The following is a 72,089-nucleotide window of genomic DNA, read 5'->3' as shown; positions in this document are numbered from 1 at the left end:
ATCGCCGGCGAGCTGACGGCGGCAGAAGCAGTATTTTATATGAAGCCTAATTGAAATGAGTCGTCGGAGGGAGGAGGAAGAACAGCATTTACCTGGTGGCTGAGTGCTGGTCGGCAGTTGTTTTCCGGCGAGATAAAGGGAGAACGAAAGAGAAGGTGAGCAACCAGGAAGGAAAATCTTGCTAATGACAGACTTCGGGTTTTTAAGAGGCCGCCCCGTTTCTCATATCGATAAACAAAGCTCCTTAATCAAAGGATTAAAATTGTAATATTAGAGACTAAAGTACTAAACCGCTAATTAGTGGTTTTACTCCTAAATTGATATCTCAAGTAGCGGTTTACCCCAAAGCACTATCTCAGCCTTTCTGGTAGCGGACTAGCGGCTTTACCAAAAAGGCATAAAGTGTTGCATTTATTTACAATTTGCCATTATAGTTATGTAGAAACTATTCCCTTTATCTTACTCTCTCTAATCTCTGTCTTAGAATATTACACACATATCGATGTATTAGTTTGATTTTATTTTTATATCATTAAATATCAATGAAAATAATATATATATATATATATATATATATATATATATATATATATATATATATATATATATATATATATATAAAGTTATATTAAGAAACTCTATAGTTAAAGTTAATATATGATTAGTGAAAAAAAAGTCTAATGTATTTTTTTTAAAAACTGATATAGTATTTTCCTCAAAAAAAAAAAAAAAAAAAAAAAAAAAAAATAAATAAAAAAAAAAGTGACATAGTATTATCTACAACTTCTACTAAATATAGATGCTTCCTATTATGAGCAACCTTTCCAAATTTTTTCATTTATAGTAAATTTTTTAAAAAAAATCTCCAAAATGTCCTTACTTTAAACTATCTATACTAATTGTTTAGGGTAAAAAAACTCTAAACACGTGGCCCAATTGGAGAGGGACACATGTCAAGCCTAGACAGGTCCTACGTGGGCCACTCACCAGCTGACACGTGTCAGCCTCAGATATCAGCTGGAATTGTGGCCTTCTGGGCCCAATTCCCGAGAAACCTACAAAGCGGCACAGTCCATTAGGTCAGAATGACCTAATGAGCACGCATCCCCATGACCCTATAAATAGAAAGATTTTCCCCATTTTGGGGACAACTACATTCATTTATTGCGCTACCCTACATTCTCTCACATCAGAGAAAACACTTGATCTCGAAATCCGAGAAGATCTCACTCTACTTTTCGCATCTTTCACATTCTCCAACGCGTTCTAACTTGATCATTGGAGGCGAAGCTCCAACCACCCGGAGTCTTCGTTGTTTTGCAGGTACAGGCGCCACCGGACCAGTTTTCGAGTTGTAACTCTCCCGGGGGACAAAAACACCCAAAACACTAATATATTAAAAGGCGTTTCTAACAACGTCCATGTGTCACGTTAACTCTCCTCATTACGCCACATCACCCATGCAACTACTCATAAAGCAATTTGGCTCTCCCTTCCATCTATTTTCATAACATGTCATGCACTTATAATAATAAAAAAATAGTTCATCACAAGATTTGAACTCACAACCTCTAATTCTAGAACTAATTGTCTTACCACCAAACTATGTAATTTTTTATGTGATCTTTTGAATACAAAATATTAATATATAACAAATGACAATATGAACAACAAATTTAATTAGAAGAAAATTGAATCATGAATTACAACATATATTACTGATCAGTTCCATGTAATAATTCGGGGCATCGCCCGAGCCCAAAAACTAGTTCTTAATTTAAATTAAAACTCTAAATTAGAATTTAACGAAACTAATAATTCCAACCCAATTTAATTCACCCCCAAAATAATTCATCTAATCTAATCCTTCTACCCTATCACTTCCCAAATCAATTCACCAAATCAATAACCCTAATCCATCTTCATCTTCATCTTTCCCCATATCTTTTTCTCTCCTCTTTTAGAATTGTGTACTCTCTCCACCACCTCGTTCGGATATAAGCGCATATAATCAAAACTACTCAATTCGGTGTCGGCTCCAGCTAGCACTAGCAGCAACGTCGTGGCTATGTGGTTTACGGGATGAAAGGAAGCAACGCACCTGGTTGTTTTTCGAAGGTTTCATGTGATAAACATGCCTATATGAGAAGATCTCCCTGGCCTGCTGTGATAAACTTGGTCTAAATAAAGAAAGGACCATGGACTCCCAAAGAAGATCATAAGTTTCATGCTTTCATTGAAAATAAAACATGGTCATGGAAATTTCCATGTTTATCGTTGGTCAAGGATGGAAAAGGAGGGGAAGAGAAAAGAGGGAAGGGAGAAAGGGACCTTCCATTATCTTATTAAAAGGGGGAGGGAAAGTGGAATATTCTTATTCCCTCCCCTTCCCTATTTGCATTAGATACCCAAATAAAAGGATAATGCATCCCTCTTTTCCTCTTCTCTTCCTTTCCTCCATTTCTCTTTATCCAAACATAAGTGATCTTCTATGGTATTTAGATTGTGATGGAACCAAGATAACTTCTTAGCTTCTTTTGTTTTCTTCTTTATTTTTTTATCTACTTGTGAGATTGATGATAGTTCCTTTCAAATCTTTCCATCCTCTTCCTCTCTCTAAACCTAAGCCTCCTTCTCCTTTTACTTTCATAGCTCGCTCCTCGTATCTTCAAACCAACATATGGGGGAAGAATTTTTCCAAACAACAAAAATAAGGGAAACCAACACAAGAGGATTATATAATAAAAATATACAAATAAGCAGGAAAGTGGGGGTAGTACTGTAATTTCATGAGTTAGTCAATAGTGTTGTGCTAACATTAGTTCAAGGTAAAGACTAAAAATGTGAATTTGAAGAATAATCAGTTCTGCAACAATGGATGTTGTAGAAAGCGATGGAGGTCTAGAAAACACCTACTCTCTAGAGGTTAACCATGCCCTTAATCTCTATATTTTTCTTAGGGGTTTTCTATAAATTTGGAGCCGCCAAAGAAGGTGGTGTTGGGGTTGGGGTATGTCGTGGTATTGGGATTGAGGTTTATCATGGTGTTGGACATGGTTTTTGTTGAGTTGTTGGGCTCTCCGCCATTGTTGATGACAACGGAAGAATGAGAAGGGAGGAAGAAGAAAATATGGAGAAGAAAACGGAAGCTCATGCCAAAAATGAGCATTAAATGTCTTTGTGTGTCAGCAACCAAAAGAATGATAAAATATTGAAAATTTTCCTACCATTTACAACTTTTGCCACTAGATGCCACCAGAGAAACACTTAACGTTTCTCAATATGAGAATTTGGGCTCACTCGATACAACTTAAAATAAGATAATCTATATAATTCCTAATGTTAAATGAGTATAAAACTCACTTATCCCTTTCTACAATCAAAAGATTGTTAATCATGGGTTTTTTTCTCCCTAATTTGATATGTAATTTTTTGTTGTTTATTAGTGACGCTAATAAATCAAATTTTGATAAATAAACGATATGCACTTTGTATCTTGCATTGCCTGCTAATATCATTCCGCTTGTATGTTTGATGTATAGTATCATAAATAACTTATTGGTATCAAACATATATACTTTCACTTCGAATGCACTGATCCAAAGCTTATGCCGTGAAATCGAATTTTTAGCACAAATTCATAATAAAATAATTTAATTTGTTGCGTGCCAAACTCTTTTCTCATATGTAGGGTAAGAAGACGAGTTTGAAAAATATCGAATCAAAAAAAATTTTAAACTAATTTTTTAAAAAATAATATAGCTAGGATAGATGATAGAAAATTAGAGGTGAAATGAAGAGGTGAAAATTTTATTTGCTAATAAGAAGATGAAGATAAGATAAAAAAAAGGGGTATAACAAAAAAAAATTATTTTAATTTTAAGTTTATCATATTAATTGTGAATAAAATTTCATAAAAGGAATTGAAATTTGAATTGTAGCATTTTGAAATTTCAAATGAAATTACACTTAGTAGAATTAAGGAACCACTTTTACATTTAGGCCTATCAATTTTTTCTAGAAATTAAGCTAAATTGTTTGGTTGACACTATGAGAAATTGCATCCTAGAAAATTTAACTCACCAAGAAGAGAGTTGGTAAGTAATTTTCCACTAGTTTGTTGAAATTTGTATTTGAAATTGCTATTTCCCATGCTTACCTTATTTCTCTCTAGCCAAACACAATTTCATTTTAATACTTCCTAGGAAATTCGATTTCCAAGGAAATTGACTTCCAACCAAACAACACCTCAATTAAACATTGACAACTCATAATGTATGTTGAGATCACATGTATTGAGTGTATGTATGTTGGGTCTACATACATTTAAGTGTATGTGTAATTAGAACCCTCATTCAACCACTCTGCTTGAAAAGTGTTTGGTAGCTATCAACATTAATTTTGAGATCCTTTATGATTTTAAGAAAAAAATTTGAATATTAAATGTCCAAAGTAGTTTTGGTTTTATTTTTGAGTTGATGTTTATAGAGTATGTGATAACATTAACATATACTTCCTATATTCCATTAATATTGCAACAAGGAGAAAATTACGCATCTCAAACTAAATTTATATATTAAATACCTATAATTAAATTATATAATAGCTAGTTTAAATTATAAGCAGTTGATATTTTTTTTTTTGGTGTACATAAGTAGTTGATAGTATGAAAGCATATTACAAGACGAATCTAAGAAGACCCAAAATGACTAGATTTTTCTTCACGTATAAATTATAATATGTGGTCAAACAACAATGATGAATATTACAAAGTTCAATTGTTGCAAACTTGCAACAATAGTACGTAGAGCGGAAGAAGTATATACACACACATAATTTTAAAGTTAATAGCTATAAACCAAATAATATGATGTCATCAGCATGACATAATATTAATTAAAGTATCATGGTATTTGCAACAATAATCTTGTGAATGATGATGTCATCTTGATACCATTCAACATTATATTTATGATCTGTCACAAAATGTGGTGACAGTTACATTCTTATTTACATATCTAATTTCAAATGTTTACTACGGAGAACTAATATAAATTAAAACCTTTAAAAAGAAAAGCTAGAGTAAGGAAAGAGAAAAAGGAGCTAGCAAGACAGTCCTCCTAGCTATTATCTTTTTCCAAAAAAAAAATTGCAAACAAAATTCAAAATGATGAAATTTTTACTAGCTATAATATTTTTGATTCTAGGAATCATAAGGCAACCATGTGTAATCGGTAGGGGGCTCTACCCAAGCCGTTTTTGGGTTACAATAGAAAATGAATTAAATTCACAAACTCTCGATGTTCATTGTAGGAAAAATGCTCTAGATATAAAAGATCTGGGGTTGCAACACATAGAGGAGCACCAAAATTTTAATTGGACATTCGTAGATGAAGCTATAACATCCACGCATTATGGTTGCCATTTAGCATGGTTACATGGCCATCTAGACTATGAAGCATTTGTTGATGATGCACATTATGTTGATGGACTTTGTGGGAGTTCTGAATGTATTTGGAAAGCAGATGAAGAGGGAGTTTCTTTGTATGATCATAAGAAGAAAATATATAACCATGTTTATGATTGGGAGAGTCCTAATTAAACCAATATTGGAGTTTGTATGTTTTTACTAAATAACATGAATTAAAATAATAAAGCTTTCACCTTTATATATGGGTATTTTCTTTTATCTCATTTCTATTTTTTTTTCTTTCTATTTGGTCTAAGTTGATCAAACAAAATTTCAAAACTAACTTATATCGGCTATTACATCTCTCATAATTCTTCCGTTTATTTTTAGCTGTAATTATTTTACACTATTCACACACGTACTTTGTACTTTGAATATGTTTTGGGTGATCCACAATTATGAAAAATAATCATATTTATGTGAGGAACATTTGCATATTAGATTTTTCTTGATGTACAATTTCAAGTAAAAGACTGTTTATGATTTTTATTATTATTTAATGGTTAAAGTTATGAGTTGAGATGTGTAAAGTTCAAAATTTATGTTTTTGTTTAATTGTACTTATAGATAAGGAAACACTTAAAACTTTACATTAGAGATCCCAGTGCACATTTAGTTCTTCTTTAATGGAGTTATTATGATTCACACTAAAAATCCAATTTGAAGACTGTTGATCAAGGGATTTAAATATTGGAGATGGATGGGGAAGATGGAGTGTTAAGGCAAGAGGAATTATAAAAATTTTCAATATTAAAATAAACTCAAAGGGTGAAGGAAAGAAGAACATGTGGTGTATATGGTTTGAATTTTCATATAAAAGGTATAAAAGTGTTTTAATATAATAGGTATAAATTACTTATTTGAGGAAAAAAAACTACTTTCTTCTTTTTAAAAAACAAAAATATTAGAGCTGTGAATGCACGGAGTTTTAGGGGTTTTTATTGATTTTAAGGCTTTGTTTGGTTGATGGGATTTGGCCAAATTAGAAAAGAATGGAAGTGAGTTTTATTATTTTTCCATATTTGGTATGATAAATGATAAAGGAAAGGAAGTGGAAAGAAAGTGTCTTTACAAAATTTCACTTTCCTTTCGTCCCAAAATTGGAGGAATTTGAGAGGAAAGAGAAAAATAAAAGATGTTTCCTTCCTCTTCCATTCATTTCCTAACAATTACCAAACATCGAAAAATAAAATCACTTTCCTTTCCCTTCTCTTTCTTTCCTTTTTCTTCCTTTCCTTTACTAATGTTGAGCTGCTGAATAAAAAAGGGCCTAATAAAATATGAGTAAGATATGTAAGTGGAGTAAAATATAATAAAAACTTGGAAGAAAAGATAGTAAGTTACGTAATATTATTTATTGAAAAGTAAAAGGAGGTGAAAGCAAAGGGGTAGGGACCATTAAAGGAGAGAGTGGGGATCATAGTTGGGTCGAAAATAGTTATGGTGCAATATTTGTGAAACTTTCGTAAAAGGCAAGTGGTGCAATAATTAAAAAAAAAAACGAAGGAAGTATTCTTAAAATGTAAGGGATTTCCAAAAGAGGAAGTGTAAAAAAAAGGAAAATTTGTCTGGGAGGGACACATATGTTCACTATTTTTTCTAGAAGGACTTTATATGTTTAAAGTAGTCTAAAAATACCTTGAGGTCGGAATCCGACAATAACTGACTTTTTATCTCCGACGTTAAGCTCTCACATGACCTTAAAAAATGACCCCCTCCCTTTTTTTTCACGATTTCCCTGCAATACCTCCTTCTCTCTCTTCTAATCCCCAAATGACACAAATCAAAATATGGGAATTTGAGGGAAATCATGGAAAGCAAAAAAGGGGGGTCATTTTTTAAGGTCACATGAGAGGTCAACGTCGGAGAAAAAAACCAATTATTGCCGGATTCCGACCACAAGGTCCCCCCAAACAAAAAAAATCAACTTATAAGGTCCTTTAAGACCACTTTAAACATATAAGGTTGACAGGGTAAAGTCGTATCCCCTAATTAAAAGTAAATACCTAAGTCCTCTAACTAAAGTAGATAGGGAAGTAGGGTCGAACTCCACAGGAAAACAAGTCTTTCTACTCCTAATTAATTATTATAATCTAAATTATCTAAGTAACTAATATTTTTGGGAATAAATTCTATACTACGAAGAGTAAGGTCGAAAGAAATAAAGTAGGGGAAAAATCAAATATTAAAAGACCTAGGGCATAGGTTCACTAATAAACAATATTCTAGGGCAAATCATAATAAACAATCATCAAGCATTGATCAATCATATTATAAAGGGCTTTCGCTACGTATTATAATCACAGAGTTAATTTACTGGTATTAAATCTCATCTGTCGAATCTTGACTTAACCATTTATAAATTAGTCCGCCTATTGAAACTAAGCTTAAACATCAATTCTCATCTGTCGAATCTCGAATTAATATTACTAAACTCATACAATTAAATCTGGCCAAACCTAATTGCATAGCATTAAATCAATCAATAGGAAATTAACCAAGCATTGATAATTAACAATCACAAAATTACCCCTTCATATCATTTATTAGATCCCCATAAACCCTAGAAATAAAACTACTCAAGCATCATCATAACCAAACTAATCAAATGAATAAAGCAAAGCATAATTAAAGAAGTAAATAAAATAGCTGAAATTAAAAGAGAAGAAATTGTTACCAAAAGAAATCTGGATTAATGAAAGTAATTAAGAACAAAAGTTGAAAGAGAATTTAAGAGAGAGAAATATCCTAAGTAGAGAGAGAAATATCCTAAGTAGAGAGAGAAAATCTAAAAAAGAAAAATCCTCCAAAAATACGTACATAATTCGTACTTAAAACATCCCTCAAAACAAAAATTAAAACTAATCTAATCAGCTCTGAGAAAAACACGCGCCCGATCGGGCGAGGGGCCGCCCGATCGGGCCCGCCTTTTTTGCCTTGCTCGCTGCTGGTATGCCGCGCCCGATCGAGCTTACGCTCACCCGATCGGGCGCGTCTCTCCCTCGAGGGTCTTTATGCGCGCAGCCGCCCGATCGGGCGTATGATTGCCCGATCGGGCCCGGCTTTCTTCTTCGAGGCTTGGATTTTGATTGGGCTAAATTCCTCGGCCCAATCTAAGTTTCCTCATCGGGTCTTGATTAATCGATTCAATAGCCCCGGTGTCTCAAACCGAGCCCTTAATCATCGGCTCTTACCGATCCTGGGCTTCAAGAGTGGCCGTGTCCTTCTAGCCTCCGTAGTTGATCCATAAAAATCCGGGAAAATGCTCCAAAAGTGCAATTTCCTGTAAAATACAACTAAAACTACGCAAACACTAGAAAACACAAATTAGTAATAAAAGTGGCTCTAAAGAGCCAAAAACACCACTAATTATAACCGTGGGACGGGGGTAAAACACTATATAAATTGGATATATCAAACTCCTCCAAGCCAAACCTTTGCTTGTCCCTAAGCAAAGAGCTCATCAATGAACATATAAAACATGCCTCATCCCAATAAACAAAATCAAGCACAAACAATTCAAGATAAATCTAATGAACATGCTCAATGTCAATCAATCTCATACATCTAATTATCATTCATCACCAACAATTGTCAAATAGAACAAACCACAAGAGCATATAGAATTCAAGACTAGCGCTCACACACTCAACACTCATTTATGTGGCGAGTAAAAGATGTACTCGATCGCTCTCCATCCCAACCCCTTTAATGTGAAGAATGCCCACCCATCTCACACTCTCGTGTGTTTAAAACAATGAACACTCAACCTACTAGTCGACTCGAAATATGTCAAATCATAACTTGCATTGATAAACAACACTTTCACATTCACACAACTCTATGCACAAAGGTCGGAAGGTCTTTAAAGCTTGTAATGTAAGGCTAGGGTAAAGGGTAGGATAAATTTGGGAATATGTGAGAGAAAAGCTATGCATTAAGGGAGCCAAATCCTAATCAACCCATGATCAAAATAAATGATGATCATACATCTCCAACAACATAACTAACTCCAACAAGAATCCACCAAATACAACTCCAAACAATATAAATAATCCCAACACCTACAATTTCACTCATAAAAATATGATAATGTAGAACTTAAGTGAAATACAAACTTTGGACTCATTCTTTTTTTTCTTTTTTGAACAACCTTCAAATAGAACATTTGAACATTAAATTTTTTTCCTTTTGCTCTTTTTTTTCTTTTTAACTCATATTGGAAATTTCAACTTTATAACACAACATATCAATATTTTCCAATCATAAAATCAAAGAACAATCACGCTTCTTTTATTCCCACATTGTGCAAATAATGTGCACATCATAACTCCCTCACCTCTCCAACTAATAGCTTCCCCAAGCCAAGCTTGGGACTAGTAACCAATGGGGCTCATATAGGCTTGTAATGTGGCTAAATAAACAATAAAAGGGCACAAGCAACAACATGGGTAACAAAAAGGGAACAAATGTATCTAATATCGTCTGAAGGCTTCCTAAGAGAACATATGCCTTCGTCTTCCTCAATGTGCATAATATTGAGCTATATAGACATTACTAATAGTTGCAAACCAATACTCAAATTCATTGACATACCAGGAACTATGGAACTATCACACATTCCTAACCAAATCAACTAGTCAAGCACTATATTCACAAATAGTTGGCAAAATTGACGCATGTTTAGGAATCCAAACAATTAAACTTCAAATTATGATCAACAAATTCACAAAGCTCATTATCATATACCAAGAACCAAAACAATATTTTCTAAGTATGGGACATAGGGAAGCATGAATTACAATTCATTGGAACGTATTTTTGGATTTTTTTTTTATTTTTCAAATTTGTTTTTTTTTTCATAAGGGAAAGCAATAAAAACTACACTAGGAAAGCAATAAATAGAGAAGAGAAAAAGAAAGTTACCATATATACAAGAAATCTCCCCCCCCAAGCCAAATCAAGCAATGCCCTCATTGACTTGGGAGGGTAGCTGGGAGAAGCTACTCCACATCGTCATCCATCCTCTCATATCCTCCTCCATAGTTTGAGCCGGCACCACCCTGGCTCGCTCCAGCACCACCATAACCCGAACCACCTGCAAAGTAGTTAGGGTTCACATTCCCCCCATACCCCCAAAAGGAGCGTCACCCCCATATCCATGGACTGAAGAGTAGTCCACATAAGTACCATACGCACCGGGGTGAGAATACCCTCCTTGGGGGTATTGGAACCAATCGGGAACTAATGCCTCGGGGGGAATAGCCCCTCGGCGTGCATAATCATCGTACATGGGATATAGACCCCTCCCGAGGTTCCTCTCTATGTGTCCTACCCGACTATCCAAGGTGCTTAACCTAGAATCTAGGTTTTGCATCATACCCTCAACTCTCCCGTGCCCCATCTCGATACGGTCCAATTGGCTCCTAAAAGCCGAAAAGTCATAAGGGGCATTGGGGTCGACGTTATAGTCAACCGAGGAAGTGGGTACGCCGTAGGTGAAGGGTGGAGGTGGTGGGTGGTGTGGTGAATGGTGATGGGGGGATTGGTGGGGTTGTGGTGAAGGGTGAGGTGGTTGAACCTCACCTTGACCGTTAAACTCAAAAGTATAAAAAGGCTTCCCCTTCTCAAATTTGGTCAAGGCGGGGTTGGGTAAGGTGAAGGCTTGGTCCCTCCTACCCGATTGTCGGTGGACTATCCACCAAGTGTCACCCCCCATGGGTTGCACCCAGTTTAGACTCCCTAAATAGGCTAGGTCCATGAGGTTTGAGCCTACAACTTTCCTATGCCCATCCGGGTTCCAACCTAGGTGTTTTTTAGCAATGTGGGTCACTAACCCCCCAAAATAAATAGGCGCCTTAGACCTACTTGCTTCGGCCGCATTGGCCGCCCTTTGGAAGTGATTGGCTATCCTATGGGGTATGTTCAATTTTTCAGCGTTAGGAATTACATAGGATGCCAATAGTTCCAATTCATCTCTCCTCACATTTTCCGGTTCATGCCTCCCAAAAATAGTGAGGCTGACAAATCTTTGCCAAAATTTTGGGACGGGATGTTGAATCCACGTTCCTTTGGCATGTTGGAGGTTAACCAAATCCTCCCCGATTAGCCTCTTGTAGACCACGACAGTGTGGTCTTGAGAGGGTTCAATTGGTTTATCCGATTTTAAATCAAACAACTTTCCAAATTCTTTAAGAGTTAGTCTCGCATCGTTGTTTAATAATCGGAATTGTACATGAGTGATTAATGCATTCATTTTAATAACATTAAAACTTGAAATAAATTCTAATGTTAAATAGTCATACGTATCATGGCACATTTGAAAGAAATCACTCATGCCTATACCTTTGAACAATTTTTCCACATATTTATCTAGACCTAATTTAGCTAGTGCGGGATGATGAACAAAACGGGTTGAGATTACCTGTCGATCAATGAGGTTTAGCATCCTAGCCCGTTGCTCCTCCGAGGTGATGACAACCTCCTCCCATCCCGGTATTTGAAGGTCCGGGTTGACCGTTGGTTGTGGTGCCCTCGAACTTTCACCCCTTTGTGTCCTTGAACGCTTTGAAGCCATTGTATGTGGAAAATTGGGTATTTGGAGCTTTCTCTCTCTAAGGGTTTGAAGGAAGTATGAGAGAAAGTGGGAGAAAATAGGTGGAAAGTGTAGAGGAAGGTGGGAGGATTAAGAATATGTAAGAAATTTGAGGTTTGGATGGGTGAATTTGAGGAGATATTGGGTTGAAGGTGTAGTTGAAGGTTTGAAAATGGAGGTTTTAGAGAGAGAGTGTGAAAGAGAAAGAAGAAGTAAGGAAGAAAAAGAAAAGAGAAAGGGAGAAAGGGGTTTAAAACCCCTGATTAAACAGGCGCGCCCGATCGGGCGCGAACTCGAACCTGGAAATCGCCCTTTTCTCGCCCGAAATTTCTTTTTATGGCACTCGATTTCTCCAAAATTCCGCCCGATCGGGCGAAATTTTCCTCGATTTCTTCCCTGACTTGCGCGCCCAATCGGGACTCCTCGCCCGATCGGGCGAAATTAAGCTCCGATAAAATCAATATTGCGGGCTTGATCGGGTGTCTTTGCCCGATCGGGCGAAGTTTTCTACATTTCTAACCTTAGGTGCGCGTCCGATCGGGCGGAGCTCGCCCGATCGGGCCCGTACCCAGGCCTGGAGCGTCTCTTTGAAACCTCCGTACTTTGTGATCTAAAACCTGTACAAAAACACTCATGAAAGGTAAAATTCACTATCCTCACCTCTCTAAGAAAAAGTAAAAATAAAAAATTAGTCTAGAAAGCAAGAAATACGGGTTGCCTCCCGCAAAGCGCTGGTTTATCTAGGTCCCGCTCGACCCTCTTGCCATAATGCGTTTCAAGGCGAACTGGAACTGATTAGGTGTAGTAATTCAACTGCACCAATCGTAGCCCGCTCATGGTATAGCTTGAGTCTTTGACCATTAACCTTAAACTCGCTACCATGCTCATCAAGCAACTCTACAGAACCGAACTTGTTAGCCCTTTTAATAGTGAAAGGACCCGACCACCTTGACTTTAGCTTTCCTGGAAAAAGTTTAAGTCTAGAGTTGAACAACAACACCTTGTCACCCTCTTTGAATTCTCTCGGAAGGATTATCTTGTCGTGCCATCTCTTAGTCTTCTCCTTGTAGACACGCGCACTATCATAGGCCATCAACCTAAACTCATCAAGTTGGTTAAGTTGTAATAGCCTCTTTTCTCCCGCTAGCTTAGCATCCAAATTGAGCTCCTTAATAGCCCAATATGCCTTGTACTCTAATTCCACCGGAAGATGACATGCTTTACCGTACACAAGTCTATATGGGGTAGTGCCTATTGGGGTCTTAAATGCGGTTCTATATGCCCAAAGGGTGTCATCTAACTTATCACTCCAATCTTTCCTCGATTTTGCTACCACCTTTTCTAGGATGGCCTTGATCTCACGATTAGAAACTTCAACTTGGCCACTAGTTTGGGGCTGGTAGGCTAAACCTGTCCTATGGTAGACACCATACTTTTTGAGAAGGGTATCTAACTTCCGCTCATGAAAGTGGGATCCTCCATCACTAATTATGGCTCTAGGTACTCCAAATCTCGGAAAAATGGTCTTCTTGAAAAGCCTATGGACCACCTTTGCATCATTGGTAGGAGTGGCAATGGCCTCAACCCATTTGGATACATAGTCAACAACGACAAGTATATAACGATTCCCCCTTGAAGAAGGGAAAGGTCCCATGTAATCAACACCCCAAACGTCGAAAATTTCAACTTCCAAAATCCCAGTTTGAGGCATCTCATGTCGCCGCGAGATGTTGCCAGTCCTCTGGCAAGAGTCACAAGCCTGTACAAAAATGTTAGCATCCTTAAACATGGTGGGCCAGTAAAATCCTGACTCATTTATCTTGGCCACCGTTTTGGATGGACCATGATGTCCTCCATAGGGTGAAGTGTGACAGCTAGTAAGTACAACATGAATCTCCCATTCGGGAACACACCTGCGAAATAATCCATCTGCACACTCACGAAACAAAAAAGGATCATCCCAAAAATAATGTTTAACATCAGAAAGAAATTTCTTTTTTTGTTTGTAGGACAAGTCAGGAGGTAGAGTACCACCCACTAAATAATTAGCAAAGTCAGCATACTAGGGGTGTTGCTCTACAACTGCATACAAGTTGTCATCGGGGAATGAATCATCTATAGGGAGAGAATCCTTACCCTCATCATACCTGATTCGTGACAAGTGATCTGCCACTACGTTCTCTGCACCCTTTTTGTCCCTTATTTCAATGTTGAAATCCTGGAGCAAGAGAACCCATCGGAGTAGCCTAGGCTTTGATTCCGCCTTGGCTATTAAGTACTTCAAAGCTGCATGGTCAGTAAAAACAATAACTTTAGAACCAACTAGATATGATCTAAATTTTTCTAAAGCATAAATAACAGCAAGAAACTCCTTCTCCGTGGTGGCATAATTGACTTGAGCCTCATCCAGAGTTTTACTCGCATAGTAAATAGCATGTAAAACTTTGTTCTTCCTTTGTCCAAGCACGACTCCTAAAGCAAAGTCACTTGCATCACACATGATTTCGAAAGGAAGATTCCAATCGGGTGCACATATGATGGGTGCCGATATCAAAGCCTGCTTAATCCTGTTGAAAGCCTCAAGACACTCGTCTATAAAAACAAAAGGGGCATCCTTGAGCAAAAGTTGAGTTAGTGGATTAGCAATTTTAGAAAAGTCTTTGATAAAACGGCGATAAAACCCCGCATGACCCAAGAAACTCCTAACTCCCTTAACATTTACTGGGGGAGGTAGTTGCTCAATCACTGAAATCTTAGCCTTATCTACCTGTATACCCTTATCAGATACAATGTGGCCAAGAACTACTCCCTCTGTCACCATAAAGTGACATTTCTCCCAATTTAAAACCAAATTGCAGTCTTCACATCTTTTCAAAATTTTAGCGAGATTAACTAAACATGCATCAAATGAAGAACCATACACGCTAAAATCATCCATAAAAACTTCCATAATAGATTCTATGAAATCAGAAAAGATACTCATCATGCAACGTTGAAAAGTAGCAGGTGCATTACATAAACCAAAAGGCATTCTACGATATGCAAAAGTACCATAGGGACATGTAAATGTAGTCTTTTCCTGATCTTCAGGGTGGATCGGAATTTGGAAAAATCCCGAATACCCATCCAGATAGCAAAAGAACTTATGATTAGCTAACCTCTCAAGCATTTGATCAATAAAGGGGAGAGGGAAATGGTCCATTTTAGTGGCGATATTTAATCTACGATAATCAATGCACATACGCCACCCTGTAACAGTTCTAGTGGGAATCAATTTATTTTTATCATTTTTTATAACAGTCATCCCACCCTTCTTAGGAACCACCTGTACAGGACTTACCCATTTAGAGTCAGAAATAGGATATATAATACCTGCATCAAGTAACTTCATAACCTCTTTCTTGACTACTTCTTGCATATTTAGATTCAACCTCCTCTGGGGTTGAATACATGGCTTGTAATTGTCCTCTAAGTGTATCCTGTGCATACAAAAATCAGGGCTTATACCCTTGAGATCATCAATACTGTACCCTATTGCCCTTTTGTGGGTTCTAAGAACCTCTAGAAGTTGGGAAGTTTGTGGGTCATCAAGTGCAGTACTAATGATCACAGGGTACATTTCCTACTCATCAAGAAAAACATATTTTAAGTGAGAAGGAAGAGGTTTTAATTCAAGTTTCTTCACCTCTGCAGGTTTTGATTCCTGAACCAATTTTACTACCTTCTTATTCTCGTTAGGATCAACTTCTTCTATGGCAAGAGCTTTTTCAATGATATCCACCTCTTTACTCCAGATACTCGCATCACCTGCAGAAAAATCTCCACAAAGTATTTCTTCCAAGGGATCCCTTGCAAGAACCTGTGTTAAGCTATCTTCACAAATATCATCCATTATATCAATGACATCAATTAGACAACAATTTTCCTCTAGCATAGGACCTTTCAAAACTTTCCCTAAATTGAATGTAATATTATCATCACCAACAGATAGGGTTAGTTTACCATTTTTAACATTTATAATGGCTCCTGCAGTATGGAGAAAAGGTCTACCTAATATAATGGGGATTTGTGTATCCTCAGCCATGTCTAAAACAACAAAATCTACAGGGATGAAAAATTTACCAACTCTGACAGGGACGTCCTCTAAAATGCCTAGGAGATATTTAACAGAACGATCTGCCATTTGCAAAGTAATTAGTAATTTTTAAATCACCCATATTTAATTTAGAACAGATAGACGATGGCATAACGCTAACAGAAGCATCCAAATCACACAATGCTTTATCTATGAAGACATTACCAATATGACAAGGGATAGAAAAACTACCGGGATCCTTTAATTTAGGAGGGGATTTATTCTGTAGTAGTGCACTACATTCCTCTGTAAAAGCTACAGTTTCTACTTCATTAAAGGCCCTTTTCCTAGTCAAAATATCTTTCATAAATTTAGCATATGCAGGAACCTGTGTAATAAGTTCTGTGAAATGAACCGTTACCTGCAAATTTTTCACAACCTCCAAAAACTTACCAAACTGCTTATCCAACTTAGTCTTCAATTGGCGATTTGGGAATGGTAGTTTGATTGTAGGTTGTTGTGCTTCCCTACTCTTCTCCTGGGGTGCATCCTTCCCTGAGGTTGTACCCTGTAATGAATTATCAGAAATGTTAGTATTACCCGGGAGCCCTGCAGGAACATTAGGTGTAACGGAATCAGGATTAGCAATATTAATTAAATCAGGTTCATCCTCCTTGGGCATAGGAGGCCCATCGTAGTGTGAACCACTCCTTAGAGTGATTGCATTTGCATGATCCGTTGGTTGAATTCCCTGCGATGGTAGAGCTCCCTGCTGGCGAGCTTGTAGGGTAGAGGACAATTGGGCAATTTGTGTGTCCATGACTTTATTATGGGCTATAATTGAGTCAATCTGTTGGTCTCTACTCTCCATATGCTTTTGCATACTAGTTAGCATCGCTCTAATTTCTGACAAGGCAGGGTCGAAAGATGTAGTAGGGGTTTGTGCTGGGGCTTTCTGGTTAGAGTGAGGGTGGTAATATTTCTGCTGTGGAGGGGGTGCTTGTTGTGGTTGTTGTGGAGGTGGAGGATTTTGAACATTGGTGCTCCGATATGATAAGTATGGATGATTTCGGTAGCCAGGATTGTAGGTGTTGGAGTATGGGTTATTCTGCTTATAGGTTTGAAAAGCATTAACTTGCTCCATCGAGCTCCTACAATCTTGCTCATAATGTCCTACACTTCCACAATTTTCACAAAAAGCATCATTAGAGTTATTAGCAACAGCAGAAACATTAGCAACAGAGTTAGGGATATTAGTACTAAGGTTATCTAATTTCTGGAAAATAGAAGTACGTTGAGCCTGCAAAAGGGATACTGAATCAACGTGATGTTTGCCCTTATTTGCATAGCCTCTAGAATTCCCATATTGGGAATTATGTATCGCCATATCTTCAATAACCTGACCTGCATCATCAACATTAAGATTCATAAATCTACCACTAGTTGCGGAGTCTAGAATTGTTCTAGATGCATTCCCTAATCCGTTGTAAAAAGCTTGAATTAACTGCCACTTTGCCAAGTTATGGTGGGGACACTCCCTCTGCAGATCCTTGAACCTCTCCCAAGCCTCATATAATGCTTCATCTGGCTCCTGGGCAAAGTTCTGAATGGCACTTCTTAGTAAAGTTGTTTTCTCTGCAGGGTAATATTTGTTATAAAAATTTAAAGCAAGAGTCTCCCAGTTAGTAATACCAAGTGCAGTTCTATTCAAACAATTAAACCACAATTTAGCTTTTCCACATAAAGAAAAGGGAAAGAGAATCTCCCTGATCTGGTCCTGCGTTACCCCATTCTGCCGAATAGTATTGCAGTATTGACAGAAATCTGCAATGTGAAGATTAGGATCTTCACCCTTAGCTCCACTGAATTGCTTTCTTTCTATCATCGTTATGAACTGGGGCTTGATTTCGAACTGGACTCCCGCGATATCTGGTCTGGGGGAAAGGTGTGGAAAATCCGTCAGGGACAGTTGCGAATAATCGCTGAGCTTCTTAGGTGCAGTCATCTCTGATTCTGAATCTGAAGAAATTTCCGAATCACTAGAATCAGGTGGCGAATCTCTAGGAATGTCGTTACTCCCAGAACCCGCCAGGATTTGTCTGTAAAGATTCTTCTGTCTATGGAAAGAGCGCTCGATCTCAAGATCGAATGGAATGTAACATGATCTGGAACACCTGGGCATAAACAGAGAACTAAAAAGACAAATATGAGAACTTCCTCAAAGAACTAATGTCCTTTGAGGCAAAAGAAAAAATAATCTAGACTACAAAAATAATTAGAAATAAAAATAAAACCGTTTCCCCGGCAACGATGCCAAATTTTGACAGGGTAAAGTCGTATCCCCTAATCAAAAGTAAATACCTAAGTCCTCTAACTAAAGTAGATAGGGAAGTAGGGTCGAACTCCACAGGGAAACAAGTCTTTCTACTCCTAATTAATTATTATAATCTAAATTATCTAAGTAACCAATATTTTTGGGAATAAATTCTATACTACGAAGAGTAAGGTCGAAAGAAATAAAGTAGGGGAAAAATCAAATATTAAAAGACCTAGGGCATAGGTTCACTAATAAACAATATTCTAGGGCAAATCATAATAAGCAATCATCAAGCATTGATCAATCAGATTATAAAGGGATTTTGCTACGTATTATAATCACAGAGTTAATTTACCGGTATTAAATCTCATCTGTCGAATCTTGACTTAACCATTTATAATGCCTATTTAAACTAAGCCTAAACATCAATTCTCATCTGTCGAATCTCGAATTAATATTACTAAACTCATACAATTAAATCTGGCTAAACCTAATTGCATAGCATTAAATCAATCAATAGGAAATTAACCAAGCATTGATAATTAACAATCACAAAATTACCCCTTCATATCATTTATTAGATCCCCATAAACCCTAGAAATAAAACTACTCAAGCATCATCATAACCAAACTAATCAAATGAATAAAGCAAAGCATAATCAAAGAAGTAAATAAAATAGCTGAAATTAAAAGAGAAGAAATTGTTACCAAAAGAAATCTGGATTAATGAAAGTAATTAAGAACAAAAGTTGAAAGAGAATTTAAGAGAGAGAAATATCCTAAGTAGAGAGAGAAAATCTAAAAAAGAAAAATCCTCCAAAAATACGTACATAATTCGTACTTAAAACATCCCTCAAAACAAAAATTAAAACTAATCTAATCAGCTCTGAGAAAAACACGCGCCCGATCGGGCGAGGGGCCGCCCGATCGGGCCCGCCTTTTTTGCCTTGCCCGCTGTTGGTATGCCGCGCCCGATCGAGCTTACGCTCACCCGATCGGGCGCGTCTCTCCCTTGAGGGTCTTTATGCGCGCAGCCGCTCGATCGGGCGTATGATTGCCCGATCGGGCCCGGCTTTCTTCTTCGAGGCTTGGATTTCGATTGGGCTAAATTCCTCGGCCCAATCTAAGTTTCCTCATCGGGTCTTGGTTAATCGATCCAATAGCCCCGGTGTCTCATACCGAGCCCTTAATCATCGGCTCTTACCGATCCTGGGCTTTAAGAGTGGCCGTGTCCTTCTAGCCTCCGTAGTTGATCCATAAAAATCCGGGAAAATGCTCCAAAAGTGCAATTTCCTGTAAAATACAACTAAAACTACGCAAACACTAGAAAATACAAATTAGTAATAAAAGTGGCTCTAAAGAGCCAAAAACACCACTAATTATGACCGTCGGACGGGGGTAAAACACTATATAAGTTGGATATATCAAAGGTCCTTCTAAACAAAATAGTGAACATATATGTCGTTTCTAGACAAATTTTCCAAAAAAAAAAAAACGGCTGAATAAGGCAAGCTAAGTGTAACATTTAAAAAACAGAGGGAGTATTAATTATTTTTTAGCTCCACTTGCAAATTATCTATTAGTGGTAGGTATGAACTTGCTTACAATTAATAAAAAGTCTCAACCATTGGAGTTAGAATCAGATATTGGGGGTGTTTGACAAATGGCTTTTGGGTTGATTTTTTACCATTAATTTTAAATTTTTTTTGTCTTTGTCAAGCTACTAAAAAAGTGTTTAAGTGGTAAATGACTTTTTTGCTGACTGAAAAGTAATATTTTTCTGCCAAAATGAAAACTCAGTCTTACTAGCTATTTAGTACCCCTTTGTTTCGTAACAATTGTAACATTTGGTGTAGCACAAAGTTATAGGATATTTATATATAGGGTGAGGACCAAAAGGAGAATTTTATAATATAAAGTATAATTAGTGAGATATATTTGATTGTTAGTAGGAAAGAAAATTATAATAATAAAAAAGTAATGTACATGGAGTTGTAGGAGAGATAAATAATATGGAGTACAATAGTAGTTGATCCTTATCAAATAAGAAACTGTTGCAATTATTATGAAACATATGTAAATGGAAATTGTTGCGATTATCACGAAGCAGAAAAAGTATTGGCTTTTGGCTTTTCCCTTTCAAATTACTCTTCATTAATAATCAATAATTTACTAGTAGTTATTAATAAAGAGTAATTATTAATATTTACTACACATTAATTATTAATTAGTTATTAAAAATTAATTGGTAATTAATTAATTAATTAAATTATCTAATGAAAATAATAAGTAATAATCATTAATTAATAAATTTTAATAATTTACTCTTATTAATAATTACTTTCTGTATACAGTAATAATTTTTAAAAACTCCATATAAATTATTATGAAATCATAAATTAACAACAATAAATGGTTTATTAATTAGTTTGGTTTAAACTAATTGATAAATAATTAACAACTAAGTATGATTATTCTTTCCTAATTAATTTTTTATATTAATTACTAATACTCCAATATATAGATGAATAATTGTACATAATAACTGTTCCTAAAAAATGTACATATAATAATGCCTTTAAAGGTCATTTTGCATAGTTATGACCAATAACCAATGCTAACAGTAGCCAATCAAACCAATTAAGTTAAACAACCAACAACCAATTGTCAAACAAGGATATTAGCTTAGCCATCAAAAATGACTTAGGAATACCTGATTTGCTTAATGAAAAGATGAAAAATGGTATACAACTACTTATTGACAAGTGGAGCACATTTAATGTCAAGTTAGTAGCTAGCTACCTATTGGAAAATAGATTATTAGAAATGAAATAAGCTTAAAAATATTTGTGCCAAGGAAACAATTAGCTACCATTGGAGATGCTAATAGTTTATGTTAGGAATATAGGATTATATATTATTGTGATATATTTTCCATATAGATTTTATGATATTATATTTAGGATAATTATATATCTTAGTGATATTCTAAGATAGATTTATGGAAGTTTATATGATAGAGTTTTATATTGTAGGTTATCTTTTGTAGGCTATAAATATTAGCCAAGATCATCAATACAATTCAACCCATTCTCTCATAAATAATTTGTCAGTTTATTCCCATTCATTTTCATGTACTGTCACAATCTTATAATATTTATGTGCAAAGTCAATTGTTGAAAGTATTCAAGAACGAAAGGAATATTATGAAGAAAATTATATATGTATATTTTTTAGATTTGATGACAACACATGTTACCATGCCACATGTCGCTTACATACATGTAACAAACTAAAGAAAATGCGATTCTACCAATATTGAGTAATGAGCAACAAATCACTAAATGACTTAATTAACATCTAAGCAATTCAATTTTCGCTTTTATTTAATCAACCACAAACATTAATACACTATATCTTCTGCCTACTAGAGTTAAGATAAGAGATGTGTTTCATTAATAAATAGGAAAATTTGTCAAAAAATAAGCAAACCTTTGCCAAGTCTTCTAAAAATAAGCAAACCTTTTGATTAACTCAAAATAAGTTAACTTTTAAGGGGCATCTTCTGAAAATGAGTAATGATCGTTTGGCTTTAGTGTTAATCGGATGTTTGGTTGATAATGCCATGTGTTACAACATGATTGGTTCATTTTATAATTTTAATTAATTATTAATGTTAATTTTCAATTAATTAAAAAAAAACCTTTACCCCCCTAGAAAACAGCCCCTGCCACTGCCCATTCCCCCACCGTCACCCCTTACCACCACCACCACCACTCATCCTCCTCTAGCTCCTCCTTCCATGACCACCACACATCTTCCCCTCTCCTTCCCCCACCACTGATGAATCCCCCTCCCTTCCTGTCACAGACCAACTGACTCCCCCTTTCTCGCAAACGACTGGCGATCCATACCCCATCATGAAGAAAAACAACGAAGAGTTCATCAAAGAGACACGGACACACCAAGAAGTCGTGGGCGCACTAGAGGTGAGCTCCCGAAACAGATACTAGTCTATGCCTATCTGGTTTATGGTTAAAGTTGTGACGATTGTTGCTATAATTGTCTAATTGTTGTTGTCTAGGTTGATGCTACATTGGCTGGCCATTGGTGGCAATTTAGGGGCTGTTGTGTTGTCGTGCGCTGTGGATTGAGAAGGTAATTGGTTGCGTTGGAGGAAGGAGGAGGAGTGATGGGTGTTGGTGGGAAGGGGTTGCCGGTGGTGAGAGAGGGCGACGGTAGTTCTACAGCTCTGGTAGGGTGCGTGTGGAGGTGGCGGCCGATGGGGCAATACTCTAATAGGAGGTGTGGCCGTATGGGTGGCAGGGATTTTTTTTTTTAATTAACTAGGTTAGCAACCGTGCATCGCACGGATTTACGAGTAATTTATCATGGATTTTTGTAAAAAAAAATTTGAGTTAAAAATATTCATAAGTTCAATTTAATTGACCTCAACTATGTTAACAACTCTTATAAAGACTCCAACAACCTAATATCATCATAAATCACCAAAGTAATAGGTACTTATTTTAAATTAATTACCTAAATAATAGCTACTATCTGTTTAAAATTAATTAGTATTTTGTTTCAAAAAAAAAAAAAATAATTAGCATTTGAGCTAGAAATCTTTTCATGAAATAGTGCACGTGTACAACTTTGAAAAAAAGATGATATCAGCGGTTGCTACTTTAGTATTAGTTATAGATTGAAATTATAAATTTTTTTTAATGAAAATGAGAATTAAAAGTTAACCGGTTGAAAAGGTTGTAGGTCATCTGACCTATTTAAAGAAAATAGGTCTTAAAAGTCAACTTATTTTGAGTTAATCAATAGGTTTTCTTATTTTGGGAAGACCGAGCAAAGGTTTGCTTATTTTTGACAAATTAACTTTTTTTTTTTTTTTTGGTGAAAGAGAGTCCCAAAGGACAGCACACAAGCAAACAGAAATAAAAAAAAAACAGAAAACAAGAAACCAAAACCAAAACCAAAACCAAAAAAAAAAAAAAAAAAAAAAAAAAAAAAAAAAAAAAAAAACGAAAGGCTATAAATAACTCAAACTAGTCCTTCTTCCTAGGAATAAGTCTAGCTTACGCGACGCCACTCAAGTCCTCCAATAAAACGGCCTGAAGATCCCTCGGGACCGCTTCAAATAGTACCATCTTCTGACTCGAGTGAACACTAAAGTTAGCCAACTAGTCTGCGGCTCGATTAGCTTCTCTATAACAGTGATTAACACACACTTCCCACCCTTGACGCAAAATGATAGCCTTGCATTTTTGAACCAAATGAGTGTAGGGAGAATGAGAAGGGCACTGATCCACCAGCAAATTAACAACCGTCTCTGAATCGACTGAAGTTAAAAGCCGTTTATGGCCACCATTCCAGGCCACTACCAGACCTCGAAGAACACCAAGCAATTCAACTTTAGTGTTCGAACAGAAACCATAGTGAGAAGCAAAAATTTCATAGACTTCACCACCACTTCCTTTGATCAGACCCCCAGCACTAGCTTGCCTCGGGTTACCTTTAGAAGCTCCATCCGTGTTGAGTTTCACCCATCCAATTTTAGGAACCTCCCACCGAATAAACACTTCTTCTCTCCTTCTTTCCATAGTATCATCCGAACTTGGGGCATTTTCAATAGCACGATTGATGTCCCCCACTCTAGCAATAATAAACGCAGCTTGATCAAGAGGGATACTAACATCACGAGCAAAAACTCTTTCATTTCTCCATCTCCACAACCACCAACAGCATACAGCAAACGCAGTAGATCTAAATTCAGCAGCTACTGAGTGTTGCAGGTCAATATTGTGCACAATCCACTCTTGGCAGGTCATAGAATTCCTAATCTCACTATCCCTCCACCCTAATCTTCTCCAAATCCTCATAGCAGCAGGGCAGTGACGAAGTAGTTGGTCAAGACTCTCTTCTGCTGCACCACAATTTCCACATCGAGGGTCGTGAGTTAACTTTCGAATAAACCTATTCGAATTAGTCATTAAACAATCTCTCACTGCCAACCAAAGGAACATCCTTATTCTTTGAGGAACTCTAGCCTTCCAAATTGTTTTCCACATCCTGCTATGTTCCTCACTCACATCCTCACTTCTTCGCATAATATTAATTGCAGAATTAATAGTAAAACCCCCTGAAGAAGATCCGTTCCAAAATATTTCATCAACCGCTTCTTCATCATCAAACACTTCGTGAGCAGCAATAGCTTCCAAAGTTTCAACATCCAAAAAATCAGCAAATAGCTCCATCTTCCACCCTGTATTCGGATCCCAAAAATCCTTCACCAGCAGGTCCTGAGTATCTAAGGGAGGGGCAGGATCAGCCACTTCAATTAACAGCTTTTTTAGAGCCCATTGATGCTTCCAAAACAGAGTTCGACGCCCATTCCCAACAGCCATACTCAGGCCCTTCTTGAGCACGTCAATATTATCCACTATGCCCTTCCACGCGTTTGAAGCATTACCCTTCTTTTTGAACATATCAACATCACATCGACCCTCACAATACTTGTTGCGAAGCACTCTCGACCATAAAGAATTAGGCTCCGCTAAAACTCTCCAACCCAGCTTAGTTAAGAAAGCCGCATTTGCTTTCCTCATAGACCTCAAGCCAAGACCACCTTCACCTTTCGGTTTAGTGATAGTTTCCCAAGCCACAAGATGGATTTTGCGGTGCTCATCATCCCCACCCCACAAGAAACGCCTAGTCTTTTTGTCAATCTCATCACACACAGAGAGAGGAACTTTAGCCGATTGCATAGTATAATATGGGATAGAAGATAAACATGCCTGAGCTAACGTATTCCTTCCAGCCAATGAGAGTGTTTTAGTCTTCCATTTTGACAGCTTGGCATCAATCTTTTCAACAAGATAATGATAATCTTGTTTAGTTGTTCTCCCATTAATAGTGGGGACACCTAAATATCTACCCAAATCCTCTGTAACTGTCATGTTAATCTCCTCACAAATAGCTGATCGAACATCATGGTCAGTATTATCAAAGAAAAAAATGCACGATTTATCAAAGTTGACCTTACTCCCAGACACGACACAGAATCGATCCAAACACCCCTTCATACATAGAGATTGATCAACCGAGCTGAGGCTTCGCAAAAGAGAATTAAGTCGTCCGCAAAAGCAAGATGCGAAATATCAGGACCCCTTCTACTCGCCCTAGCAGCTTTCCACGCTCCCAATCTCACTTCATGTTCAATCAAATGCGCAAGCCCCTCCATACAAATTACATAGAGATAAGGGGATAATGGATCCCCTTGTCTTATGCCTCTACTAGGATTGAAACTAATAGTTGGGTCACCATTTCATAAGATTTGTAACTTTGCCGAAGTCACACAATTCATCACTACATCCACCATAGCTTGAGGGAGGCAAAGTTCAAGAAGAGACTCACGAATAAAGGACCATCGAAGATGATCATATGCTTTGTCAAAGTCAATTTTCACCGCCATCAATCCAACTTTGCCTTGTTTCTGTCTCATAGTGTGTAGCATCTCTTGAACAATAATAATATTGTCCGTAATTTGACGTTGAGGAAGAAAGCTACATTGAGTAGGGGAAATTAGGGTCGGAAGAAGAGGCTTCAATCTATTCACAATCACCTTAGTTACAATTTTATAGGTGATGTTACATAAACCAATTGGACAGAATTGATTCGGTTTTTGAGGGGTATCCACCTTAGGAATAAGGACTAAATACGCATCATTCAAACCCTCAGGAAACGCTTTGCCATCTAACACATCCTTAACCAGACTAATCACACTTGGAGATACCAAATCCCAATAGTGCTGATAAAACAAGGGCTGAAAACCGTTAGGCCCCGGTGCCTTATACGGTTTCATACCCATAAGAGCTCTCTTTATTTCACATTCTGCAAAGGGTCGAGAAAGAACCCTCCAATCAGAATCTTCAATATATGGAAAGTGATCAATCAACAACTTTTCCCCTGTAAAAGGTGCGGCTTCTTCTTGAAATAAATTGCTCCAGAAATTCACTACCAAAGCTTTCACACGGTTAGGGCATTGAATCCAATTCCCATCACCATCTTGCAAGGTCTCAATACGATTCCTTCTCTTTCTCATAATGGTAGATAAGTGAAAATACCTTGTGTTTCTATCACCATCACGAATAGCCTCAACTCTAGACTTTTGAAACCATAATATTTCTTCCTGATTGAGCACCTCATCCATCTCTCGTCTAAGGGAAGCTTCAAGTTTTATAAGATGTCTGTCTCTCCCTAGCGCAAGCTTTTTCTGATTTCCTTCGAGCCAAGCCCACAATTCTGATTTTTTTCGAAAAATGTTGTAGAAAACATCTCTATTCCAGCCTGCAAGAAAATTCGCAAATTGCTTAAGAAAAGGGATGAGGGGCGCACTGTTATCCCATTTCTCTCTAATAAATTCATCAAACTTCCCATGACTCATCCATGCCGCTTGAAATCTGAATAGTTTAATAGCAGTAGGAATATGAGCAAAGCCATTCGTGCTAATCAGAATAGGACAATGATCGCTTTTAGCCTTAGGTAAATTCCTCAAAGCTCCTTCATCAAATCGCATTCTCCAATCAACATTCACCAATCCCCTATCTAATCTAGTAGACTTGAAAGTTTCAGGGCTATTTCCTCTAAACCATGTATGCTCCGATCCTAAACAACCAAGTTCAATAAGATCATTCCTGTTAATCCACTCTGCAAAGTTACTGCATCGACGCACCATCTCTGAGCAGACCACCCCATTGCATTCTTTCATACTACTAGTTTTATTGAAATCTCCGGCCATTAACCATGGCCTATTATAATTGTTTTTTATCTACTCTAATTCTTCCCATAACTGTCTCCTAAGTGCAGAATCTGGACTCGCATATATACCGAAAACAACCATGGGTCATCACCAATTTTATTGATTTCAACAGTAAGGTGCTGAGAATGGCTTCCAAACTCTGTAATATTTACTACCTCCGATCTCTAGAAAAGCCAAATTTCACCAACAAATCCTTGAGCTTCCACTCTCATTTGACCTGTAAACCCAATTCTATCACAAATACTTTGAGCTTAAGCTCCACTTATATGGGTTTCCACAAGGGCAAGAACAGTAGGATTATTGATACCAATCAATTCCTTTATGATCGACACTTTATTACCAACTCCTTGCACGTTCCACACCATTAATTTGATTGACATATTAAAACTGGGAAATTGAGGGTATCGATCATAGACGTTCAAAGGAACGTTAGGCAAAAGAGAGAGATACGCTTCCATCAGTGCTCTCAAGGGACCTAGAGTCCTGTAAGGAATCTAAAACGTAGCCATTACGTCAGGGGGATTGTGTTCTGGATGCAAGTACGAATTCACTGGAAAAAGCATGTTGTTCACCAGAGGATGGCTGGACACTATCATTGGACCCTCCGTACTGTAGTATATGAAAGTGTCGTAGGATGGGGGAATTCAAGTTTCCAAGCTCACTGGCACGTTGCTCGGATTCATGATGCTGCTCACCCAAAAAATCAGAACGGCTATCCCTCTCACCAGGTTTATCACGCAAAGCTGAAGGAGTAACCGAAGCTATTTCATAAAAATTCTCTTTCCCAGAACTCCAAGGCTTAGAATAAGGCAAGGAATTTTTTAAGGAAAGAGATTTATTATTACTATTATTTCTTTTAAAAACTCTGCTCAAAGAAGACACAAAATCTTTATTTTTGGGGACTAAAGGCAATCTTTGACCTTTCTCCTTATCATTGACGACTGGCACAAAAATTTTTTCCTTAAGAAATATTCTATTGCCCAATACCGAATCAGCAGCACCATTAAAATTCTTTTCCAAATTAGGTGAGTCCCCAAGATTAATTGTATCCTGAATTAAACCATCTTGTCCTTCAGAATCAACTGACATCTTTTCTTGCTGAAATTCCTCCCCTGCCATATCCTGGTCCTCACCCAAATTAACAGAAATAATCTTAGGGGAAATCTTCTCCGACATCTTCTCCTTAGAATTCTCCCTAGTAGGATTTTGTGAAACAATTTCCTGTTCTTGCTCAGCATTCTCCTCATCACCAAGGACATCGAACCTGGACCCCGAACCCGAGGCTTTGTCATTAATCTTTCCACTGTGATTCTTATTCAACCCTCGAGGCACCCACTGGCTTGTCACTTCGGTAGGCTTAGGAGCTCCCTGATGAGTAGGACCTTTAACTCTGTTCTTCACTTGAGTATTAGCACTCTCTTTTCCCACAACCTTTCTGGTGGATCTTTGGACAATCATTGAGGCAAAATACGAATCTTTCTCCTCTGGCCTAACAACAGGTTCCTTTATTAAGTTATCGTTAGTATCATTCGACCCACTATTGACATTAGCAACTGCCCCAAAGGTATCACATTGATCATCCTAATGTCCCAATTTTCCACATTTGAAACATATAAGTCTCAATCCTTCATATTGGATCCTCCAAATGCGCCCATTTAATCTGAACTTAGCAAGTAACGGCTTGGTCAGATCAACTTCTATACTGAACCTAACAAACTGCCCTCTATTTTTGGATTCAGTATGTTTGTCAATTCGAATAACACGACTAATCTTGGACCTAATCCTATGCAAGAAATTCTTATCAAAATATTCTACTGATAGGTTCGGAATTCTCACCCAAGCCGGCAACTTTTTGATCGGTTCTTCATCTAGGATAAATTTGGAATCCATTTACGGATAGTTAAGTAGCTATCCCCAATAAACCAGGGGCCCTGAGTTAAGACATAATCGTAATCATCCATGTTATTGAAACGGACTATGTAATAAGCACACCCCACATCAGTCAAAGCAATGTCTCCCTTTAGGTTCCATTTCAAGCGCAGTCTTCGAATGAGCACCTCATACCCTAACTTTTTGTCAAAAAGCTTGATAATAAGAGCATGTTTCCAAGGTTGCCTCAGCCTTCTCTTTTCCTCTTTCGAGAGAATGATAGTTGGACACTTTTCATCCTCAATTTCCTCATCAATCAGACTTTCATCATTTGAAATTTCATCATCTCCTCTAGAATATTCATCGAATAAAGGGTTTATAGTTCCAGACAACCCTTTAGTCGCTTTCAAATACGAGGAATCTTGTGGCATAGGCTTCCCTATTTCCTCAGACTCCATCTCCATTTCACCATTCCCATTTGAATTAGATGAATTCTGATGATTCGCACCATCATTTGCCCTCTTGAATTTTTTATTAGACCTTTGAAGCAGGTCGTTTTCCTCACTCGACAACCCTTTTTGCTCTTTCTCTACACTCGACATCTTCATTTTTGACAAATTAACTAAATCTAAACATTGCTTAACAAATATGCACTAATAGCCATACACAGTGACCTATAGCTATATATATATTTTTGGTGTTCCACCCGATTCACCCTTTGAGCTAATTCGGATTCGGAGATCTATTTTGGATGGTTATATTCCAGTCCCCTATCAATTGTTGTTATGAGGGATCGAGTACGAGTCCTCCCTACCAATTGTAGTCTCAATCACCACTACACCAACAACCAATTGTTGATTGAGAAATATTATAATAAATTAGTCGAAGAATAATAAATTATTGATTTGGTATTTACAATTTTTAATTGTAACTTCTAACACACAACTAAAACAAAAGTAGGAAAAATATTTGAGCAATATTTTTTCTTATTGTAAAATAGGTCACAAATTATATTAAAATTTTGATTTTTGGTTTATACCAAATTTATTTAGAAAGATTTGTGAAATCTTTTTTATTTTAAATATAATTATTAGTATGTGTTAATATGGAATATATATATATATATATATATATATATATATATATATATATATATATATATATATATATATATATATGTATGTATGTATAAAAAAATATTATTTTTGTAAATGATATGTTTCCTTAATAAATAGATTTTTTTTTAAAAAAATATAAATAAAAACACACCAGAAGATAACACGTGTCATTGCTAGTGTGTCTTTTATTATATATTAGGTTAGTTCCCGTGCCATGCACGGTAATCTTCAATAATCATTATCAAACTATCATTATATTTGTTTTTTTATAAACAAAAAAAAATCTGAAAATTTAGTTGACAAATTTTGATATAAAAAAAAGTATTACGAAAGATATGTTACATATAAAATGAAGTAGAAAATGACAAAGTTATGTTAAGAATGTTTTTTTTTTTAAAAAAAAAAATAGCTATTTAAATATCTGTGTTAAAAATATGTCAAATCTTTTTTATTTTAAGTAATAATATCATATAAGATTAGGGAATTATTTTTGAATAACATTTGTTTCTTTAATAAAATATTATTTAGAAAAAAAAAATCTGACTACACACCAGGAGATGACACGTGTCATTGCTAGTGTATCTTTTAGTATATAGTTATTGATCTTTTTTGTTTTAAGTAATAATATCATATAAGATTAGGGAATTATTTTTGAATAACATTTGTTTCTTTAATAAAATTTTATGTAGAAAAAAAAATAAAAATAAAAAAATCTGACGACACATCAGGAGATGACACGTGTCATTGCTAGTGTGTCTTTTAGTATATAGTTATTGATTGATTAATGATTGATGATTATTAATTATTGATCGATTGATTATTGATTGATTGATTATTGATAATTTGTCACAATATATAGTATGTTGCATTCATGTAATCTGCTACTTCGTATAAATTATTTCGCATCAAACTATTGCATCTTCCTAAATTCTTGAATCATGAGTAGAATCCCCCTTTTTTTTTTAATGTACCTATCTAATCATTCAACAATTGCATAAATTGCAAATAGAGTTATATCTCTCTAAATCTCTAGTGAATTTGGGGCTTTCTTCCGCATAATTAAATAGAACTAAATCTAAAAGTTAAATAGAACATCTCACGGTTATTAGATGAATAAAGTCCCATATAAAAAAATCATTGAAGCCATAAAGTGATGATAAATTTGCTAAGATCACACTCATATGAAAAACAATGTTCATGGTCAATATATTTTTTATTTTTATTTTATGATACTTAAGGAGAAGGCTCATCTTAGGAGGGAATTATTTAAATTAGGAAATTTATCCTACAATAAGGTTAGTGAAATTTGACCCCTGACCTCACATTTGAAAGTCGGAGAACTAGTAAATTACTTTAGCCTTCTATTTCAATGTTCATTGTCATCAATATAGCTATACCCAATTTATGATGAAATTGTATGAAACATATTTTCCTGAGCTAGAGTGCAATAAAAGAGACAAAGGAAGCAACAAATTTGTAACAAATACCTTTATTAAATTAAGTTTGATTCATAGGAAAATAATCATAAGAGGGTTTATAATCCCAAGTTCCCACACACATAAAATGTTTAGTTTTAACATTATACAAGTATAACCCATCATCAACTGCTTTCCAAAAACAATGACGCCCGCCACACTCATCATCGACAAAAATTGGGGTGTCAACAAAAGCTATAAAATTTATATGGCCATGGTCTGGCTTTGTCAAATTACATTTATATTTTATTTGTTTCATAAAATGAGTTTCGAATGTCCAATTGAAATAACCACCTTTTGGAATGTTTTGAACTCCAAGATCTTCATATTTATCACCACCCGCGCAATGAGCCTTAAGATTATCATTGCTTAATCCATTATCAATTTGTACCACATATCGTGCTTTAAGGAAGCTCCAACCCACCACCAAGGGTTGATTAATGGTAATTAAAGTTAATAGTAAGATTAGTAAAAACTTAAAACATTTTCTTTTTGGTGTTGGTATAAACTTCGTTAGAAGCAATATCTCTAGCCTACTTTTCTTTAATTTTCTTGTTTTACATGTTTAAAGCTCAATTTTTGTGCTACTTATAGTGGTCTATGAATGAGTAATAAGTATAATTAAAAGCTATAGAAATTGTGGATATTAGAGGTTTGACTAGTCAATAATGGTTTGCGTTTATTTTAGATGAGTGTAACCCCAATACACTCTTGAAAATTGTATAAAATTAGGAATTCTAGATAAAAACACGTATAAATCAGTGTGATTAGTGTTTATATTTTTATGATTTCCTAACTTTACACGATTTTCTAGTGTGTATTTTAATGTTTATATGTAACTATAAGGGCTATGTATAACATTTTCCTTATTTTAAATTAAAATTTACTTGTATTGATAGAATTCATGAACTGTATCCAGCCGTACCTAGTGCCAACAATAATGTACAGGTTAGCCACCAATCGACTTTACATGTGAAAATATTGACATAGGACCTGTTCTCTTCAGCTTAATTTCAGTTCAGTTCAGTTCAGTTCAGTTCAATTACAATCAGTTCAGTTCATCAGTTCCTAATTTCCTTCTTTCATAAACAATTCATTTCATCTCTATTCAATTCAGTTCAGCTCCAATTAGTTCACTTCAGTTCAGTTCAGCTTAGTAAATCAGAACAGACCCATAAGTCTTTATGGGGAAAGACTTTTTCTTAAAAACTATAGTCAGTTATTATATTTGTCTTTTTTCTATGTATTTATTGAGTATGAAATCTGTTTAGATATTATGTTGATGAATATATAAAGCTTTGAAAAATGTAAGATGGACTTTTGCCTTTTTTTTTTTTTTCCGAGGAAGATGGACTTTTGCTTGAATCTACCGAATAAGTACGTTATTTCACGAAAAAATGTCCAGAAATACTTGCGTGGACCTGGTTCACAATAATATTATTGTGGACCCGAGGTTTATACACACGCAACTGACATTATATTGAACATAGTGACCTTTATTTTTAACATAATATCCTTATTTTTAACATAGTAACCTTTATTAAAGTTGTATAACGTTTAATATTATTGTGAACTTGAAGTACGATGTTATGACCTTAATTTTAGCATAGTGACCTTTATTATTAATATTGACCTTATAAAATATTTTATTAAAAAAATTAACCTCTTATAGCCTATATATTACCAAAATGACTTTTATTTTCAACATAGTAACCTTCATTTTATTATAGTGACTTTTTTTTTATTAATAAAACAACCATAGTTTCTCTAATGTTAGTGGTTCACAATAAATTAGTGTGAACCAGGTTCATTTAAGAATTTGTAAAAAATGTCTTTAGAAAGTATAGACAGTAATACGGAGTAAATATCAGTAGAAATGAATGTATCTTTGGTAATAAATTCTCATACCCATGTCCATGCATATCATATTATCATGTTAATTGAAGTCAGTCATCAAAAAAATTGTTATTGAAATTTTACCACTGAAATTATCTTCTAAAGTGAACAAGTGATCCATTTTCATGGCTGATGGACTGATGGTTGGTCACGTACAAAGTAAATTAAGATTCCAAAATTCGATATATATTAATTACTTGATGAACATTAGACACCCCCTCAAATAGATCAATTTAAATGGGTTAAATTAAACTTATTAGGACTAGCAATATATAATTAATTAGTTAATAATATAGTTACTATGAGCTAATATCATGAGATCTAATATTGTTACTATGAGCTAATATAATGAGATTTAAATTTGTTTTCTCATTAAAAAAATTTGTATAAAATGCAAATCAAATAACACCAAACACTTTTGACACGACTTGGCTTGGTTCAGTTTGATTTATAATATGGATTCGAGTTTGATTTGGAAACCCGTACTTTTACAGTTTGGTTTGGACTAAGCCTAAAACTGCACTAAATTAGATTGAGATCACCGTACCCCTAATTACGTTTGAAAACTATTTAATGTTTACACACCTTCACGCAAATTAAACATTAACTTCAAGATCCCTTATGATTTTAGGAACAAAATCCAAATATTAAATGTTCAAAATAGTTATGATTTTATGTTTTTTGAGTCAACATAAGTTATTGAGTATGATAACAATAAAAGGTGCTGATATTTTCTTCCTTTTCAGATGCCTAATTTCAATAACTTACTACTATAAATTAAGACCTCCATAAAGAATCCAAAAGCTAGAGCAAGGAAAGAGAAAACGAAGAAAGATAGTCTACCTAGCTTTTACCTTTTTTTAAAAAAAAAGAAAATCACAAACATAACAAAGATATGTTCAAATTTTTACTAGCTATTATAATATTCTTGATTCTAGGAATCATAGAGCAACCATGTGTGATAGGTAGGGGGATTTACCCAAACCGTTATTGGGTGACAATAGAAAATGAATTAAACGTACAAGTTCTTGATGTTCATTGTAAGGAAACTGTTCCAAAAATGGAAGATCTAGGGTTGCAAAGTATAGAGCAGTATGAAAATTTCAATTGGACATTCGTAGATGAAACTTGGACATCAACACATTATGAATGCAATTTGTCATGGGGTCATGGCCATTTAGACTATGAAGCATTTGTTGATACTCCAAAATTTGTTGATGGACTTTGTGAGAGTCCTGAATGTACTTGGAAAGCAGATGAAGAAGGACTTGCTTTGTATGATCATAGGAAGAAGAGATATAACCATATGTATAATTGGGTCGTGCCTCCTAAATAAACTAATCAAAGTTTGTAAGTCAATAATTGACATGAATTGAAATAAAGTCTTTCATATAGTATATGAGTATTTTATTTTCTCCGTTTGTTTTTATTTGGTTTAAGTTAATTAACATTAATTAAATTAAAATTAGAACCGGGTTTACATCTCTCATATCATCTCCATTTATTTTGCTTGCTAAATTTTGCATTTTACTTTATTTAGATCACACTCTCTAATTTGACTTATAAATTTTTGGTTGGTGATTTATAGTGAAAAAAATCATATCTATATGAAATCATATGTTTGATTTGTTTTAATGTACATCTTCAAAACACTTGTATCACCTTTTTATATTTTTACTTCAAACAAGATCATCTTATTTTTGTTTTTGAGTGTAATTAGTGGGGTAAACTTGTTCCCAACCCGCCCATTTCATATATCAACCCTCCTATTTCATATACCAACCCTATTATGACTTGAACCAATTATGACACGACCTTAATTGAAATTGCCTAAAATAAATCGAACGAAACCAACTTGGTAATTATTAGCATCAACCCAACCCGACCCTCTAGAGTCCAGCCAAATGAACCCGTTTCAACCCAAAATCATTTCAACCTGACTTGAAACCGAACCATCAACATGACAATGTTATTATACCCAATATACGATGAAACTGCTTTGATCATATCTGATCTCAATCAACATGCAATCAACAAAACAGATGGAGTAACAAGTATTTCAACAATATAATTTTTTATTAAATTTTATTTTGATTCAATGAGAACTACTTATAAGAGGGTTTAATAATCCCAAGTTCCCGCAATTACATATTGTTTAAGCTTAATATTATACAAGTATATCCCATCATCAGTTGCTTTCCAAAAACAATGTCGTCCACCACAATTATTATCTAAAAAAGGTGCTGTATCAATATAAGCTATGAAATTAATATGGCCATGGTTAGGCTTTGACAAATTACAATTATATTGTATTGTAACTTTAAATTGACTTTCGAATGTCCAATTGAAATTACCACCTTTTGGAATGTTTTGAACACCAAGATCTTCATAGTGCTTTGCTCCACCCGTGCAATGAACCAGTAGAGTATCATTGCTTAATTGATTATCTATTTGCACCCAATAGCGTGCTTTAAACAATCTCCAACCCATCACTAATGATGGCTGCTCTATGGTAATTAAAGATAATATTATGATTAGTAAATACTTCAACATAATTTTTATTTAGTGTTGGTATATATGAATTGAAGCAATATCTCTAGCTTACTTTTCTTTTCTTGTTTTTGTTTGATTAAATCTCAACTTTTGTATTATTTATAGTGGTATATATGAGTGAATAGGGATGGTTTCAAGCTAACAAAATTGTGACTAGTTGGTTACTACTCTTCTTTGTTGATACTACTATTAATTATTACTTCCTCCATTTCATAATAAGCATAACAGTTTGATCGACACATACATCAATGTACAATTTTGATTATTAATATTTAAAATTATATTATTAAAAAGTATTAAAGTTTGATCTAATGAAAATATATTAAAAGACTAATCCAAAAATAATTACATGATACTATATATATATATATATATATATATATATATATATATATATATATATAAATAAATATATATATATATATATATATATATATATATTATATATATATATATATATATATATATATATATATTTATTTATATATATATATATATATATATATATATATATATATATATATATATATATATATATATATATATATATATATATATATATATATATATATATAGTATCATAAAATATAGTCAAAGTGTTTTAAAAAAAAAATTATAGTCAAAGTAATTATTAAATAGTGTAAAAGTCAAGTGTTTTTATTACAAAACGGAGAGAGTACGAGTAAATTTAGGCTTTGTTTGTGTTAATAAACTTCTTTAGTCATACCCTTCTAGAGCCTGTTCACTTCAACTTAATTTCAGTTCAATTCAGCTCCAATCATTTCAGTTCAGCTCCTAATTTCCTTCTCTCATAAAATATATTCATTTCATCTCAGTTCAATTCAATAAATGTAAATGGGCCCCTAGTCCCAACAATGCGCTGATTTGTGCCACCAATTATGAGCATAGACTTCTTTATAAAAACTATGTCATTTATTATGAATTTCCCTTATTTATGCATTTATTTAGTATGAAATCTGTTGAGATACTATGCTCATAAATACAAAATTTTTTATTTTTATTTTATTACTATTATTATTATTATTATTTTGTGAAGTCATAAATACAAGGTTTTTTTTTTTTTTTTTTTTTTTTTTTTTTTTTTTTTTTTTAAGTTTTTGTCTTTGTGAGGTCATAAATACAAGTATGAAGCTACAGAAAATGTGGATATCATGAAGAGACCTGATCATGGGCAGCCCGGCCCACTGGCTCAGCCCAATTAGAAATTAAAATATATTAGGTACAATATTTTAGTAGTATGTTGAATATAATGTGGGCAAGTTTGTTGCTAATCAATGGTGTGATTGTAGCTAGAATTACATTTAGCTTGAGAAATATTAGTTGGCACAACTAGCTACTAAGGTTGTAGACTAGATAAATGGGCTCTGACCCTCATTTGCATTAAAAAAAAAAAAAGGCTACAAGGGTTGTAGACTAAAAAAAAAAAAAAAAAAAAGCTACAAGGATTGTAGACTTATACTCGTAGCTAGCTGTTGCGGCTTGCTGATGCTCTAATAACATGATAACAATAACTAATTACCAAAAATAATACGAAGTACTCCGTAGTAGCTATACCAAATTATCGTAACTAACAACTTCAAATTCGTAACTAATAATTTTAAAAAACCATTACTAAAAATATACTACTACGGGACTATGAAGTAATTTTTCATTCTTTTCTTGTAAATCATATAATATTGTATCAAGCAATAACTTTATTAACTTTATTTTAACTATTCAATATTCATAACAAACTACTTATAGTTATAGGAGAGCTTATCCCAAGTTTCCGCGAAAATATATTTCTTTTTCTGAATATGATACAAGTAAATCCCATCATCAGCTGCTTTCCAAAACCAGTGACGCCCACCACAACGTTTATCTATAAACTTTCTCTCATCATAGAAAGCTATTATTTCTTTACAAATTCTTAAATAGACCTGGTTCACACTAATTTATTGTGGACCAATAACATTAGAGAAACTATGGTTCTTTATTAATAATAAAAAAAAAAAGTCACTACAATTAAATATAAGTCACTATGTTTAATATAAAAGTCATTTTGGTAATATATAGGCTATAAGAGGTTAAATATTTTTAATGAAAAATTTTATAAGGTCAATATAAATAATAAAAGTCACTATGTTAAAATTAGGGTCATAACGCCGTACTTCAAGTTAACAATAATATTAAACGTTATACAAGTTTTAATAAAGATTACTATGTTACAAAAAAGGATACTATGTTAAAAATAGGGGCCACTATGTTCAATATAATGTCAGTTGCGCGTGTATAAACTTCGGGTCCACAATAATGTTATTGTGAACCAGGTCCACGCAAGTGTTTCTGTTATTTCTTTACGACCATGATTAGGCCATGTCAAATTACAGCGATATTTTAATTGCATCCAAAAACGACTTTTGAATGTCCAATTGAAATTACCACTATTTGGAACTTTTACAAGCCCTAGATCTTCATGGTGAGCACCAGCATCACCCATACAATGAACATCAAGAGCATCTTTCCTTAATTTGTTCTCTATTTGCACCCAATAACGTACTTTTAGCAAACTAAAACCCATCACTAAGGGTTGTTCTATGGTTATTAAAGATAATATTAGGATTAATAAAAACTTCAACATCTTTCTTTTTGGTATTATTTTTTATGAAGCAATATCTAGCTCTTTATATTTTTCTAATCCCAATTTTTGTGTTATTTATAGTGATGTTAAGATTGAAAAGTGTTGGTAAAATACCTGTCGATTCCAAAGACAAACAAAGAAGATGAAAGGGAAAAATATTTGATCTCAAACTCACAGTTGCGCCATGGAACATAATCCACTGCCTTAGAAGCGAAATACGCCACCACCGATACAGGTTTCCTGATGACGCACGCCCCCCAAGTTTAACGCAACTCTCCTTCGTAATTCGTGTACCCGAACCCGAAGCGTGGAATTACTCAAGAACTGTTCAGATCTCAAAGGTAGGTTTGTGTTTGTGTGTTTAAGATAATTTTCAATAATGAAAAATTAACGTATATTGATTTTGGGGTATGAGGGTATTTATATGAGAATAATGGAGTAAAGAATAAGCCAAGAAATTAGGTCTTTTAGCCCACGCAAGCCCACTGCCCAAAAGCAAACTGATCGACCGAGCTCTCGCTCGTAGTCGAGCGAGCTATCGCTCGGCCTAGCAGCGAGCAACTAAGGCAGCGAGCTAGCGTGCGAGCTATCACTCGAGCTCTCGCTCGCCCCTGTCGCAAGCAAATGGCCAGCGAGCTATAGCTCTCTCGTATCCGAGCTATAGCTCGGCCTTGCAGCGACCAGCGAACAGCAGCGAGCTATAGCTCTCTCTTACCTGAGCTATAGCTCGGCCTTGCCGAAGCTATCTATCCTTGCTAGAGCTATAGCTCCTTCTCTAGATCTTTTAGCTTGCATATATCACTCCCTCGGTAACTCCTCGCACACTCACTTGGTAAACCTCCGATTTGCATTACTAGAATTGCAAATACTCCAACAAAAAGTGGTGAATTGAAGCTAAGGAACAAGTGAATGTTATAAAATATGAAGTAATCGTTTAATAGGAATCACCTTTCGTATGCATGAAATCTATTTGGATTTTGGATATCAAGTTCATAAATGCAAGTAAGGAAAATTAAATGTGGATACTTCAAAATCTTACTAGTATTTTAATTATGCATGATTTGTTTAACATGCAGTGTCCGTACAAGATATGTTAAGTTACAAAAATAATTATATTTCATTTTTATAGTATTACAAAAAAGGATTTAATTCACAATCAAGAGGTTGTATTATAAAATCCCATTAGAGGCAATTTGGGGTGGATATTCTCTTATCCCCCCCTCTCCCCCCAAACACAACTCCGAAAAGACTTATGGCTAATTCTGATTTACAGAATTGAGTTGAACTGAATTAAACTAAATTGTTTATGAGAGAAGGAAATTAGAAACTGAACTGAAATTAAGGTGAAGAGAACAGGTCCTTAGTACTCTAACCTAGATCGAGTTGACCTGTAAGAGATTCCGATCGAATAAGACCCTTCTCCTTACCTTTTAAAAAAAAATTATACCTGTTTCAAAAAAAATACTCTTTTCAAATTATAAATAAGGAGTGGTACGGTGAACCTTAAAGATAAATTAGAATTCTCATAGTCATAGACTCAAAGGTCATTATAAATAATGATGAATTTCTATAATTTCTCTTTAAGGTTATAAGAAATTAAGAACTACAAAATCTTTCAAGTCTTATAGTGCATTCATCATTCATGGACAGACATCAGAGAATCCTATTTATAAATCACCTTTCCTTTGTCCCAATTTTAAGTAACTGTGTTTCATTATTTCTAATAGGATGTTCCAAAATTAAGTACTTGTTATAAAATCTCACATAATTTATTACTCCATATAATTTAAATTATAATAAACATTCTTGTGACTAGGACACACTTTTGGGTTTTTTTTTTTTTTTTTTTTTTTAAAAAAAAAAAAGGGAAAAATTGTCCAAAATAATCCCACCTTTGAGCCACCCCCCCAAAATAATCCCACATTTGGATTATTTTTAAATAATCCGACTTTTATAGTCAATCTGCTCCTAATGGTCCCAATCGGTCATGTAACTTGTTATAACAGGTTACCTGACACGTGATGGCCTGTGATTGGTCCAAAAAATTAATATAAAATAAAAATTTAAACAAAAAAGTTAATTTTTTTTTGTAAAGAAAAAATAAAAAATAAAAAACAATTAATTATTTTAAAGCCACCCCACCAACTGCCAAGCCACCCCACCGCCACCTGAATCCCTGCCTCGACCACCCGGAGTCGGCGCTGATGTTGACTCCGGCGTCGATTCCGACGTCTCTCCACGCCCAGCCTAACGCTCCTCCCCCATAACCACCAACTAGCCTCGTTAAATCCAAACCCTCGATTCACCACCAGTTCCCACCCCAACCAGCCACAACAACCACCAACCCTGCCAGCGAGCCCCAACCCCGACTCCAACTAGCGCACAAACCCTTACCCCTGCCAATGAGATCCCACGCCCAGCCCCCAACCCCTTGCCCCGCGAAACCCTAACCTATCCCCTTACCGGCAACTGTATTATAGTCGGTGACCCAGTCCTCCCACCTAGCCTCAACCTTCATTTCGGTAACGGTTAATTGGTTATGGTGATTTAGTTGCGATGGAAGGGGGTAGGGGAGGTTGGTGAACCGCGTGGGGAAGCTAGTGGCTCTGGGCCTCATCTAGGCCGACAGTAGGGGCGGCCGGGCAGGGAGATGCTGGGGTCGTGGTGGGGCTAGGGTTTGGTTTAAATTTTAGGTTTTTTTTTTTGAAAAAGAAATTAAAATTAATTAACTAATGTTAATTACTAATAATCATTTATTAAAACAAAATTAAAATAAAACATTATTTTTTGACCAATCACATGATGACACGTGTAAATTAAACTTAATTAAAAAAATTACCTAATCAACCGATTACAGGTTACTTGGGACCATTAGAAGCGGATTGACTATAAAGGTCGAATTATTTAAAATAATCCAAAAGTGAGATTATTTTGGGCGGATGGCTCAAAGGTAGGATTATTCCGGACATTTTTTCCAAAAAAAAAAAGAGAACAAGATTGCAATTAACATAAGCTTATAAGGGCAAAGCGCAAAGTTGTTCAAAATTTAATACTATTCCGATTCTTATTACTCGCAACAAATGAATATTTTATATCTCACAAATAATATCCCTTTGTTGCGAGTAAGAAGAACCGGAGGTAGTATGATAAAAATGGAAGGTTCCAAATGAGGACATTTTTTCATGGAGATCCTTATTGTTAGAAAAACTTCCCTTGTTCTTAATTTTGAGTTCATAATCACTACTTTGTATAATCCATGACTTGCACTAAAACACTTTTAAAATTCTCCAATGATGAGAAAAATTCAACCATATCGGCATCAAAGAAGAGTTTGGTACATGGAAATTGAGGATATAAATGAGAGTGTTAATGTCGTTGTAAAAAAATATCATGTTTGTTACAAGATAATAAAGGGAAATTGACAAAGAGGATTAAGAATAAAGGTCTTATATTCTTGTAAAAAAATATTACATGAGAATAGTTAATAAAATTGTAAGTAGAAAGGGCCAAAGAGGATTAGAAACATCGGTATTATATTCCTTTAAAAAAATATGTGGAGGTTGGTGTAAAAAGACAGGAATTGTGAGAGTATAATGACAAAATTGCCAGTAGCCATTGGCAATAAAGAGGAGAGAAGGCTAATTTTCTAAATTTGTAATATACAAAGTGTTTCCTAATTTATATGCGTTTATATGAATCACCGAATAAGATATTTGTCCTAATCATCAACCTCTAATTCTCAAAACTCTCATTCGCATAAGCCAAATGTCCTTAAAAAAAAAAAACTATAAAATCTAATCTAATATATATAAATAAAGTAGGCATTTTTGGAGAGCATTCAATGTGCCACATAAGCAAAGGTATATTTTTGACCAATTAAAAATTAGATTTCTATTTTATTTTAGAATTAAAAAATTCACTTGCCACCTAAACAAAAATGACGAATGAGATTTAAAAATTTTTGCCACGTAGTTAAAAATAACGAATAGTGATTTATAAGGATTTAACTTATTTAAAAAACTAAAAATTATCTTTTAAGAAAACAATTATCTTTAGATATAGGATTTATATATCTAAGATAATCTTGATAGTATTTATGATAAGAAATAAAATTATTCCTTAATAATAATTAAATTAAAAATTATTCCTTAATAATAATAATCAAATGAAATTATATGTTTATGTTTTTTTTACTGAATTTTGTTTTTATATGCAGATCTAAAATAATTAATCAACGAATTAAATTCGAGCAAAAATGATTGGAAAAACAAAGTATGATAAGGTATTATATCTATATAAATCGTTTACATTTATTAAATTTTTTTATAAACCTTTTTAGTTTTTATTAATTAATTTTGTGATTAAAACAATTCTTTTGTGATTTAGGTAGCTTAATCAACTCATCAAATTAACTTAATTGAACAAATTAACGTTCATGCCTCAATTAAAGCCAACTTTGTACAGTTTCGTCCAAAATAAATTGAAAGAAAAGTTTATTCCATTAGTTACTTTTCAATCGTTACAAATAAGAAGCGGCGACTGGGGACGATTAAAAAATTCCAATGCATAGATTTGATTTTGTACAATTATATATTTTAGATCAATTTTACAAAAGTTTTTTTGATTTATTAATTTTATATAAATTTTATTTTTGCTAACATGTTTTATTTATCCAGTTTTATTAGATGAAGAAATAGAAGATAAATAGTATACATGTTTTTATTATTTTTTAATATTTATATTTTAACAAAATCAACGAATAATGATTTAGGATTTAAATATATATAAAAAAAAGATCTTTTCACATTAAAGATTTTATCCTTATGTAACCGATAAATTATCATATTTACAATTTTTTTTGAAAGATATCATATTTATAATTTATTTATATTTTTAAATTCAATTTTCATATAACTAACAACAACAATTAAAATACATAACAACAATACATAAAGTCGCATTATAAATTACATTAAAAAAAATAATACTTTTGTAATAGGCAATAACAGTTTAATTAAATTATTATTATTATTATTTTTTTTTTGTCTGAAATTATTAAATAGGAAAAAAAATCAAATACGAAAATATCTTTTCTTGAGATTAATATATGAAAAATTGTGCATCGCACAGGCTTTCATCTAGTCTTCAAAAAATTTAGGCGGCCCTACACCAAAAAAAACACCACGAGAACATGAGTGAAGCAAAATGGTAAAGATAATGACGATAAGAATAAGTTCATTCATAATCATAAACACATCATACCTCCAACCAACAAGTTGTAACGGTATATTCTTCTCCAAAATACACAATTTCCTGCAAACACGATCTCACTTGTTCAACCATTGCTAACATTGAAGTCTAGTGGATGTGGGGCTTCCACATGATTATAAAGGGACCAAACCAAAAAGTTGAAAACATGACAAAGATGTCCTATTCTTGTCACAAAAGTACCAAAATTGAGTTGGTATTGTGATCCTTTTATTAGCACTTTACCAGCATATTCCCATTCAATCGGTGTCACCACGAGGCCAACCATCACAGTTGATCAACGGCTTCGACTTTTCGAAAACTCAAATAAGGCGCCAGTTTTAGTCTTCCACGGCCACCATTAAAGCTTGCACTGAACAATCACAAATTACCTTACACGGAATGATAACCATGTCCAAAACTTCATACAATATATCCATAAGAGCTTGAAAATTGTAATACTACTATGTAAGAGTTGACAATCAACATTTTCAGGTTCCGAAATGACCTGAAAATGAGAATAATAATGCTCAATTACAACACTCTTGATATTGGTTTTACACTCTTATCAGTAATGCTACCCAACTTATGATGAACATAATACAGAGTATTGTTACTGCATTAATAATGCCATATTTCTGCCAAGAAGAACACTTAATAAAAACAGTTACAAAAATCACTTCTAAGCATATAGCAAAAAAGGCATATGACTATCTATAAAGCAGAAGCGAAGCCCATATACAGTCTAAAACAGTTGACGGCTTCTCTGCTCACTTGAAAAAAATTGCATCATTCCTTGCCATCAGCAGCACGTAGAGAGCCTAGCTGAACTGGAGCTTGGGTGGTCACCACCTTTGATGACCCATAAACTGACAGGTCCACACCTTTAGTCTTTTCTTTTTCAATCTCTTCCTTGATCCATTTGTATGTTATCCTTAGCCCATCCTATAAGAACATCCGAATAAGAGGATCAGGTATGGTTTGAGCCTTTCAATGGTCACAGATAACGATAAAATTACAAAAGAACCAATCACAATGATAAGCTTCTGGGTTAGGAAATTCATGAAATTTACCTTTAACCTCATGGTTGGAGACCAGCCAAGCTTCTCTTTAATCAGTGTGTTATCAGAGTTACGACCACGGACACCCTCTGGGCCAGGAATATGCTGGATTGGAAGTTTCCTATCCTCAAAGCTCAAAACAATCTCAGCCATCTCATTCATGCTAACCATCTCATCACTTCCAATATTCACTGGCTCTCGGAAGTCTGACTTGGTCAATCTAAAATGAATTTACTTAGTTCAGTAAAATTAATACTGCACAGATAATACATAAAGGTAGTAAAAGCAGGAACCATAACAAGTTAATTTTTGTGCAGCTTAGAATTCTACATTTTTTTTTTAAAAAATTTTTGAATAGTGCTTAAAATTCTACCAAATTTAGGCAGCTACAGCACAAATTTACATATTCAGCCACTTTCAACTTACGTTCTTTGGCAATCGAAACAAACCAAAGCACCATCTATGACAAAACAAAGCATATTTTGCAGGAAAAGAATTCTGAAAAACCCATCCAAAACACAATTCTGGAAGCTTTTACCAGCATATTCCTAGAAGTCAACCACATTAGCATACAATGACTCGGCTATTGAGGAATGTCTTAAACTCTTAAAGGTTCAGTATCACACGGAATACTCAATTTGTAAGCACTCACCTAAGTACACCTTCCACACATTCATCAATGAAGGTGAAGGATCGAGTCTGCAGCCCATCACCCCACATCTCAAACTTGTCAGTAGAAGTAATAGCCTTCCTGCAAAAAGCAGCTGGAGCCTTCTCCCGACCACCTATACATGATTAAAAAAATCAGGTAAGAGTTATAGAGCAATATATTCAAAATAAAAAGCATTATTATGAATTGTTTAATGATGAAATAGCAATCACTTAAAATTTATTTCACTCTTGGTTCCGAATAAAGCAAAAGGCATGTTTATTCATTCTAAGTGTATGTAGGTCAACATAAACATTCCACCGTATTATATGGTGTTACCTTTCCAGGTGCCAAATGGACCATAAATGTTGTGGAACCTTCCAACCCGGCATTCAATTCCAAAATCGTTAGTGTAATGCTTGCACAACTCCTCGGTAGCAAGTTTTTCCAAACCATAAGCATCTTGTGGCTAATACAAAATGTACACAAAAAGAAAGATTATACACATAGCCGAGTGTTAATCAAGCAAAATTTAAACATCAAATATCCCAGGAACCTTACCTCCGCGGGCCAAGCATCAGACTCTTTGAGACTAACACAATCAGTTTCCAACTGCTTGAATTCAGGGTAGATACACGCACTTGAGGCATAGAAGAACCTGCACCAAGTTTTCAAAAGTATCATTATGAACGTTTGGAATCCGATTTTCACTCAAACAACACATACGAAAATCAATTATAGTTAATGTATCAGAATCAAACACCACAAACAGCTACTCCTAAAAATCAATTATAGTTAATGTATCAGAATCAAACCTTTTAACACCACTGATCCTAGCTGCCTCGAGCATATTGAAACTGATCATTGTATTGTTATACATAATAACAGAGTGATTGGACTGGATAAAACCCATGCCACCCATATCAGCAGCAAGGTTAAACACATGATCAACGTCTTTCGTGACCTTCAGACAATTGTCCATCACCCTAAGATCAACGAGATGAAATTCGTTACAAAACATGTCCTCGGTCATGTGCTCATTCTTCTTCCAGTCTGAAGCTATGACATAGTGCCCCTCACGTTTCAAACGCCGAGCAATGTGGGATCCAATAAAACCACCAGCTCCAGTGACCGAAATTCTCAACTTCTCAGACGGCCAGTACGGCTCCCTCTCGAGCTTGTCATAGGTGTAAGCACCATAGTCATTTCCATCATTACTCCCCATTCTGTTAAAACGTTTAAATCAACCAAATTGCATGATTCAGAACTCAATTTAATTCACCCTATCATTCCATTTTTGTAAGAAAGTAATAAACATTACAATTCCATCAACTATCATTACGACATTAACAATTATAACAGCAATATAATTTGAAATTGAAATAGCAAATTAAGCCAACAAGACAATCATATGTCAAACAATTTGCTAATACTAATTTTAATAATAAATTGATTGATTATTAATTACGGCAAATCTACCAGTTCATAGTAAACATATATAAGGACGACACATTCCAAAACTATATTTAAATATTAAATCAATATTTTACTGAAACGTTCTAGATCTAACCGACACCCCCATGAAATATAAATTATAATACAGCTAAAATTCATCATAAAACACATAATTCAGCAAGTAAATCAAAGACAGACGCAAAAATTAAAGAAAAAATCATCATATAATACCCAATTCATCAAAAAAGACAATACCAAATTACATACATCAAACAAGGCAAACAAAAATTCCTAAAAAACATACTTAAAAGCCCAAATTCAAACAAACCCAGAAACAGAGAAAGGCTAAATTCAATCAAAACTGAAATTATGAAATGAAAATCGAAAACCCAGATAGAATATTACCTGATTGCGTGGAAATTCGAAGCGTATAATGAAGGGTAGATGAGAGAGAGAGAGAGAGTGTGTGTGAGATGATAATGAAAAGGAGTCGAAAGGCAGGGAAATGAAGAGAGGAGAAGAGAAGAGGCAACTATAAATAGGCTAAAGAGTGGTGAAGAACCGCAGAGCAATGACCACTCAATTCTCTCTCTAACTTTCTCTCTCCATCATTATCAAAACCAATGTTATGTCATCTTCTTCTCGTTTTACCAAGTTGGAAAATTTGATTTTCCCAAGATTTTGGGTTCATCCGGCCAATTGAGGACTATAGGCTAGCTTTTGGAAATCAAACTTTTTTTTTATGGTTGTGTTCACATTTGATTAGACACTTAACACATCTTGTTTGTGTTGCGATTGCATCATTTGCATGTGATTAATGTGAATAGTCATTGGTCATCATCATTGTTTAGGTTGGGCCATATTAGGTTCACATGTTTAATAAGCGGTTTTTTTGAGTTTTCAGTAGAGTAGAACATATTTCAGTAAAGCAAAACAAGTGTTAGTAAATTATTACTCTGTAATACTCAGTAGAGCAGAGCAGAGCAGGTTACAACAGTTTAAAATACAAAGGGCCTAAATGTGTTTTGTACATATGCGAGTAGTTATTGTCTCTAGCTCGTGTCGACATTAATAAAGAAAGCTCGTGCATAACTCAATCCACACGTTGTGCCGAATTGAGTAGTGATGTGTTAGTGGACCCTCTTAGTAATTTTTATATATTTTGTGAAGTAGGTTAGCATGTTCGTTAGCCTATTATGCTCGTGTTGGGTTGTGCCAACTTTTTACAGAAGATATTCATGCAGAAGCACAACTCATGGGGAGTCTCATGCTATGTCAAGCTTGTGGCGAGTTTGTGTTGGGTCAAGCCATTTTTATACTATGCAACACATATGCAAACCCAAGCCATACCTAGACTTGGCAATCCTAACCCAGACGTGATGACCCGACCCGAATGACGCGACCCATGACCCAAAAACATTGACCCGAAAATAGAAATTGACCTGACTCGATCCATACCCGACTCGAAATGGAGTTAACCCAATCCTGACTCGACACCCAAATTGACCAGACCCGAAATTGACCTGAATAGATCCAATACCCGAAATTGACTCGAACAGACCCGATACTCATAATATCTCGAACAAAAATTTACCTTATAATTGAGGTTAAAATGTTTTGTACAAAAAATAACTCAAATTGTTCATTTTCAATCGTAGCTAAGATCATAAACTGAATTGATAGTTTTTATTACTTCCTCCGTTTTTAAATACTTGCTCCATTTCTCCATGCGCGGAGTTTTAGGAGAAATTAGAAAAAATAATAAAATATGGAGGTAGTGGGGTTGGTGGAAGAATAAAAAATTGTAAAAAAACCAAAAGTAGTGGAGAGAATGGAAAGAGAGAAAATATGAAATTAATATTGTTGGGTCTATTTGGTGAAAAAAATTAATTAAATATTGTAAAAACTTTTCAAATAAGGAAATGGAGCAAGTTTTTAAAGACGGCCGGAAAAGGAAAGTGGAGCAAGTATTTAAAAACAGAGGGAGTATAACAATAACAAAATATATACTCCGTATAAAATTATTGATTTGAGCTTGATTCACAAATGAAACAACCCGAACATGACCCGACCAGATTTTGACCTGACCCGAATATGACCCAAACATACTTGACCCGAAATTGACCCGACCCGAACATACCCGACCCGAAAATTACCTGACCCAAACTCGACTCGAAACCTGACCCGAAGTTGACTCGAAACCCGAATAGACCCGACTTGGCTCATACCTAACCCGAATGTTAGCTGACCCAAAATGACCCGACCCGAAATGACCCGACCCAAATGACCAATTTGCCAGGTCTAGCCATACCTAACCTTTTTTTTTGTTAAGAAGAGGGAGCCATACCTAACTTTAACATTGAATAACTAAAGATTTATTGCAATGAAGGCTTATATTGAATCTTATCTTGTCCGAAAGGGGGGATAAGAGAAAGGGAAGGATGCATCATCCTTTGTAATTTCCTTCCCCTTTAAATAAATCAAATACATGGAGGGAAAGGGAGGTAATTGGAAAGATCTAATTTCCTTCCCCTTTTAATAAATCAAATCCCTCCATTAAGTTGGAGAGATTTTGGAAGGAAAATAAAAGATCACATTTTCCCTCCCTCTTTCTCCTTCCCCTCCCTTTCTCTTTAATATTGTTACCCAAACATAGTTAAGGATTGCTCCATTAGAATTTTTATGTTATTCAAGATATTTAGGGTCTGTTCACTTCAGCTTAATTTCAGTTCACTTCAGCTCCTAATTTCCTTCTATCATAAAATATTCATTTCAGCTCAGTTCAGTTCAGCTCAGTTCAGTAAATATGAACATACCCTTAAATCTAATTATGTGACCAAAAGAGCCCGTATCGTACAGTGATACAAAAATGAAAGTATGAATTTGGGAACGATTTAAAGATTCTTGCTATAAGAAAACAAGATAACGCTATAAATCAATTGTCATGTCATAAATGAGTAGAATATGGCGAGCACTCAGCGAGAACGTAAACTAGAGCTTTGAATATTAAATTTAACTCTTAAGTCCTAAATATGAAACAAAGTATTTAGGGCCTATTCTCACTGACTGAACTCAGCTGAACTGAATTGAACTGAACTGAACTTATTAGAGCTGAATAGAACTGAACTAAACTGAATTGAATATTTTATAAGAGAAGGAAATTAGGAGCTGAACTGAACTAAACTGAACTTATTAGAACTGAACTGAACTGAAAATAATCGTATGAGAACATGCCCTTAAATCTAATTATTTGACCAAAAGAGCCCATATCATACAGTGATACAAAAATGAAAGTATGAATTTGGGAACAGTTTAAACATCTTGCTATAAGAAAAAGATATCGCTATAAATCAAATGTCATGTCATAAATGAGTAGAATACGGTCATCACTTATCGAGAACGTAAATTAGAGCTTTGAATATTAAATTTAATTCCTAAGTTTTAAATACTACCTCCATTTCATATTATTTGCAACGATTAGACATTTTTTTTTCTCTACTTTATGTCACATCGTTGCAAATAATATGAAACGGAGGTAGTATGAAACAAAGTTTATGTTACTAATAGATTTATTACAAAAAAGAAATTACTAATGTACAAAAGAAATTCGAGCTTATTCACGAGCTTTTGAACCGAACCAATCAAAGATAGCTCAGGCTTGGCTCGTTAATATCTCCAACCGAACCCGAGCTCGTGTCGAACCCACCCAAGCCGAGCCTATACCGAGCTTTAACCAAGTCGTGTATCGAGTAGTTCATGAGCAAACTCAGCTCGTGAACACTCCTAAAATGTAATAAGTTTAGAGCTTGTGTGGCTTTGTTTTTATCTTCAATTTTATGTTTTTTAAAGCATTAAACCAAAAAAAGAAAACACGAAAAAGTTGTTTCCACTTAACTGCTGTTAGTTTTCAAAATTATCAAGATTTTAATAAGTTTGGTTAATTTTTGATTCATTATATATTTATAGTTAAATTTTGCCAATAATTACCATTTAAATGGCCATTTTTTAGTACAACTACCATTTAATTTTTTTTTTTTTGAAAAAACTACCACAAAACACCAAAATTTTGAGTAGCACTACCACATTGATTGTTTTCGGCAATAATCTCCGTTTGGGGGCATATTTCATAAAATTGCCCTCTACAAAACCCAAATTAAATGACAATATTGCTCTACATTAACCTTAAATTGGATACTACACTTCAATTGCCCCAAATCCCCCAATTTCATAAAGCCCTTAATTCAATTTTTTGACCATAAACTCTTATTTTATGATTTAATTGAGAAATTAAATTAGCCATAATGCAAAATTAAAGATAATTGACCTATAATTGTGTTTGATTTTCAAAATATCTTGTTTTCTATACCACAATTGATTGAAATTTTATAAATTAGGCTCTCTCAACCAGAAAGTGGTAGTGTTACTCAAAGTTTTTGTGACTTTGTTTTAAAAGATAATTTTAAATGGTAATTGTTCTCAAAAGTGGTCATTTAAATGGTAGTTGTTGGCAAAATTTTCCTATATTTAGATGACATATATGATATGATTTCGAAAAAAAAATAGAAAACCACAGCAATATCAAACGAATCCTAAGTTAAATAGTTTAATTTTTTTTATTAATAATCGAAAGTTAAACGATCTTACATAGTTTAATTAATAATTTCGGGCCTCCAAATGTCACTAAATACATAAATTTGTTTGTTTTCCTGATTATACAAATAAATTCCACTATCATTTGCTTTCCATTATTTACGAAAGTTGGTTCATCAATAGATGCTATAAATTTTATATAGCTAGCTTTCCTTGTCCATTCCAAGTCATATTCATACCGTGCGTATTGTTACTACGGGATTGGTATTGAATGACCAATTAAAATGACCATACACAGGAATCTCATTATATCCAAGATCACTATTTCTCATAGCATATTTTTTACAATGAATAACAACAAGGAAATTTTGCAAAAAACCACCTTTTAAATCTTATTTTTTTGCATATAACCACCTTTTAAAAAAAATGTTGCAAAAGACCACCAATTTTAAAATTTTTGTTGCAAATTACCACCATTTCAATGTAAAACAATTTATAAATTTGGCTTAAAAAGTTGTATTTTGCAACAAAAATTTTAAAATTGGTGGTCTTTTGCAACATTTTTTTACAAAGGTGGTTATATGCAAAAAACAAGATTTAAAAGGTGGTTTTTTGCAAAATTTCCTAACAACAATATTCGTACTTGATAATCGATTTTCCATATTCACCCAGTATTGCGCGGACACAAAGCTCCAACCCATTACATTTGATAGATTTTGGACTTCCATACATAATATTAAGACTAGTAAATATTTCAACATTGTTTTTGGATGTATTAGTTTAAAATTTTTTAAGAGGTATCTATAGTATTTTTTTTATCAGAAGTTTTTGTGATGATATCAATGAAGGTTGGTAGTATTTATATATGTAATAGTAAGAAAAACCTTAAGAAGGAAGGAACACATGAATGTATTCAAATATGAATATATTGATGCATCAAAGTCTTATGGTAGCTAATTTGGAAGGAAATCATGCTATTATGGTAGATAATCACGATCACATATTATGATCATAATTCCTTACCCAAATTTATCACCTTTCTTTTGCCCTAATAATTATGATATTTGGCTTTAAATCTGTTGGGGGCACATTAAAATTGAGGCTTATGAGACTAGATTGTAATTAGTCTAAAACAATACTTTCTGTTAGCTAGATTGAAATTCATGTGAGAAGAGAGAAAAATTAGTGAGAACCACATTGTTTGTGGCATTTGGAGTTTATACAATACCATTGAAATTCTTTTAAGCATATTAATTGCTATTAGATTATGAATCGAGCGGATGTAATTTTATTGTAAATTTGTAATAGTTCAACAATATTGGTTTTATTCATCAAGCAAATGTAATTTCGATATCAAAGGCTAATTTCAATAGGAGTTTATATCTAGTAAATGCGAGAACCTGTTAGATCTAATTATATGACTAATAATTGCGAGAGCCTTTTATCTGATTAATTTCAATGTTAATTGTTGATCGTTATGTTTTATCCCGAAATATTAATTATTGGTGAAACTATTTCCTAAGCATTTTATTATTGATTATTTCCTTTAGTTTATTTCATACAAACCCTACCATTTCTTGATGATTTAGATTATAATTAGGAATAGAAGAGCATTGTTTCCCTCTAGATTTGACCCTACTTTCATCCTTATCTATTTTACTTAGTGGATTATAGGAATAATTACTTTGAATTAGGTGCTATGACTTTAGCCTCTCAGTTCTGAATCTAGATCAAGTCATAGTATATACTTTTGGTTAATGTTGCATTAGGTTCGCGTCGATTTAGGTCATGGGTCACCAGTTTCATCTAGAGATTATCATATGTAGCCCGACCTGATTTTGGGCTGGTTTTGGATAGCCTTTTCCGACTCAACCCGATTTTCAAAAAAAAAAAAAAAAAAAAAGTGGGCGGGCTTAGGAAGACATTTTAATGCGAATTTTTTTGTTTTTTTTTGCCCGATCTGAAAAGTCTGCACGTCCTGGCCATTTGGTGGGTTTGGGCACGAACATTTTGTCCTAAAGTTTAGCCCAGCTCGGCCTGAGAATTAGGCAGAAAATTGAGGCATTGGTTCAGCCCGGCCTGCCCGATGACCACATCTAGTTTCATCCACTATTAAGGTGCATGCCAATAAATTTAGATCACTTGCTACCAATTCAAATAGGGTTTTTTTTTTTTTAATTGGGTCCATCTCTTACTACAATAGCTTTTAGGTAAAATAGTACCGTGTATATTAACTTGGCTTTAATGAGAATAGAGTAGAATTAGGCTAAATAGATAAAATAAGTGTAAATAAAAAACATGGAGAAAAACAAAAGGAGATAGTATACTAATATATATTTGGAAAAATACACTTTATTAATCCCAACTTTGTCCAATTTGTGTTGATAATCCAAACTACCAATTATTTTGCAATAATCCCAACTTTCTCCTCTGTTTTCTTTTAGCAATCCCAAATCGGTTAACAAAAGTCAATAACCTTTTATTCCAAAAAAATAAAAAAAAATGAACTTTTTAAAAAAAAAAAAAAAAAAAATTAAACTCAGCTATCCATCTATCCTTAACCGCCACCTCTTACCCCCTACCGCACAACCACACTCTCGGCTCCCAAACCATCTCCTTCCCGACCATAAAATAAAAAATGACCCCATCGCCATCCTTACCACCGAAGCTGGCCAAAACTCCAAACCCTTGCCCTTAAAACCACCCCACCCCCTTGTTTAGTTTTGGGGGTGTTCATGTTCGTGATCGTTGGGTTTGTGTGGGGAGGAGATGCTGTCAATGTCGTCGTCGTCGGCGTCGAGGAAGATGAGATCTTCGTTGAGGTCGTCGGAGTCGGTGTTGGTGGTGGTGGTGGCGGTGGTTAGGGAGCAGATCAGAGAGATGAAGAGGAGGGAGGTGAGGAAGAGGGTGAGGAAAAGTGGTTTAGAGGGGCCGCGGGCTTACGGTAAGGGGTGGCAGTTGGGGTGGCTATAGGGGTTGATTATGGATCAAGGCGGAGGAGGGAGGGGTGGTTACCGGTGGGTTTAGGGAGGAAAGGATGGCGCTTGGGAAGGAGGACGGTATTCCGATGGTCGAATCTGGGTAGAAAGGGTGGATGTTTTTTTTTAAAAAAAAAATTGGTTTTTATTTTTTTGACAACAATGCGAGTCGTGGCATTTTGCATTATTAAAAAAAAATCAAAACTTTTTCAGCAGGTAACCGATTTTCGGGATCGCTAGAAGAAAATGGAGGTAAAGTTGTTATTATTGCAAAATAATCGATAGTTAAGATTATTCAAAGTAAATTGGACCAAGTTGGGATTATTAAAGTGTATTTGTCTTATATATTTTTATATGACATATAGAATTGACTAGTAGTTATAAGGAAGCAAGCTAAATAGAAATTAAAGATAACAGAGTTTGAAAAAAAGAATAATGTAAATCATATGATGTAATTAGGGGTGTAAACAATCGATCAAAGACCGAACCTTTGTAAACTTGGCTTGAGCTTGAAGCTCATCAATCTTGGAAAAATTGGGCTCGACTCAAGCTCAAAACTCCAATAGGTGAGCTCGCCTAAAGGCTTGACAAGCCTAAAATCAGCAAGGCCCAAATGGTTTTTATAACTCTTATATTCTATCACTTGCTCCTATCTTTGAATGTGGGTTACTATTATCTTTCTCTTTCTTTTGTTGGTTCATCTTTTACATTAACAACAACAAAAACCATGAATGAAAGCTCAAACACTCGGCGAGAACGTAAACTAGAGCTTTAAATATTAAATTTAACTCCTAAGTCCAAATTATGAAACAGAGTTTATGTTACTAATCGATTTATTTACAAAAAAGTTATTAGTATACAAAAAAAATTTGAGCTTGTTCACGAGCTTTCGAGCTAAACCAATCAAAGACAGCTTAGGCTTGGCTCATTAATATCTCCAGCCGGAACTGAGTTTGAGTTGAACCATCCCTAGCCGAGCCTATACCAATCTTTGACCAAGCTGAGTATCGGGTAGTTCATGAGCAGACTGGCAGGCTAAAGTCGTATCACCTATTCAAAAGTAATTCCTAAAACCAAACTAAAATAGATAGGGAAGTAGGATTCGAATCCACAAGGAAACAACGTTCTTCTATTCCTAATGAATTATTATAATCTAAATTATCAAACAAATAAGGTTTGAATGAATTAATCTAAGGAAGGAATCAACTCTTTCGTTCTTTTCTAGATGTTATTTATCATTCTCCGAGTTCTCTGCCACCTCCGACTTCTCCACCTCCCCCTCCTCCCACTCCTGTTATTTCTTGGTCTCCCCCTCCCGTAGATTATTGTAAGCTTAATTTTGATGGTTCAACTATTCAAAACTCCGCTACTGCTAGAATTGTTTTTAGGGACCATTTTGGTAACCATATTGCTAGTCGCACATATAATTTAGGATCATGCTCATCCTTTCTTGCTGAAGTTATAGCTCTTCGTAATGGTCTTCTTCTAGCTCAGGATGATAATATTTCTAATATTTTTATTGAAGGTAATAATCTAATCGTGGGCGTAGTTCAAAGCGCGCCTTCGTAAGCATGTGGTGTATGCTTGACAATCATAGGAAGTGGGATTGATGATGTAATACGATTAGGGACAACGATCAGGGACAAATAAAGTAGGGAGCCCCCAACAAGTTTTTAGGGAACTTGTAAACCATTCACAGATCATTTAAGGCTACCACGATTAAGGGACAACGATAGGCAACAACGATTGACCCGTGAAGGTTACACCCATTCATAATCCATGAGATTACTAACTCCATATGGTTCAGAACCACGAAAGGAGGATCGGGGATGATTTGGGTATTTCTACCCCGCCACGTGGCATAATGTGAGCTTTCCATGTGTCACCTAAGAAGGCCTCCAAATGGAACTCTCAGGGGAAGACACGTGTCAAGCAGATATCCCCCCCAGGAATTGGTGACCTTCAAGGCCCAATTCCCAAGGTAGCCGCAAAACGGCGCAGCCCAAATCCCTATGTCATCAAACCCTAGGGTAGGGCACACTTTTCTAGGACCCTATAAATAGGGAGATTCCCCCATTTATTGGGGCACGTCTTAATCATTACATCATTTATTGCTCTCGAAAACAGAGAACACCTAATCTCGGAATCCGAGAAGATATTTACTTTCTGCACGTTTTACTCCGAATCCGTACTAACTTAACCTTCGGAGACGGACCTCTGAACATCCAGAGCTCCGTTGTTTTGTAGGTACAGGCGGCTTCGTTGGACCCAGTCTTCGAGTTGTAACTCACCCAAGGGACACAAAAACACCCGAAACAGGAGATGATGGTACGAATTGAGTCTTGAGTCACATTCGCCCGTATTGGCCTCTACTCGATTCTTATGGTGAAAAGTATTTCCTATTATCTCAAAGGCATGCAAACAAAGATTCAATTTGCTCCAAACTATTATTAGGCTAAATTGGTTTACTATTAATGCAACACATAATTCTAAAATATTGTGATCACTTGATTAAACAACAAGATTAAAAAGGAACCTAAACCAGTCGTCCAAATTATCTTATTAGGCGTTATATTAAATTACATATTCCTTTTAAACATGCAATATAATGATCAAAACAATAATAAAGTCATCATTAACATTGGAAACAATTTAACCACAATAACGTTAGTCAAATCAAATCATAATAATAACCCTAATCATGATACTAGCAATAAGAATAAAAATAAGAGTAATTAAGTAAATAAATTTCTCACGTTTTAAATTGCTACATCATGAATAAATTGTTAGTAACTTCAATAAATATATAAATCAAATTGAAATTAAATTAAATTAAATTAGAGTTGATTTGATCCAAACCCTCAATCGGTTATACCTTTCACGCCTTGGTTTAAGTATATATGGATTTTCGAGTGTTGTATGTTCTCCTAGGAGTGCTTAGGGAAGGCGTGGTGTAATTAGGAGAATAGGTTTAAGGCTTAGAATAAGAGAGAGAGAGAGAGAGAGAGAGAGAGAGAGAGAGAGAGATTAGAATGTGTGGTGGTGTATATAAGAGAGAAGATAGAATTATTTGGTGCCTCGAAATTAATGAAATCAGCCTCGTATTTATAGAGAAAATAAGAGGGGGTGAGGAGGAACCCTAGAATTAAAGTACCTCAAAAAATCTAAACCTAAAAATTACAGTGTCACGGTGCAAAATACCGTGACACGGTAAAAATTAAAGTTTCGTGACACGTTACAATTTGCCGCGGCACGACAATTTTGCCATGAAGCGGTAAATTCCAGTTTTACACATTTTTAAAAATTTGATAACTTTTGATCCGTAACTCGGAATAAGGCATATAATATATTGTCGGAAAATCTATCTAGTCTACTTTCTAACTCAATTGAAATCAGGTCAAAATATTTTATTATATTTTAATATATGGCCGTTTTAGTGCAAGGGTGTCGGTTTTAGGCCGAGTTTTAGTGTTTTGCTCATATCTTCTTCGTTTTAAATCTGAATTGGTCTTATGATATAACGTTGAAAAGATAATTTCAAGGCCTATCCAACCAAATAATATTTGGATCATAATTATAGGGAAAAAAAATTAGTTTAGCTCGATTTCGTGATGTGGACACGAAAAAAGGAAAATAAGTTATGGTTTGGGGAATTAGGCTAAGAATTTGGTTGGTTTATGAAAAATGTTGGGTTGAATATGGATTTAGGCACTCCAAAGATTAAATACTTGACCTGACCAATAATGACGGTGAAAGATTGTTCATTATCTGGTTTGGTTTTGGGGAGACAATTTTAGGTGTCTACACTAACCGTCATTAATATTTTACAGGGTTCTTTCACTTGTCCTTGGAAGCTCTAGATGTTGATGGATGATGTTAAGACTATTTTGGAGTCCTTTGAAGCCTTTCAGTCTCATCATGTTTTTCGTGAAGGCAATCGAGTTGCGGACGATGTTGCTTCCCTTGGTTACCCTACCCCGACCCATTAGGATATTGATCCTTTTTTGGATAGCAAGTTTTCTTATTTTTTTTATTTTATTTTTTTTTTACTTTTAGATAGATTAGGACATGGTATTACGAGAAGACAATCCTAATCTCTACCTGTATCTTACCCATTTTTTTTTTTTTTTAAAAGGAGGAATCAATAATAAAAATCCCAGGGTCACAGGTTCACCAATTATTAATATTTCGGGATAAGACATAACAATCAACAATTAACATTTCAAACATAACATAATTAATGGGCTCCTGCAATTTATTAATCAACATAGATATAACAGGGTCTCCCAGTTTACTAGATCTAAGTTCCTATTGAAAATAGCCATTAATATCAAATTAACATATGCTCGATTCATCAATTTAATATTGCTATACTTTTATAATCAAATGAACCTTTCAAACTTCTGCTTGATCCATAATCTAATTGTAAAGAATTAAAACAATTCATTAAGAAATTATCATGCAACATCCACTAGTAGAAAATATCAATTTGGCACCGAGTGAAGGCCACCGGTTTTTCAAAACCGTTGGGGAAAAATTTACACTAATAGAAATGGCATCGGTTAAAACCAAACCGGTGCCAAATTAGGAATTGCCACCGGCTTTGAACCGGTGGGAATTCTTAAAAAAAAAAAACCGGTTTAGACACCCAAATGTGTCTCCCCAAAAACCAAACCCAGGGATGAATACTTTTCACATCGCTTGATTATCGAACGAAGTGAAAGTGTGAAAAGTCTTGATGCGGTCGTTTTAATAAAAGTCTTTCTTTCTGTTTTCGAAAATCTACTCTATTTATGAAAATATCTAGTCCAATTTAGCTTGGTCCATGATAGGGGTCCAATAATAGTGTAGTTGGATTGAGCTCGCAAAGAGCTTTCCAATGATATTTATAAGCCCAATTTCGATGAGTAATGAGAAAGTTATGATCCAAATACTAAATTGGGTCTAAAATGGTTTTATGGCCCAATGATCTAGTGGAGGGCCTAGTAATTATTATTCCTAAAATTATTAGAATTGATTCTAATTTTCTAGAATAGTCTAGAAGGTTATTTTGAGTTCTAATATCATTAGGATTGATAATTATCTTTTTAGAAAAATAAAGAATTTGGTTTGAAATAAAACAAGTGTTTTATTTTGATAAAATCTGATTTAAAATTGATAAACATGGAGTTTAATTGCTTAATTTTATTAAGAAGAGGATTCCGTACAAAAGCTACGTTTTATCTTTTAATTAGCGCCAAAAGACAAGGTTGTCGCCAAACGAAAGAGCCTGTCGCCATGCGTCATGCTTGTCGTTTCGTGCTAGGCTCTGTCGCTGGCAACAGGGGTCAGTTTTATTCCGATTCAAATTATGATTCTTTTCTATTGTTTCCGGACTATTTTCTTTATAAATAGGGTCGTATTTCCCCGTTTTCATGGACAAAGAATCATCAAGATTCACAACAATCCTTGATTCTCTCAAGCAATAGCTCATTCTTCTCTCTTTTTCTAAACCTTTCCCTTTTTACAAAATTCCGCATTCACGAGTTCTAGACACACCTAGCCAAGTTCAAAGTTGCGTTCGCCCAAGACGTGAAAGGTTGATAATTTCTGAGGGTTTGGTCCCAAATTCCTATTTCAATTATTTAATTTAATTGTTTGACTTAATATTTTCATTGAAGTTACTAACGTGTGTATTGTTTTGTAAGAAAGATACGAGGCATCGAAATAAGTAATTTAATTACTTTGTTATTCTTTTGATATGGAAATCATGCTTATATTATTTTAATTTCTGGTATCATGTTAGGATGCTTTTATTGCTTTCTAGTATCATGTTTAGATTGCTTCCTATTTTCTTCTATCATGCTTTTATTGCCTGTGAACGGTTTACAAGTTCCTAAAACTTGTTGGCGACTCTTTTGCTCTAGCTTCCTTCCCTTTGGACGCCACCATGCTTAAGTGTATGATCACAGTGGGGCTCAAGTGTGGAATGCTTAAAATATTCCCTACAACCGGTCATTTTCTTTTTCATATATAAACCAACTTTTATCTCCTAAACCCTAGCCTCTTCATCTTCTCTCTCCTCTCTCATTCTTTAATCTTGTCCCCTTCTTCCTCTTCCTCTCTTCTCTCGTCCCCTCCCTCCTCTTCCTCTCTTCTCTCTCCCCCCTCTCGTTTTTGATCTCAGCTCGTCCGCTTCTCGTTTCATCTGCTCCTTCTCTCCTGTTCTTTCCCCTCTTTCGACCACCACCACCGCTGCCGCCACTAACCATCGCCACAACAGCACTACTAACGAAAGGTTTTCAGGTCAAATTCAACCATGAAAACTCTAGATCTAGAGTTTTCATGGTCGAATTTGACCTTTATAACCCAAATTCAAGCAAATTTTGGGGGTTTTTGGTGGAATTCGAGGTAAGTTCTCTTTTATCTTACTTTTATTTTGTTTTTTGAGATTTTTGGTGGAATTTAATTTTTTGGGTTTTTGTTGTTGTTCCTGCAATTTCTCTTTTTCTTTTTTTGTATAATTTTCTTAATTTGTTGAAGAATTCGAAGAATATGGGTTTTGGTTTATTTATCTGCGAATTTAATTTCTGGGTTTTTTTGTTGAAATTTCCGCGCGTGATTTTTGGGTTAGTTTGGTGGTTTAAGGTGAGTGGGTTCGGATTAGGTGGGTTTAGATTATGGGTATGAGGTAGTTGGGTTGGTTAGGGTTAGGCTAATTAAGGTTGTGGGTCTGGTGGGTGGGTTCGGGTTAGGTGGGTTAAGGTGGTGGGTCTGGTGGGTGGGTTCGGGTAAGGTGGGTTAAGGTGGTGGGTCTGGTAGGTGGGTTCGGTGTAGGTGGGTTAAGTTGGTGGGTCTGGTGGCTTAAGGTGGTGGGTCTGGTAGGTGGGTTCGGTGCAGGTGGGTATGGTGGGTGGGTTCGGTGGAGAAAAAATCAAGTGAAAAAAGCAAAAAAAAAAAAAAAAAAATTGTGGGACATTAAGGGCACTGGTTAACCGGTGCTAATGCCCAAATATGGGCACCGGTTAACCGGTGCTATTTTGCTTTTTCCCACCAATTTTGAACCGATGGCAAAAATAACCACTTTTGGCATCCCTCAGATACCCATCGGTTCAAAATCGGTGGGATAAGCCGGTTTTAAACCGGTGCCAAATTTCTATTTTCTACTAGTGATCAATAATCAGCCAAAATAAATCATCCCTTCATATTAATTATGGATCCCTTAAGAACCCTAGACTTAAACTAATCATTTATAACGAAATTAAACTAATCAAAGTAATTAAACTAAGCATGATTAAAGCAGCAATATTAAAACTAATAAGAAAGCCATAAATTAAATTAAACCAAAACAAAAGCATTAATAAAACTAAAGAATGAAAACTATAAAGTTACGGAATCCAATTGATGTAATCTCAAAGACTATTATGGAGTACTAATGAAAAATTAAACAAATTAATAAAAGAACAAAAAGCTAAAATTATCTAAAACTAAAACGAAAACTAATGATGAATGAAATAGAACAAAACTATTATGGAGTGCTTGTTCCAAAGATGTATGTCCCTGAAAAGGTCAATCAATTTAATCCTATCGGTCTTTGTAACATCCTATATAAATTAGTAACTAAGGTAATTGTAAATCGCCTAAAACCAATTTTACCAACCCTTATTTCTACAACTCAATGCAGTTTTGTTCCCAAAAGGCAAATCATAAATAATGTGGTAATTGTTCAAGAAATGCTTCATATTATGTGACATAAACAAGATCGAGTTTACATGGCGGTGAAAATCGACTTTGAGAAAGCATATGATAGGCTTCGATGGTGTTTCATTCGTGAGTCCCTTATGGAACTTCAATTTCCTCAACATATGGTGGAGATAGTTATGCAATGTATTAATTCGACAAAATTACAAATTTGTGAGTGTTTACATATGGAGTCGACTGAAGACTTTGGAAAATATTTGGGAGTTCCTATTGTGAATTGTTGTACCTCAAAGAGGGAGTATCAATACACCATAGACAAGATTAATGGAAAACTCTCGAGGTGGAAGGACAAGGCTTTCTCTATGGCAGGAAGGGCAACACTTATTCAATCTACTTTGAGTATGATTCCATACTACACTATGAAGTCGGTCAAGCTACCAAGAACTACTTGTGATGAGATAGACCGTAAATCGAGAAGATTTTTATGGGGATAAAGTGAAGGCAAACACAAAGTTCATATGGTCTCTTGGGACAACATCACCAAGCCGAAATAAGATGGAGGGTTGGGTTTCAATTCGATGCGCAATTCGAATAAAGCCTTCCTAGCAAAGCTGGGTTGGTGTTTATTAGAAGAACTTCAAGCCCTTTGGTCAAGAATTCTAAGAGAAAAATACCGTGATAATAGGTGTGACTTAGACTGTTTCAAGATAAGGCTGGAGCTTCAAGCACTTGGAGAGGGATTATGAGCAGTGTATATGTTGTTAGAAAGGGAGTGAATATGGAAGTCGGAAATGGGAAAAGAACTTTCTTTTGGTATCATAGATGGGCAACAAAGGAACCACTGCTGTCCTATGTCATGGAGGAACCTCCTTTGGAAATTCAAGACATGATAGTCCATGAGATGTGGAACAAGGAAAGTGGATGGAGATTTGATCTATTTTCTGATTTTCTTCCTGCTAATATCTTAGCCGAGATTACAGCTCATGAGGTGATTAATGACGAGGAGGCTATAGATTCCATATATTGGAATGGAAATCCACATGGTGGAGTCTCTTTAAAATCAGCTATTGAGATAATAAAGGGGGAGGAACCAACTGACATTCGAGTGATTAAACGATGGAAGTTGATATGGAGATGCCTAGTGCCGCAAAGAATTTGCTTAATTTTGTAGCTATCCATTTAAGAAAGGATCATGACTAATGGCAACAGATTTGAGCGCAAGCTAAATGAAGATCCAAGATGTCAAGTTTGTGGTGAAATCGAGGAAACTGCTGAGCATGTGGTTTGGTTATGCCCTGTTGCTCGAATTGTAAAGGAAAAGATAGGAGTTGGTGCTCATAAAATCGCAAATGTAGTCTCTTTTAGAGATTGGATTCTTGATAATATTATTGAGCAAACTGCCCCTCTTGGAAGTGAGTGGCCTCGTTCCTTTGAAGTCACTTGTTGGTAGTTGTGAAAGTGGAGGAATAATAGATGCTTTGAGAGAGAACTGAATATTCCAATCAGCCAAGCAGCCTTTATCTTTACTAGAATTGGTATTATAAGGCAAGCAGTGGAAAGGAATAATTTCATGGAGAAAGTCAGCATAAGAGTAAACAACAAGTACTCATTTGTTGGAGATATCCTAGTGTAGGGTGGGTGCGGTTAAATACTAATGGTGCGTCTAAGGGTAATCCAAGTAAAGCTGGATCTGGAGGATTAATTCGTGATTGTGGTGGCGAGCTCTTTGAAGTGTTTGCGATGAATTGTGGCATTTGTTCTTACACAAGCGCTGAACTACTTGCATTTCTACGAAGGGCCACTAATTTCTAGACAAGGAGGGCACAAGATTCTCGATTTAGAAGTGGTGGTTTGCATGTTAGTAGGACGTGTAGCTGCTAGTTTTTAATTTTGTTTGCTTTCGGTTATTCTCCTTCTTTGTTTCTTTGTCATGTGTTTTCTTTCTTTTGGGGCTTACCTCTCTCTTTCAAAAAAAAAAAAAAAAAAAAAAAAACAAAGCCTAAAACTAATACTACCAACCTGCATAAACTACTACTACTCCTCCTCCTTTTATAAGAAAGGAAAACAAAAGCCAATCTAACTGAAAATCTAATCCACTACCCAAAAAATGTGTACAACTAGCGTCTATACTTAGTGGGATTTTATAACAAAGTCCAATAATAATAAAACTCCAACCAATAAAGGTAACACTATCACACAACATGCTCACCAGATCGAAAATTGGGCCGCCTGATCGGGCCCGCTGTTTCACACACCCAACAGCCGACTTCTTTAGGGATTGAGCTTTTTTACATGTTGAATATGTAACTTGTGCTTTTATATGAATTGGCCCAATGTCCTTCTTCTTGATATCCAAGTACTTGACTTGCAATTAAATTGTACTCCAAATGTAATCGAGCTCTTGATCACGAACCAAATTGAATAAGCTCAACCTTGGGTTTCAAATATACAGTCATGAAACACGATCAAACTCCGATATCTTTGTAGTGGCTCAATTAGCTCGGGAATTATCATAAATCTGCAAATTCGTACAAAATAATACCAACTCTACAAAAACACAAGAGAACGTATATTAGTAATAAAAATACCTCCTAAGAGCTCAAATAAGCATAAATATGACCATGGGACGGGGGAAAAATATATATATAAAATAGACTCATCACAGACTTAGCTTGGATCGTTAACACCCCTAGATGTAATAAGTTTAGGGCTTGTTAGGTTTTGTTTTTTGTTTATAATTTTTTGTGTTTTTAAAAACAATAAACCAAAAACTGAAAACAAGAAAAAAGTGTTTTCACTTTTCTGTTGTCAGTTTTCAAAATTATCAAGTTTTTAATAAGTTTGACTAATTTTTGATTTATTATATTTATCAAATCATTTTGAAAAAAAAAACCAAAAATAAAAAATCATAGCAATACATACCATCGAACCCTTAGTTAAAGAGTTTATTTTTACTAATGTTGGGGATACCAACAAATCATAATCGAAAATTAAACGATCTTATAACATAATTTACTTAATAATTTTGGGCCTCCAATTGTCACTAAACCTATAAATTTGTTTTTTCTAATTATAAACGTAAATTCCACTATCATTTTTCTTTCCAACAATGATGACCACCGCAACCTAAATCTACAAAAGGAAATTCATCAATAAATGAATCAAATTGTATATAGTTAGCTTGCCTTAACCATTCCAAGTAACAACTATACCGTATTGTTCCCACGTGATCAGTATTGAACAACCAATTGGAATGACCATACACAGGAATCTCATAATATCCAAGATCTCTATGTCTCAAAGCATGTTTTTTACAATGAATACCAACAATATCCGTACCTGATAATCTATTTTCAACATCCACCTAATACTGTGCGGGCTTAATGCTCCAACCCTTTACAATTTGATAGATCTAGGACTCCCATACATAATATTAGGACTAGTAAATATTTCAACATTGTTTTTGGATGTATAATTTAAATTTTTTGAGAGGTATCAATTGTATTTTTGTTTATTAGAAGTATTTGTGATGATACAATGAATTGGTAGTATTTATATATGTAATGTAAGAAAAACCTTAACAAGGAAAGAACACTTGAATTTATTCAAATAGGAATATATTGATGCATTAAAGATTTATGGTAGCTAATTTGGAAGGAAATCATACTAACACGGTAGATAATCATGATCAAATATAATAACCATGATTTATTACCAAATTCACCTTTTTACCGCAATAATTATGGTGGTTGGCATTAAATCTGATGGGGGCACGTTAAAGTTGAGGCTGATGAGACTAGAATTTGATTGGTCAATTTGTTAGACTAAAATTCATGTGAGAGAGAAAAAATATTGAGAACCACACTTTGTTTTTGGCATTTGGAGTTTATACAATACCATTAAAATTCTTTTAAATACCGCTGAAAGTGTCTTTTGTTTCATTACGATACATGCATATAAGTATCATTTTAAATTTTTTATAATTTACCAAAATGCATTGTTAGGCATTTACCAAGTACCTAAAGGTTAGCCTTTAGAATTACCTTAAAAGTGGAGTTGTTCTATAATAATAAAGCTTTATGAAATTCTGATGAATACTAAGAAAAAAGGTTACCTAAAACCCCTTCAAGCGCAAATAAATTAATTGTCCTTAGTGAATCTTTTTCTTTTTAATTAGGCCTAAAATATGAATCTAAAGAACTGTCCTCCCCCCCCCCCCCAATTGTATCAGAAAATGACCAGAAAAGGGTGGTAGGCATCCATCATTCATGGACAAAATGAAAAGCATAATTTCTGCTCCTAACATCGTATTAGCGGAGCCTATGACCTTTTCAAATCAAATTCTTAAACTATTAATTGACCAGAAGCAGCGGAATCCCCGACTGCTGAACCAACATGATTAGGAGGATCAACAACATCAACACAACTTTCAACAAAGATTCCCTTTAAGGCCATTCAACATTAATAAGACAATAATAGTGGTACCAACCTATAAAACAACTAAAAATAGCTGATTCCAACTTACATTGTTCCACTACAATAACGGATTCCAAAGACTAAACTACGTACTAGAAGTTCGAATTCCAATGATTAATCCACTACAACATCTTGCTGTACCAAATGTGCGAATTTCAGTGATTGTTTCACTACAACATCTTGAACTATCAGAAGTACGGATTTTAGTTATTGATCCAATGCTGCATCCATAGAGTATTCAACGACTGTTACACAATATCCTTTCTTTAGCAACGTGAAAACAAAACTGTGCAATATATATAATGGTATTAAAAAGAAGGTATGTTGTACGTTATGATGTGGGAGGAAGTGGGGTGACTATCGTTAATTGGAGACATAAGTCAAAAGATGAAAAGTATAGCAGCTATCCTTGTAACACCCTCAAATCTCCCTCAACGTAGATACTATAATAATACGTATACAAATAATATATGGATAGACTTGGACGTATTTACTGTCACGTTACGTAAATCTTAACTCAAAATGACAGCGAAAAATACTGACTTTTATTAATAATTATAATAACCATAATATATTGTTTGAAAATATTCTAAAATACAAAAAAAAAAAAAAAAAAAAAAAAACCTCGTATGACTCATGAAATAATAAATTCCTAACTATGTGAGCACAATCCCAACTGAAGCATGAACAAAATTAACTCCACACTTGAAATCAAACCTTCTTACCAATAATGGAAAACAGGGTTAACCAAAACAAAAAGGAAAACAGATTAGAAAAAATGCTAAGTACATATAAGTGCAAGGTATGTACATACTTTTAATAGGAAAACATGCTTTCGAAATATTTACTTTAATTTAAATATGCCAATATACGACTTTCTCAAAATTCATCACTTTCCAAAATTAAATCTTCCAAACATAGTAATGTTCATCAATAGAAACTTTGCAAAACAATAGATTTCCAAATTTATGAAATTTCCAATTTTAGACAAATTTCCCAAACAAATTTTCCTCACCTAAGTGTGCACACATCCCAAGCAAGCCAAACTATACTCGAGGAAAAATCAGATCATACAAAGTTTATGTCCTACTTAACCCACCCTGGATAGAGAGACAATAAATATTAAATACTCAGGTCTATAACACTACTAGAAATTAGGTTATTTTCCACGGAAATTTTCTGTCAGAAACATCATGTTTTCCGTTGAAAAATGGGTTCTCGATCGAAGCTTGTCGGAAAAAGTCATCGTAAAAGAATTTGTAGGAAAAACGACATTTTTCGACGAAATTCAAGCGTCGGAAAAGATTTTCTGGCCTGAAAAAGTCGTCGGAAATTTATGTCGGAAGAGTCAATAATAAAAAAAAGGATTTTTTAGAAAATAGCACCACAAAAATCATTGAATTTTCATTATAAAAGCACAAATTTTAAAACTTTTATTATAACACCACTCAAAAATTCAAAATTTTGATTTCACCACCATTTAAATTTTCCATCCAAAAACCGTTAGTGGGTCCCACATTGAACATGTGTCAATTAATCTATTATTATAAGATTAAATAAAATGGAAAAAAAAAATTAAAAAGGAAAACCCAGCCACCTCCGGTTAGTGGGTCCCACCGTCATCACCCCAAGTCCCCAACCTAGCTTCCAATGTCGTCACCCTCCTAGCCAACCACCGTCGACCGACGAAACTAGCTCAACCGACCACTGTTGACCATCGAAACCAACCCAACCGTACCCACCCTCAGCCTCGATTTGGGGTTTGGGTTTAGGTGAGGGTGATGGTGAGAGGAATAGAGCGGTTAGTGGGTTTGGGGATGGTGTGGGTTGGGGTTTTGGCGATGGTTTTGGGTAGCGAAGAGGAGTTCGGCGACGGTGGTGGGGGTGATGTGTTGTTGTCGGGGCTGGTTTGGTAGGGGCTTCGATTTGGCGACGGTTTCGGTAGGGGATTCGGTTCTTCGGTTCGACGACAATTTCGACAGGGGAGACGACGACAGGGGCTGGGTTGGGGTGACGGGGATGGCTAAATAGGGTTGACGGTGATGGTTGGGTTGGGGTGACGGTGATGGCTGGGTAGGGTTGACGGCAGCGAGAATCGGCGTTGGTTCCCGTGGTGGGGCTGGTGGCTGGGTTAGGATTTTAGGATTTTTTTTTAATCCAATAGATGACTAACACGTGTATAGTGTGAGGCCCATTTAACGGTTTTTTTGGACGGCATAGTTAAGTGGTGGTGAAATCAAAATTTGGGTTTTTTGGTGGTGTTATACTAAAAGTTTTAAAATTTGTGGTGTTATAATCAAAATTCAGTGATTTTTGTGGTGTTATTTTCTAAAAATCCTAAAAAAAAAACCAAGCCCCACCCCTAAACCGTACCCCCTTTGCTCCTAAGCCACCATCATAATTCACCTCATCAACACCGCAATTGACAAACCACCACTACCTGAATTCACCCCATCACTATCATAACCCCACATCATCACAACCCAAATCCACCACCGAAACCCCTAACCCATAACCAAAACCACCCCAACCAAAACCCCACCCACACCAAACCGAAACCACCACCACCAGAGTTTAACCAAAAAGAACAAAATTTACCAAATAAATTAATAAATTAGAAACTATACATAGCACAAAAAAAAAATACCATAAAAAATACAAAGAAAATTACCCAAAACAATTCAAAATAAATAAATAAATATACAACTGCTTAAAAAAACTTATAAATTAGCATTACAATGGCATCAATAATTAACTAAAGGAAATTTTGGTTTTATTTGCTTTCTTTGTTTTTTGCTATGGAGTAGGATGTGTAGCTAGTAGTTATTGATTTTGTTTGCTTTCTGTTATTTTCTTTCTTTGATGCTTTGTCGTGTGTTTTGTTTCTTTTGGGGCTTGCCCCCCCCCCCTTTATTTTTTTTATTTTTTTTTATTTTTTATAAATAAATAAAAAAAAAAACTAAGACTAAAACAAATACTACCAACCTGCATAAATTACTATTACTCCTCCTCCTTTTATAAGAAAGAAAAACAAAAGCCAACCTAACTGAAAATCTAATCCACTACCCAAAAGCTGCGTACAACTAGCGTCCATACTTAGTGGGCTTTTATAACAAAGTCCAATAATAATAAAACTCCAACCAATAATGGTAGAACATCACGCAACATGCTCACCCAATTGGGAACCGGGCCGCCCGATCGGGCCCGCCATTTCACATGCCCAATAGCTGTGGCTTCTTTTGGGATTGGGCTTCTTTACAAGTTGAATGTGTAACTTGTGCTTTTATATGAATTGGCCCAATTTCCTTCTTCTTGATATCCAAGTATTTGACTTGCAATTAAATTTTTCTTCAAAAGTAACCGAGCTATTAATCACGAACCAAATTTAATTAGCTCAACCTTGGGTTTCAAATATACAGTCATAAAATACGATCAAACTCCGATATCTTTGTAGTGGCTCAATTAGCTCAGGAATTATCATAAATCTGCAAATTCCAACAAAATAATACAAACTCTACAAAAACACTAGAAAACGTATATTAATAATAAAAATACCTCCTCATAGCTCAAATAAGCATATATATGACCATGAGACGGGGGAAAAATATATAAAATAGACTTATCACAGACTTAGCTTGTCTCGTTAACACCCCTAGATGTAAAAACTAATAAGTTTAGGGCTTGTTTGGCTTTGTTTTTTGTTTTCAATTTTTTGTGTTAAAAGTAAAACCAAAAACTAGAAACAAGAAAAAAGTGTTTTCACTTTTCTATTGTCAGTTTTCAAAATTATAGAGTTTTTAATAAGTTTGACTAATTTTTGATTCATTATATGTATCATATGATTTTAAAAAACAAAAAAACCAAAAATTAAAAAATCATAGCAATATATACTATTGAACCCTTAGTTAAAGAGTTTATTTTTATTAATGTTGGAGATACCAACAAATCATTATCAAAAGTTAAACGATCTTACATAATTTACTTAATAATTTTGGGCCTCCAATTGTCACTAAACCTATAAATTTGTTTTTTCTGATTATAAACGTAAATTCCACTATCATTTGCTTTCCATAAACAATGACGGCCACCGCAACCTAAATCTACAAAAGGAAATTCATCAACAAATGCATCGAATTGAATATAGCTGGCTTGCCTTAACCATTCCAAGTAACAGCTATATCGTATTGTTCCTACGCGTGCGGTATTGAACGACCAATTGAAATGACCATACACAGGAATCTCATGATATCCAAGATCTCTACGTTTCAAAGCATGTTTTTTACAATGAATACCAACAATATCCGTACCAGATAATCTATTTTCAATATCCACCCAATACTGTGCGGGCGTAATGCTCCAACACTTTACAATTGATAGATCTAGGACTCCCATACATAATATTAGGACTAGTAAATATTTCAACATTGTTTTTGGATGTATTAGTTTAAAAATTTTGAGAGGAATCTATTGTATTTTTGTTTATTAGAAGTATTTGTGATGATACAATGAATTGGTAGTATTTATATATGTAATAGTAAGAAAAACCTTAACAAGGAAGGAACACTTGAATTTATTCAAATAGTAATATATTGATGCATTAAAGATTTATGGTAGCTAATTTGGAAGGAAATCATACTAACATGGTAGATAATCATGATCACATATAATAACTATGATTTCTTACAAAATTCACCTTTTTTTTGCCCCAACAATTATATGTAATAGTAAGAAAAACCTAAACAAGGAAGGAACACTTAAATTTATTCAAATAGGAATATATTGAAGCATTAAAGATTTATGGTAGCTAATTTGGAAGGAAATCATACTAATATGGTAGATAATCGTGATCACATATAATAACCATGATTTCTTACCAAATTCACCTTTTTTTGCCCCAATAATTATGATAGTTGGCATCAAATCTGTTGGGGGCACGTTAAAGTTGAGGCTGATGAGACTAGATTGTGGTTGGTCAATTTGATAGACTGAAATTCATGTGAGAGAGAAAAAAATATTGAGAACCACACTTTGTTTGTGGCATTTGGAGTTTATACAATACCATCAAAATTCTTTTAAATACCGCCGAAAGTGTCTTTTGTTTCAATACAATACAG

The 72,089-nt window shown here is 34.7% G+C and overlaps 2 protein-coding genes and 1 non-coding gene across 3 annotated transcripts in view; 1 reads left to right on the top strand and 2 right to left on the bottom strand.

Annotated features, from left to right (window-relative positions):
• LOC145576313 (uncharacterized) overlaps positions 1-230 on the bottom strand; it is a 5,903-nt gene extending 5,673 nt beyond the window's left edge. The window contains exon 1 of the mRNA XM_081634087.1: positions 93-230. The gene's annotated coding sequence lies outside the window, so the exon portion shown is untranslated. The remainder of the gene's footprint in view (positions 1-92) is intronic.
• A 17,427-nt stretch (positions 231-17,657) lies between these two features.
• On the top strand, positions 17,658-17,764 carry LOC145577237 (small nucleolar RNA R71). The gene has a single exon (XR_014098701.1). It is a non-coding gene; the product is annotated as a small nucleolar RNA R71 (small nucleolar RNA).
• A 26,926-nt stretch (positions 17,765-44,690) lies between these two features.
• LOC145574597 (GDP-mannose 3,5-epimerase 2) lies at positions 44,691-47,809 on the bottom strand. Its single transcript, XM_081632427.1, has 7 exons — positions 47,657-47,809; positions 46,612-47,022; positions 46,358-46,454; positions 46,136-46,265; positions 45,800-45,932; positions 45,160-45,367; positions 44,691-45,031 (listed from the first exon to the last, which is right to left on the bottom strand). The coding sequence occupies exons 2-7, from the start codon at positions 47,019-47,021 to the stop codon at positions 44,876-44,878; spliced, it is 1,134 nt and encodes a 377-aa protein (XP_081488553.1). The 5' UTR covers position 47,022; positions 47,657-47,809; the 3' UTR covers positions 44,691-44,875.
• Between the last annotated feature and the right edge of the window lie 24,280 nt (positions 47,810-72,089).

The sequence above is a fragment of the Chenopodium album genome, chromosome 13, assembly GCF_948465745.1.
Source record: "Chenopodium album chromosome 13, dcCheAlbu1.1, whole genome shotgun sequence".
Classification (NCBI taxonomy): domain Eukaryota; kingdom Viridiplantae; phylum Streptophyta; class Magnoliopsida; order Caryophyllales; family Amaranthaceae; genus Chenopodium; species Chenopodium album.
Note: the sequence above shows the minus strand (reverse complement) of the source record. Positions and strands in the feature narration are given on the sequence as shown.

Bases quoted from the DNA above. Each gene is read 5' to 3' on its own strand.
- LOC145574597 (XM_081632427.1), bottom strand. From the start codon at position 47,021: ATGGGGAGTAATGATGGAAATGACTATGGTGCTTACACCTATGACAAG. The intron at 46,266-46,357 runs GTAAGGTTCCTG...ATTTTGTATTAG, and splicing joins CTGATGCTTGGCCCGCGGAG to CCACAAGATGCTTATGGTTT. The intron at 45,933-46,135 runs GTAACACCATAT...AATCATGTATAG, and splicing joins TCCATTTGGCACCTGGAAAG to GTGGTCGGGAGAAGGCTCCA.